Here is a 72,089-nt window from a genome sequence, read left to right as displayed (position 1 = left end):
AATCCTCCTTTTTCGATTAAATATAGTTCTAAAGACTTTATTACAACACAAGAGTTCAAAAAAGATAAACAAAATATGATGAAAAGATCCAATAATTTTTATTAATAAAAATTTATATACATCTACAAGTATGAGTACAATCATCAACAAGCTGACGATTAGCTTTGAAACATATTTTCCAACATCAACCAAAGTCTAAACTTGGTTGATATATATAGAGTCCATTTCAGATTTCATGGCATTGAGCCATTTATCATGACAACTTTCGAATAGGTCATAGGATCATCATTCTCAATAATGTGGGATGTATTGTCATTCTCAATGATAAATCCATACCTGAGTGGTACATTATGTACTCTATTTGACCTTTAGAGAGGATGTGTGTGTAGTGGCTGTGCCTCAACAATGAGCACATCTTGTTGGAAATCAGCTTGTGAATTCTGGATAGATTGGAGGCTTTGAATTTTTTCAAGTTCAACAGACCTCCCACTACCCCCTTCTTGGATAAACTCTTTCTTCAAAAAAATGGCATGCCTATCAACAAACACCTTTTGTTGAGTAGGATGGTAGAAGTGGTATCCTATACTCTCCTTGGGATAACCCATAAATCTATATTTTTCTAATCTAGTACTAAGTTTATGTCCATCAATTTTTTTCACATAAGCAGGACAGCCTCAAATCTTAAGATGTTTAAGACTAGATCTCTTCTCTTTCCATATCTCATATAGAGTGCTAAAGATAGACTTTGATGGCACTTTGTTCAAAACATATACTACGGCCTTGAGAGCATATCCCCAAAAAAAGAGATCGAAAGATCCGTGAAACACATCATGGACCGCACCATATCTAATAAGGTATGATTTTTTCTTTCTGTAATACCATTCAATTGTAGAGTATAAGGAGGTATCCACTGAGAGAGTATACCATTTTATTTTAAATGATCTAGAAATTTACTAGTCAAGTATTCTCTTTCTCGATCAGATCGAAGAGCTTTAATACTTTTACTAGTTTATTTCTCAACCATTTTTTGATACTCTTTAAATTTATCAAAGGTTTCGGATTTGTATTTCATTAAATACACATATCCAAATCTAGACATATCATCAGTAAATGTGATGAAGTAGGAGTATCTACCTCTGGCTTGAGTCGATATTGGACCATAAATATCAGTATGTACAAGATCCAAAATGTCACTCGTCCTTTCTCTATGTTCAGTGAATGGAATCTTGATCATTTTATCCATGAGACAAGATTCACAAGTTTCAGATGATTCAAAATCATAAGAATCAAAAAAAAAAATTTATATAACTTGTTAATTCTTGACTCATTTATATGACCAAGTCAGCAGTACCAGAGGTATGTGATATTCACATCCTCTCTCTTTCTTTTCTTCATATTATCAACATGAAGTGTATTATCATTAAGTGATAGAAATAGAAGATCATTATCAACAAAATATTTTCATAAAATTTGTTAGAAAAATAGATAGAACAACCATTAATTTTAGCTATTATTTCAAAATCTTATTTTAATAACAAAGGTACAGAAATAATATTTCTAACAACTTTAAAAATATAATAACAGATCTTCAGTTCTAAAACTTTGTCCGAAGGCAACTTCAAAATCTTGGTTCCCTCGACTTCGGCCTGAATGGATTCTCTACTAGCATCGAACAGCTCAAAGTCACCTTTATTCAGACTCTTTATTTTTTGTAGATCTTATAATGATTTGCAAAGGTATGAGCTACAGACGGTATCCAATGTCCAAAAATCTGAAATTGAAGTACTTAATGATAAGTTTGTCTGTATCATATACAAATCTTTAGCAATATTTGCTTCTTTATGTTTTATGGTTGCAAAGTATTCCTTACAATTCCTCTTTCAATGTCCATCCTTGCTACAGTGATAGCAAGTACCTTTGGTGGAGACCTTCGCCTTCTTCTTAGAGATGTCAGCTTTAAGGTTCAATTTTTTCTTGGAACCCTTCTTGTCTTTCTTCTTGTTAATCTTATCAATAAGAACTGGAGCCTTTTCACCTTTGAAATGACTCTCTACTATTTTAAGCATATTTAGCAGCTCAGACAGACTGATATTCAGTTTGTTCATATGATAATTAATGACAAACTGAAAGAAGAAATCGGAGAGTGACTGTAGGATCAAATCCTGGCTAAGTTCACCAACCATAGCAAAACCTAATTATCCCAGATGAGTGATCAAATCAAACATCTTAAGGACATGAGTTTGCATAGATGTGTCTTCAATCATTTGAGCATGAAACAACTACTTAGACATCTCATATCTAGCAGTTCAACTTTGTTCCCCATATAACTCCTTAAGATTAAGGATATAGAAGGAACATCCATATCCTTATGCTACCTTTGAAGCTCATTATTCATTGAGACAAGCATGATACATTTAACAATCACACTGTCATCCTTCCACATCTTATATGTGCTCTTTTCCTCCTCAGATGCATCTTCCCCAATTGTGTCAGGTGCAGGTGAATCTAGTACATAGGAGACCTTCTGAGTGAGCACTATTCTCAAATTTCTCAACCAGTCCACATAATTTGGTCCGATCAATTTGTTAGCATCTAGTATGCCTTGTAGTGACAGTGAGGATGCCTGTATGCAGTTAATTTACAATAACAAGAACACAATATAAGCGGACAACTCATGATGACATGCACAACTAGATTAGAAGTTTTGTCTAATTATGTTTTTCACTATTTTAATGAATTTTATAGCCCTCAAATATGAAAAAATGAGAAACATCCTTATGTTTCTAAGTGGGGTTGAGATCCCTATTCCTCATAAACACTTTGTGGATAGCACAACAAGAATTCATGAGTTTAAGAGTAGGTAACTCTTTACCAATTGTACTTCATACAATTCTCAATATTTTTCTCTCTTACTTCTAGATCACTCATAGTCTTGTGGATAGCACAACAAACTATAATGTTCTAGTTAAGTTTACCCTTCAATCTCATATGGTGATACTTAAACAATGTCGCTCTTGTGGATAGCACAACAAGACAACACTATTTAAATAAGCCATAAACATCAATATGCACTTAGTCAACATTATATCAATTTCTATAGTAAGTCTTGTGGATAGCACAACAAGCTCACTAAGATCTTGATATACTCTATTGACCAAGTATGAAGGAAGGCCTTTGTAATATCTACATCACTAAATAATCTCAGTTCGAAACTCAATAAGATCAAATTGGTCAGGTCAGTAGGTGGGAGGCTCCCTGTAGCTTTTCTTAGACACCAACAAAGTTGGCCAGGCCAGCAAACAAACATAATTAGAAAACTACCTTTAACACTTATGTAGATACCAATTGATCAAATAAATTCGATATTTGATTTGTAAGTGAATCCTGATATTATAACTTAATATATTCTTTTACAGAGGATCTTTGAACTAGTCTCGGTATATCCTAATTACTACATAAAATATAACATACAAATTATGCAACTCAACATGCCTTTCCAAGCTATAATATCATTCATATTAACATGCCAAAAATAATTACAATAATCATATAAGGGTGCATAAATGATTTAACATATAAAAAGTTTAGTCAATATTGAAAACAAACCCTAATCGAATTAGGCATGCATTACACCCTTAAATAAAAATCGATTTAAGCATCAAGCAATCATGAATTAATAAATTTCATATCATCACAAATTTAAAATTTTAATAACTAAAATTTAAATTCATGGTTGAAATAAAGTCAAAAATAATTTTTGATTTTAAGACCGATACTAGAAATCGATATAATATTTTTGGCAAAATATGAACTAGAACAATTCTATATTACAACTTTTGCACTTGTTTGATCGAATCTAATAAGGATGGCTCTAATACCACTATTGGATTCTGATCACACAGTGAAATAAGAATTTAAAAAATTTTAAATCATGCATATCAAAAGCTTTAACAGTTAAAACTGTCGAACCAAAATCCAAATCCTAGAACCACCTTGTAGATGTTGAACAAAATAAAATTAATCATGCAAAGAATAGAAATTTGTACTTTCTCTAATGAGTACTACAGTAAGAAGGTGATCTCCATAAGACACCAAAATAGAAGTCCTCCAATAGTGATCCACACGAAAGTTGGCCAAGGTCCTTCCCAACCGATACGCTGTGGCAGCTTTCTTTCACAAGAATACTGTCAGCTTCAAACTTGAAGAATGATCACACTAATGCTCAGTTGCCTTCGATTTTGCTACTAGGATCATGCCAAGAGAATTCTCTCCAGAAGTCTTACAACCTAGTATTTGATTTTGTACTCCAACATATGAAAAAATTAAATCCTAGGACAAGCTAGCAATACTTGCTATTTTTCTCACCACCCTTCTTACAATTTTTTTCTCTCAATTTTTCTTTATCTTTTCTTTAGATTTTTTTTCAAATTTTTTCTCTCTTATCACATGCCAAATATCTCTAATTTTCTATCAAAATCCAGCACCCAACCCATATGGGACGCCCCATATAAATAGGTTAGGAAGAGATGTGGAGAAGCCCCAAGGGGCACCAACTCTTGGTGCTCCACTTCTTCACATGGAGAATTAATTCTCTGTAACATTAAGTGGTGCAAAAGAGCCTTCACATAGAAAGACTCCTCCTCTTCTGTGCCCCATAAATTTCATCTTAAAATCTGAAATGTGATAATTAAGAAAAAATAGAAAACCAATGAGATGGATAAGAGTCTTCATGAAGAAGGACTCTTCCACTTCTCAATGCTAAAAAGGGTTGGCGGCAATTAATTTTTGGCATGAAACCTAATGAGCGTGGAGGTCTCCTTCCCCACATTCAACACTTCAAAGTTGGATAAGAGTCCAATTAAAATAGACCCAATCCAATCAGGTCAAAGGTAATAGGTTCAGTTTAGCTCAAACACTTTGAACTTAACCTAATTGGAAACTCGGGTTAACACTGTTGAAAAATATGTCCTAAAGTCAATCATCTAAGTGGTAGATGATTAGAATTAGTATATAAATTATCTAATAATAATAGTTATTTGGCAGATTCATCATAAAAGTTCTATCTTCTTTAAAAGAACTCTTAAATTATGATGAAGTCCTTAGAACAACAATCAATCGATAAAGGAGAATTTATCGGATGGTTCTTAAATAGTTCATGACCAAAAGATAAGTTATTAATAAGGATGATAACTTATCAAGTGTAAATCATTGTATGCCATATGTATTGGTTGTCCTCGTAACCAAATGGTGTAGAGACACTGGTATGGCATCCAGATGAGATGTAGAAGTACATCTGCACTAAACACATCAATGTAACACTCTACTATCAAAAGTAGCTAGCTAAAGTCAATGGGTATAAATGTTCCTCCGACCTGAGATTACTACGGTGACTTGCAAGCAACTCACTATGCTTTGGTGCCGGACTGTCTGTATTTTTAATATAGGTTCGAAAGGTTTCTGGGTACAGTAAGTATTTATGAAGTCGGTGTGTGAGTCAACATGAAATTGACCACTCCTGATTAACTTCAGAAAGAGAATATCTCACTATATTTCAATTTAGCAAAACCTAGGCCTGGGTAATCTTCGTGGCGAGTCACAAGATTTGCAAAATTTTGAGACACAATAGAGATGACTTATATGAGTGTTGACAGCATACTCGAAGTTGTCTTGAACATTATTGATCAAAATGATGAATTATACGGTAACCATGGGTCAGAGTTCTTAGAATGTTGCTTTGTATACATTCGACCTATCTGGATGTCGAGAACCATTGCTAGACGGTTACTTCGATTGGTATAAAAATTAGTTTCTGTACTACCGACTTAGGTTCGAACCTATAGGATCACACACATAAGATGTTGTAATCTAATCAGATGGTTAATCGATGATTGAGAATCATTCTAAGGTTAAACGATTAATGTGATTAATGTTTGACCTAATACAAGTATTGTAGGAGGATCGATTAGCAATTGGATTGCTAATTGGCTCAATCTGATTGAGCAATTGAGCTGAGATCAAGTCTAATTAAATTTGATTCAATTAGAATTAGTTTAAATTTAATTAGATTAAATCTAATTAGTTTATTGGATAAGCCAATTGCAAGGGCGAACAAGTCCTGTTCGACTAGGACTTGTATGCACCTAATTTCTAATTAAGTTAGGATTTAAATCAAAATTAAATATGATCTAATCTAATTTAATTGGACTCCTAGTTGGACTAGAATCACCATTAATTAGGTTACAATTAATTTGGATTGGGTTCAAAGTGTTTGACCTAATCTACATAAGAATCCTAGTTAGACTAGGATTCCATATCATCTCTTGCACCACCTAAGAAATCTCAAGCCCACACCCACTAATTAAGTTTTAGATATTTTTCTATGATATCTACATCCAAAGAATGTTATCTCACACCACTTATTCTAGAGATTTGAATCAGATTTGATTTGATTTAATGTGGAAAGTGATTTGGTTAATTATGGAAAGTGGTTTAGGCTTATTCATTTTTTGAAAGAGTCCCTCTTCACAAGGACTCTTCCCTCCTCTCTTGCGCCAACTTTCCCCAAGCCTATCCTATCATTTTGTTGCCCCTTTTAAGCATCTTATCGTGATCTCCATAAAATTTATAAGGGAGGGGACGTCAAGAATTGGACGCCCCATGGACTCCTTATTGATTAGGTCTTTTGACCTAATCTGCTATATAAAAAGTTGCCGCCCCATATGCTATCAAATAAAAGTCAAAAATTCATGGCTTTAAGATAAAAATAGCAGAGGAGAAAGAGGATGGCATGGGTGGTTTGAGGTGCCATTATCCTTGGAGGAGAGTTTTCAATCAAGAGATCAAAGGTTGATATCTTGTAGAGAGAAAGGTAAGAGAAAAGATTATCTTCTCTCATTATTTTTCTTTCATATTATTCTCTCTTTATTTTTTTATATTTTTTATGTGATAAAATCTGAGAGAGAAAGAGGATGGAATGGGTGGTTTGAGGCATCAAATTTCTTGGAGAAGAGTCTTCCATCAAGAGATCAAAAGTTGATGTCTTGTAGAAACAAAAGGTAAGAGAGAAGATGTTTTTCTCTTATTATTTTTCTTTTCAGTTTATTTCCTCTTTATTTTGTAATTTTATGTGATAAAAATTTGAGAGAAAGAGAGAGAGGGATGGCGTGGTGGATCCATGCTCCAATGAGTTGGAGCATGGTGATCTAATTTTGTACATGATGTGATCATGTTCTGATGAAAGAAGAAGAAGAAAAGAAGATCTTTTCTTAAGGTTTCCTTTAGAACCCTCTTCTCCATAAATCATGAGATTTTTCTATGAGAAAATCCAAATATCATAAGATCTAGAAGTTAGAAAAATATCTAGAGAAGAAGATCTTCTCATGTCCTAGTATAGAGATGTTCTCAGGATATCAATCGTTGATGTACTGAAAGAAAAGATCTGTCTTCTCTTAGGACCTTTTCTTTTATATTATTATTTCTGATTTTAGAGAGGTCAAAAGGTTTGACTTCTCCCTTATTCCTCCTCATATTCTTCATCTCATGGAATGTCCAAGAGATCCAAAGAATATTTTTTAGATTAACCATCCAGAGAGATCTGCAAGAAGCTAGTACTTTGAGCGGATCTTCGTTCGACGAACCTCTGATTTTATTGCAGCCTCGTGTGGATCACCTGTAGAGGTCAGACATGTGTGCGACTCCAAAGATAATAAAAAAAATCAACCGTAGAGTTTTCAACCTGCATGAAGGTAAGAGATCTGATCTCTTCTCTTATCTAGATGTGATCTAGATTTTAGATCTAAAACTATTTTAGATCTAGGATATTGATTTGATCAATACCAAAGCTTTTATTTTTTAATTTATAAATATAATATGATATATTATAGATCTTAATTATAGGGTTTAGTAATCTGATTACATGTATTTGTATATTAAATTATTTAATTTATATATTCTGCTACGTTATGTTTCAAAATTATTTTAAAATTCATGCATGAAACCCTGCACCTTTTCCAACAATGGTATCAGAGCATCTAGGTACTTTTATAACATGTTTATAATTATATTAAAATAAATCTAAAAAATAAAATAATGATCACATGGACGCATCTAGGTTCTTTTATAACATGTTTATAATTATATTAAAATAAATCTAAAAAATAAAATAATGATCGCATGGACTGTAGGTTGTCCTGCTGTAAGCTTTATCCCTTACAGTGCAAAGGTTGTCCTGGTACGTTGCGATCTAAAAAACTTAAAAGAATTTAAATAAATCTTGTCATGAATATTTTAGATTAAGTCTATTTCATTTCATGAAATCTTATATAATGTATATAGATTAAAATTAACCAAGAACAGAATCTTACGAAGGTTCTATTTGCTTATCGGGCCAGCTCGACCAGCAATCCAACTTGATTGAAAAGTTAGCTCAATTATTTTTCTGACTGATTTTAATTGTTAGTGTTTGTTAGTGAAATAAGCCGACCCATTTTTTGAAATGAGTCGATCTATTTAGTGAAACAACACTAAATTATATTAAATCTTTCAAAAGTTGAAAATAATTTTCAAAATGCCAAACCCCAACCCTCAGCCATGAACTTAATTAAAAGAATTAAGTGATTGTTTAGGATCTAAGTTTGTGATTTAAAGATCCTAAGATAATTTCATAAAACATGGGTTAAAGGGTAATGGGTTAGCTTTGATCAGGTCATTAACTGGGTTAGACCTGTGGTTAGATTAAATATGGACTAAGTTAAGAAATTGATCAAATCTAATTAAAAATTAATTAGAATTAGGTCATTTCTATAGATCACTTCAATAGTTGTAGTTGATCAAAGTCCATATATCTAACAAATGGACACTGATCGTGGCTCAGCGGCTGAGCCGAGTCTTTAGGCAGACCAAATCAAAACTGAAAAATCAGTTGGTTTCTAAGGTAAATCTGATTGGTGGTTTTTAATTGGGAGCCCGCTTACCTGGCCATTTCTTATGGTGTCTAAGGCAAGCTTTGGCAGACCCTCCCACCGATCACACTTACTTGGCCAATGTGGTTAATCAGGTCTTGATTAGGTTGCTCATTGATTCATGCTAATCCATGTCGCATAGGAAATCAGTGAATCTGATTTCATTCAGTGAGACTGATCTAGGTGCCCATGGATCAAATTTGATCCTAGTCCTTGTTAATAACTTGAGAAGTCAGTGGGAGGACTTGACTTGGTGAAGTCAGTGGGAGCAAATTGGTCCATGTCCTTTCTATCCTTAAATCGCTAATAATTTTAAATCTTCTAAATTATTAGGTCCTTAAAATGATAAAGTTATAGAGATAACTGAGTCATAGCTTCCCATTAAGGTGTTTGATAATGAGTCCATTAACTTAATAATCATTGCAGATCCAAAGGCCTGGTGCTTGTTGACTAATAGAATTATCACTCATCATATGACAACTTGAAAGTGTCTCTCTAATGGTGGTTAGGTTAGCCAACCAAAGTTGGGCTTAATCATTCGTTGGTTAGATGCACCAAGTATGGTCATGTTAATGGTTGGACCTAACCAGATCCTTACAGTAGAGGCCAAAGCCTACTGATTAGGTTTCTGGGGCAAAATTAAATTACTAGAAGTTGTTTAGAGAAATAATTGGTTAATGAACCTACTTGAAGATGTAGATAGGTTGGCCGACCAAAGTCGGGCTTGTGTGTAGTCTGTGTGGATTCTAGTACCTACTAGAAAATTAAAGTAATTCTCGAATTGGAGGTAGAGGCTACCAATTTGAATAAAATAGTAGAAGAATCTTGAGACTAAAGTCCAAGTCTCTAGGCTTAAAATAATTCATATACATTAGGTCATTGTTCTCTTTTCTCAAAATAAGGCTAAATCTTAATTGCTCCAATCACTGGTAGACAGTGATGACTTATGAGACCCAACTTCATTAATTAGTATCAAAAGTTAAATTTGGTTTAGCAGTACGAATGGGTTCGTATTGGGGCTTCTTAGTCCAATCAAAATAGTTAGTCCAAAATTGATCCAAATCAGACATGTTGCTTCTGCTAGAAGTAGGGTCACAAGAAGAAGAATTGTCTTGCTTCCCTTGACCATAATAGGCTGAATAAGAGAAAGGAACAAGAGTTGCTCATCAAGGATGTTATATAATAATACTTTAAAGTTTTCCTATGTAATACCACTACCTAAGTATTAGATACCACGATCTTATGCAATTTATTGCTAGGACTATAAGTAAGTGGAATGTTTGAAAATGATGAGAAATTCTTGAATGTTGGGGATGGAAGTCTTATTCCAATCCTAACTTTAGAAATTGTAGAGCTTATTTTCAAATATTGATCATCATTCATTAATAAAGAAAGATTATTATGATATTATTATGAATAATGTTACAACACATGGACAATAAGGAAATGACATTTAACATTTACACAATCTATTAAGTGTAATATACACACCCAAGTTAGATAATGTCATGGATGTCTATCTTTGGCTTAGTCACCTTGACAAGAACAGGATAAACGGATTAGCTTGAGAGAAAAACCTCACATCAATGATTGTGAATCATTGATAGCCTGTGAGTCTTGTCTTCTTGGAAAGATGACAAAGTCACCTTTTAATGAAAAAGATGAAGGAGCTGATAAAGTTTTAAGTCTCATACATAGTGATGTATGTAGACCTGTGAACTTAAGTGCCAAGAAAGATATTAATATTTCATTACAGACGACCTATCTGGGCATGGGTACGTCTGGTCTGAATCATTTGAAATGTTCAAATAATTCAATAATGAAAGATTAAAACAAACTGGATAAGGTGTTAGAACTCTTCGATCAGATCGAATACTTATCCAGTGAGTTTGTGACATATCTAGGAGAGAATTGGATTCTCTCTCAGTGGATTTTTTTTCGAAATAAAGTGTATCTGAAAGGAGAAGTTGAACTTTGTTAGATATGGTTCAATCCACAATAGGGTTCACTTCTCTACCTATTTCAGGATTGTGCTCTTGTATGATTACTTGTTTTACTCTGAAAATATACTGAGTAAGTCTGTTGTACAGATTCCATATGAGATATGAAATGGGCATAGATCTAGACTCTCTCACCTTTGGATTTGGAGTTGATCGGTCTATGTCAAAGGTTTGCATACAGATAAACTTGGTTCTTGGTCCAATAGGTGTTTAAGGGTTACTAATTCTATCATGCTGAAGAACATAAGATGCTCATCAGCAGTAGGGCATTCCTTTTGGAAAGAAATTCCTTAGAGAAAGAACTGATGCCTATCAAGTTGAACTTGAAAGTTTGATTGGTAGAAAATGAACCGACATAATCTAGTAAACCTACAGAACCGAATTTGATTAGATCGAACTCGGAACCCATTAAAGTAACACCTTTAAGAAGATCTGGTAGAGTACCATGTTAGCCAGATAAACACTTCAGTGTCTAGGTCTGGGACGGCGATCCTATTGAGCTCGATGAGATTAACAAGGATCCGATCACCTATAGGGATGCAATGCAGTGGTCTAACTTTGAGAATGGCTTGGAGCCATTAAATCCAAATTGAAGTCCATGGAAATCAATAGTGTATAGACACTAGATGATTCATCTGAAGGGATAAAATCCATTAGGTGTGAATGAATTTTTCAAAAGGATCAGAGTAGCGCAGACGAGAAGGTGGAGACCTATAAAGTCCATTTTCGTTATTATCCCAGAGTTGGAACATACGTTTTGAACATAAGTTTTTGTTATGAACAAAGATGAACCCTGCATTTATAAGTGGATAAAATATTCTGTAGTGTTATTCCTTGTGTTGTCTGTGGATGAAATTCTCTTAATCGAGAATAGCATTCCAGCATTGCAAAGAATAAAAGTTTGGGTGTCATCTAATTTCTCCATGTTCAAGACCAGATATGGTATACTCACTAATGGCAGTAAGCAGATACCAGTCTGATTTAAGTAAGAACCACTGGAAGATTGTATGGATAATCCTTAAGTATTTGGGAAATACTAAAGTCCAGTGACTCAAATATGAAAATACTGACTTTAAACATGTGGATGTTTCGATCTCAGTCAGATCAAGATGACCACAAAAAAGTATCAGATCATACCCTAATTGTAGGAGTAATTTGCTGGAAGGGTTCTAAGCAGGATACTTTAGTCTACTCAGTTAATGATGTAGAGTACATCGTAGCATATGAAGCTGCTATGTAAGCTGTGTAGTTGTTGAGCTTCATTAACAGGTTGGGAGTGGCACCCTCCACCGATGGTCAGTCCTATCGTAACACTGGAGCCATAAATATGGCTAAAGAACTGAAGGACCAGCATACTTTGTATTGCTATCACTTTTGATTTTAGATCAGGGTGACATCGATTTTTGGAAGATCAATGAAAAAGAAGAACTTGACCGACCCATTTGCTAATGCCTCGGAACTAAGAAGTTTTACGAACTCAAGTGGAAGATAGGATATTTGATATCATTCTGATTGGCTTTAGTACAAGTGAGAGTTGTTGAAAAATATGTCCTAAAGCCAATCATCTAAGTGATAGATGATTGAAATTAGTATATGAATTATCTAATAATAATAGTTATTTGGTAGGTTCATCATAAAAATTTTATCTTCCTTAAAAGAACTCCTAAATTATGATAAAGTCCTTAGAACCACAATGATAAATTGTTCTTAAATTGTTCACAACCAAATGATAAGTTATTAACAAGGATGATAACTTATCAAGTGTAGGTCGCTGTATTCCATATGCATTGATTGTCCTCGTAACTAAGTGGTGTGGAGATACTAGTATGCATCCAGATGAGATGTAGGAGTACATCTACACTGAACATGACCAATATAATACTCTACTATCAAGAGTAGCTAGCTAAGGCCAATCGGTATAAGTGTCCCTTCGACCTGAGATCACCACGGTGACTTGCAAGCAACTCACTGTGCTTTGATGTCGGACTGCCTGTATTTTTAATATAGATTTGAAAGATTTCTAGGTACAGTCAAGTACTTGTGAAGTCGGTGTGTGAGTCAAGATGGAATTGACCACTCATGATTAACTTCAGAAAGAGAATGTCTCGTTGTGTTTCAATTTAGCAAAATCTAGGTCTGGATAATCCTCGTGAGGAGTCATGAGATTTACAAAATTTTGAGACACAATAGAGATGACTTATATGAGTGTTGACAGCATACTCGAAATTATTTTGAGCATTATTGGTCAAAAAGATGAATTATACGGTAACCATGGGTCAGGATTCTTAGAATGTTGCTTTGCATACATTCAACCTATCTGGACGTCGAGAACCATTGCTAGATGGTTACTTCAACTGGTACAAAAATTGATTTCTGTGACACCGACTTAGGTTCGAACCTATAGAGTCACACACATAAGAGGTTGTAACCTAATCAGATAGTTAATCAACGATTGAGAATCGTTCTAAGATTAAACGATCAATGTGATTGATGTTTGACCTAATGCAAGTGTTGCAGGAGGATCGATTAGTAATTAGATTGCTAATTGGCTCAATCTGATTGAGTAATTAGACTGAGATCAAATCTAATTAAATTTGATTCAATTAGAATTAGTTTGAATTAAATTGAATTAAGTCTAATTAGTTTATTGGATAAGCCAATTGCAAGGGAGAACAAATCTCTGTTCGATTAGGACTTGTATGCACATAATTTCTAATTAAGTTAGAATTTAAATCAGAATTAAATATGATTTAATCTGATTTAATTAGACTCCTAGTTAGACTAGGATCACCATTAATTAGGTTGTAATTAATTTGGATTAGATTCAAAGTGTTTGACCTAATACATAAGAATCCTAGTTAGACTATGATTCCATATCATCTCTTGCGCCACCTAAGAAATCTCAAGCCCACGCCCACTAATTAATTTTTAAATATTTTTTTATGATATCCATGTCTAAGGAATGTTATCTCACACCACTTATTCTAGAGATTTGAATCAGATTTGATTTGGTTCAATGTGGAAAGTGGTTTAGGCTTATTTTTTTTTGAAAGAGTCCTTCTTCACAAGGACTCTTCCCTCCTCTCTTGCGCCAACTTTTCCCAAGCCTATCCTATAATTTTGTCACCCCTTTTAAGCATCTTATCCTGATCTCTATGAAATTTATAAGGGAGGGGGCATCCAAGAGTTGGACGCCCCATGGACTCCTTGTTGATTAGGTCTTTTGACCTAATTTGCCATATAAAAAGTTGCCGCCCCATATGCTATCAAATAAGAGTCAAAAATTTGTGACTTTAAGATAGAAATAACAAAGGAGAAAGAGGATGGCATGGGTGGTTTGAGGCAGTATTATTATCCTTAGAGGAGAGTCTTCAATTAAAAGATCAAAGGTTGATATCTTGTAGAGAGAAAGGTAAGAGAAGATCTGTCTTCTCTTAGGACCTTTTCTTTTATATTATTATTTCTGATTTTAGGAAGGTCAAAAGGTTTGACTTCTTCCTCATTCCTCCTCATATTCTTCATCTCATGGAATGTCCAAGAGATTCAAAGAATATTTTTTAGATTAACTATTCGGAGGGATCTACAAGAAGCTAGCACTTCGAGCGGATCTTCGTTCGACGAACGTCCGATTTTATTGTAGCCTCGTGTGGATCACCTATAGAGGCCGAACGCGTGTGCGGCTCTAAAGACAACAAAAAAAATTAACCACAGAGTTCTCGACCTGCATGAAGGTAAGAGATCTGATCTCTTCTCTTATCTAGATGTGATCTAAGTTTTAGATCTAAAACTGTTTTACATCTAGGGTATTTATTTGATCAATACCAAAGCTTTTATTTTTTGATTTATAAATGTAATATGATATGTTATAGATCCTAATTATAGGATTTAGTAATCTGATTACATGTATTTATATATTAAATTATTTAATTTATATATTTCGCTGTATTATATTTTAAAATTATTTTGAAATCATGCATGAAACCCTGCACTTTTTTCAACTAACACGATGTGCTAGCATATCAAATTAACTCCTAAGATTTACATTAAATTTTAATTAAATTAGACTGAGATCAAATCTCAATGTGTGTGACCTATTGAGTTCCAAATCTAGCCAGCAGTGGACATAAACTCTTGACCTAACATAATCCAATCAGATTAAGTCGGCTCAAGTGTCCCAATCAACTAGGACTCTTTCTAATTAATTTTTGAATTAATTTTTTTTAATTTTGATTAGTCTACAAGTCAAGATTAATATCTAGCAATATATTATGACTATCCAGAAGATTTAAAATTTTAGTAGAAATTATCAAAATACTTTTCAGTGATAAATTATCGTATAATTCAATCTTTCAGTCAAACAACATCCCAGATGAGTTATAGATATGGAATCATGTCAAACTCAATTACTTATCTATATGTATCTCGATCAGAAGGTGATGATTCAGTTGATGATACATTAAAAATCTCTTTCTAATTATCATCCTGCTTTGGCCAAAGACTTTCAGAATCATTAATCTATGAGATCACATAGGATGTTCGCTTTCCTTATTAAGAGTCACTAATCTCTTATTGATCACTCACAACCTCCATGCACACTTCACCACATCCAGAACACCCCACATAAGAATCAGAGAATGAAGTTAGGAAGTAAATCAAAACTTGGATTCATATACACAAGATACCATAGTGATCTTAGATCAAAAAATTACTTACATAACTCCCACTAGAGAATCATCAGCTGTCATATAATAGACTCTATCAGATGTTCTCTCATAGGTCTATTCAGTGAACTCATTCTCTAATGAGCGAGTACCCACATCTTTGTATTAGTATCACCACACAAGTGATTGTGAGATCAACCATCCTCATCACTGAGCATACATAGGACATGCCAGTCTTACATGTATCATTGATCTCCGACTCAATGAACCAATGACTGAAAATATTTTAGGTCATGGCTATCAAAGATTTAGATCTCACTGGTGTGATCTCATCACGGTCCTAAAATCATTATCCAGACCTATGGGATTCATTATAATCTTAAAAAATAATAATAAGATACAGCATATAATGAATCAAGAAGTCTATTTTATTAAATAACAATATCAATTGCATGACTTTAAAACATAAATTATAGAAAATATCCGATCGCATCTCATATGCGATTGACTAATAGGACATTATTCTTTCAGTCTGGACCTTGATATATCTACCAGAAGGTCTTGTACCTATTGGGTATAAATGGATCTTCAAGAGAAAGATAGTATAGATGGAAAGATGGAGACCTTTAAAGCTAGACTCATGGCAAAAGGATATAGTCAGTGCAAAAGTGTTGACTATCAAGAAACCTTCTCACGTGTGGCCATTCTTAAGTCCATCCGCACATTGCTTGACATTACAGTATATTTCAATTACGAAATATGGCAAATAGATGTAAAAATGGCATTCTTAAATGGATATCTTAAAGAAGATATCTATATAGAACAGCCATTTGATTTCACTTTCAGTGATAGTGATCACAGGGTTTGCAAACTGTAAAAATTTATTTATGAACTTAAGCAAGCATCTCGAAGTTGGAATGCTTATTTCAATGATGTAATCAAATCATTTGATTTCATCAAGAATGAAGAAGAATCGTGCGTCTTCAAAAAGGTTAGTGGGAGCACTATTATATTTCTTATATTGTACGTAGACAACATCCTCCTGATTGGGAATGATATTCCCATGTTAACCTCGATGAAAGTTTGGTTGTCCAAAAAAATTTTTATGAAAGACCTAGGTGAGGCATCCTTCATTTTGGGGATCAAGATCTATAGAGATAGATCTAGAGGATGCTAGGATTGTCACAGAAAATATACATTGAGGAGACACTAAAAAAATTTAGTATGAAGAACTCCAAGAGGGGTTTGGTACCCTTCAGACATAGTATTCATCTCTCCAAGAAAATATAACCCAACACACCAGAAGAGATTGAATGCATAAGTAAGATCCCTTATGCTTCGGCTATAGGGAGCCTCATGTATGACATGCTTTGTACAATCTGATATCGTTCATGCTGTGAGTGTTACTAATAGATATCAATCGAATCTAGATGAAGAGCACTAGACTTCTATAAAATATATCCTTAAGTACTTGAGAAGAACTAAGAATATATTTTTAGTCTTTGGGAATGGAGAACTTAAAGTGCAGGGGTATACAGATTCAGACTTCATGTCTGATACTGATGATCGAAAGTCGACATCAAAAAGTATCTTCTTATGTAATGGTGGTGCTGTCAGCTGGAAGAGTTTCAAATAGACTGTGATTGTAGACTCCACCATGGAAGCAGAATATATTATCGCATCAAAGGCTACGAAGGAGGTGTTCTAGTTCAAAAAATTTATTGCAAAGTTAGATGTGATGCCATCAGATATCGTCCTATTCTACTGCGATAATAACGGTACCATAGCCCTAGCTAAAGAGCCGAGATCTCACCAGAAATCTAAGTACATCAAGTGACAATTCCATCTGATTCGCGATTATTTCGAAAAAGGATATGTTGAGGTGAAGTGAGTCGACTTCACAGATAATGTGGCTGATCTACTGACGAAGCAATTCAGTCAGTAAAAGACTAAAGTCTACCTTGAGAAGATGAAACTTAGATTTGTAGCTAATTGGCTTTAGTGTTTGTTAGATGTGTACCCTAAAAGCCAGATTAGCTGACACTTGTAAAATATTCTTTGAGCATAATTTATAATTTGACTTTGATATTAATAAAATTAGATTATTTTTATTTACATTATGTTTAATAGTGTCTGTAAATCATGCATTAGGTTAATGGGTATGATAACATATATTCTCAAGAGTTGAGAATTTGAGATATGTTATTATAGTTAACTCATAAGTTACTCCCGATCATAGGATCATCATAGGGACAATGATCAATCTGAAAGATTGATGTATGATCGCTTCCTTCGGATAGATGAATCTTGATTCTATGGTGTAGAGATATTAGAGTGAAAGTACAGATACTTATTAAGAACAAAGATACTGAGCATGACCATTTACGAATGATCATAAGGATCTACCTTCTCATCAGTGACATGTTCATTGCTACAGTTGTGTGTTTAGTTTTCTGACCTGAGGTGCATCGGCCATTCACCTTGAGGATACTATAGTTTGACTATACCATAACTCAGTCTCCTAGCCATACAGAGTCTTGAGGTATATATTGACTACAATATGTTCATTGTAAAATTTAGATTGCACCAAGATGGGATCCATCGATCTCGGTAGAGGAGTAGTCCTATGTAGATCATGAGATTAATCTATAAGCTCATGGCCATAGCATTATGAAAGATAGAAAGGTGTTTCTATTAGGTTTCACATCGGATTTGAATCGAATGATTCTATCATATGACAGTGATGAGGTTTGACGAGTTAACCTTAACCTCGATCCTGTTGGAACTCACGATAGAAGAATCGGAGCACATGATAACTGTACCTAAAGATTTATCTCTTCAGTTTTGTTGGCTTGCCACTACATATTGCAAAATGTCATTGGTGGATTGTAAGAGCTTATTAGGATCATGATGGATCGATGATTCTTGATAGAAGTGAGTTGAAATTGTTCCAACCTATTAAAAGAAGTTTCAATAATACTATCATGGTATATCTCACTACCAAATAAAATTAAACTTCTAGAGTCACACAATAAAGGAATTAATCTTGGATTGATCCAATTGGGCTTGTGAAGTCACAATTGGATTAGAATTTGATGAAATTCTATTGGATTTAGGTGCACCATGCTAGAACATGGTTAAATCCAAATTCTTCTTTAGACTTGATTTCTTATTAGATAAGGTTTAAATCAAGTCAAGAACCTTCATCCTAATCTAATCTTGTTAGGTTTAAGGAGCACCACTTCGGACATCCATTTGGATTGGATCCAACCCATTTGGAGGCGTAAGCATCAAGCCTTCCTCTTTTATCCATTTGACTTGGCACTGAACTTTTAGAAAGTATCTTGTGGGGTGCATGCCACCTCTGGATGAGATCTAGAGGGGCACACGCCCCCTCTTCTTCTGGCAGGTTCCATGGGTCCAAGCCACATGGAATGCATATGGAGATTGAGATGGGCACACACCCCTCTCTAAATTCAGCATGAGGAAAGAAGGTGGGGACAACCCCCCCCCCCCCCCCTCTCTTTTGCATGGATGAGAACAAGAGGGGCACCAAAGGTTGGCGTCCACTCTAGTTTTCTATTTTGGAAGACTGGATTCCATAAGAGATTGATTTTCTTAAAAAAAAATTAACTTATAAGGAATCAATTTTTGTATCCTCTCTGGTTTCCTATTTGGGATGATTGGATTTCATATGAGCTTGATTTTTTTGGAAAGAAAATTAGCTTGTAAGGAATCAATTTTTGTATGACAAAACTTGCCGATAAACTCAATTAGATTCCAGTTTTGACTCTGTTTTGAATTCAAAATATGGGTTCAATTTAAGAGCTTTATTTTTGGGTTCATAATAGAGAATAGAAAATTTGATTTTCTGCACCCATCTCTCTATGTCCATGCCCCTTTCCTTCTCCCATCTCCTTTGTATGTCTAAAGGGTTGGGCGTCCTTAGGACCCCAATCGAGTCACCGAGGTTCCACTCACGTGAGTGGGTGCGACGGCTTAGGATATTATGTATGGCAATCAGACCCCTCTTACAGATTTGAGAAATAAAAACACAGAAAAAGATCTACAAAACCAATGGTGAGGTTCAATCCATGGGGATCTAGGTCATCGACGTGCAAGCACCCGGTATGGCCAACCACATGACCCATATTGCTGGACGAGCAAGCACCGGGGATGGCCAGCCACATGACCCATATTGCTGGACGCGCAAGCACCGGGCCGGCCATTGGGTTAGCGGAGCACGGATTGCACATTACCCCTTCTCCACAATATCATCACGGTGGTCAGGCACCGCCGCAGAGGGGCTGTACTTTTAAGTTCACCTACCTTCGCAAGAATCACCGTCGGCTCACCCACCGCAGAGATTTCAAAGCCAAACCAACTCCATCATATGCACCTCTAAGCGACAAGCGGACATATGATCCGAACCCTGTCCCGGTATCCCCATCGTAATCAGAGCAATGCGAGATCTATGGGCCAAAGCACTGGTGGTCACCGTGGACAAGGCTGTGGGTTTGGGTGGTTTTAGAGTTCCTTCTTGCCAACAATTGCAAGTTTTCCATGGTTCGGAAGTGAATATCCTCATAATCACCCATGCAGCATAAAAAAAAGATGAATAAACTATACAAAAGAGATGTAATTAAAGACTAGAATGCATACCGGCATAACTAAATCGATACTATGTTGGGCATGAACCAACCCAGCACTAGAGAAGTTACTCAAGCTTTGTAGCATCTGATGTCAAGAAGCTTCTGTAGCAGATGTGTAGGGATTTTACAACGACAAGAGCATAAGGATGAAAGAAATAAGGAACAACATGATTGCATCCTTGACATAAAGAAACAAAAAGACTTCAAAAATTGTTGCTTGTCTTGCTTCCATAAACCAAAATGGAGACATCAACCAGTACAGCCTAGCTAGTTGGCCAGAGGATTGCCTCAGCTGTGAAAGGGATGACTTGCCACATTAAATACCCACAGGTCACAAAGGTTGATGAGATTAGCAACATACAGCACTATAAATCCTGATGCATTATCAACACAACTAACACAGAATGAAATCTTGATTTATATATAGACAATCAAGAAGCAACATCTGGGATATCAGAACAACGAAAAAAAGGCAAGCATCTGTTACTTAACCAAAAAGAAGAAAAAGCAATAGAGATTGCGCTCTGTTGTATTATTTTCCTAGAGAATTCAAACCAATACAGCACATAGAACATAACAAAAACGGAATTAAAATTGCAGCACTGTAGTGATATGTGTAAAAAGAGAATAAACTTTGATGCAACAGAACACAATAGAGGGTGATATGAAACCTGGTTGAGATTCAGGTATAAGGAACATTATCATCAGATTATTGACCTTGCATTCAAATATTGTCCAATACTGAAAAATTTGAGGGTCCAGCTGCATCAATGAAACCCCGTATGGATAATTCTGGCACAGATGCATCTGAACCCAGCAATAACTCGTGATCTATGAAGATAACGACAACTGTTATGTCATCATGGAAAAAGCGGCGGATTCCCTTTTCCACTTTCTTAAGATCCACGTACCTCATTTCCCTCTTCCGAGCAGCTTCCTGCAGCGCTGCTCTGACCAGCCTCCTTGCAATTCCCTACCAAAAGAAAACATGAAGGAGTGCTGCCAGAAAAAGGACATTGTATAAAATTAATGCTAGCAAGAAAAAGAAGCAGAGCGAACAACATACAGCTCTTGGATAATTATACACAATTTCGGCTGCCTCCTGATTTGTCAGGTGCTCCCAGAGTCCATCAGATGCAAAGATCAAGAACTTATCCTGTGGACAGAGGACTCGTGCGTGTATGGATGGCTCTGCTGTAAGAACAGGCCTCCGAAGAGGTTCAGACAGCCTGAAACGTTGGACAGATGGGTCTATAGAGAATTCTGGCTTCTTTAAGTATGCATCCCCTATGGATCTTGACACCTAAGAACATGGGATGCCATGTGACAAGTTGGAAAGTGAAATTTTACTACAACTGAAATGAAAGAACCTGGTTAACCTACTGAAGAAAATATAGCTGACCTGGATTATTCCTTTGATTCGCCATACCCCATGCTTCAGAACCACAATATGCGAATCATCTGGATGAAGAGACCTAAGTTCTTGTCTCACCTCCTCCACACTTGCATTATGATCTCTCGTCAGTTGCTCAGCAATGATGTTGTTTGACTTACCTAAACAACCAATAATTGCTCGAGAATCTCCCACATTGGCTACATATAATGTCCCTTTCCATATAACTCCCACCAAACAACAAGATCCAATTGCAGCAATCAATGGTTTTATTTGATGTGTTCTACGAACATGTGCAAGAAACCCATCCTCAGTTGCAGAAAACGCATTTCTAACAACATCCTCGGATATAGTTCCATTTTCTTGTGCAAGTCCTATGAAATGGAAAACATGGAGAACAAATGGGCATCAGATATCAAAGCGAATCACCACATACTCAGCTATCATATCATAATAGCATATAACCTGAGCAATAAGTGCATTACAGGCTTTTCCTCCTTTTTCCAACTATTCTAGAAATGCAACATCGCAATGTAAACAAATTATAACAAATAGAAGCTTCAATAGCCAAGTTTCTGTTGCATATTAAACAATAAACTCTAATGATGCTGAGCAAAAACTCCCTTCATTAATACCAGTACCATTGACGTTGGTGTCTACATAGAAGATAAAGAACTCTACATAAGCTAAGCAACCATGTATAAACTTCTGTCATTAATATCGGTGTTAATAATACTGACCCTGCACAATGCAAAGAGTATTGGTTTTCATCCTTTTTCCAACTATTTGTAAGTTGCAATATGCCACCTTAACAAATTATAATAATAGAAAGCTTTAATAGCTAAAATTCTGTTGCAAATTAAGCAATGAACTTTAATGATGACCACGCACATTAATATTGGAATCATTAATATCTGCTGCATATTAAGCAATGAACTCTAATGATGGCTAGCACATAAATATCAGCATAATTAATATTGGTGTCCATGTGGCAAATGGAGAGCTCTACACAAGCCTAGCCTCCATATTAGATATATATAATAGATAATAGCTCAATATAAATGGCAGGAACCAAAAGACCATTTTTCTTTCTCCAGCTGAAATAAGACAGTAAACGACAAGCTAATAGCCTTGCTTACCTACATCGCTGTATAAATAAGCTTGAACTTTAACCTACAAAACTTATCCTATTTTATGAAATTGGCTCCATGGCTCAAGTCAAATCACCATGATTTGATATTGCCAAACATCTTGCTTCCAAACTGATGTGAACCTTATTAAATTGGTAACCAATCCTAGCCATAGCAGATGTTGCAAGAGAGAGACCTGCCATAAAACCTTAAAGAATCTTGGTTCCTCAAGAGTATGCAACGACAAAAATGACTCTAAATATCGAGTCAAAATCACTACAATTTGGAAATACTTAACCACTAGCTTCCAAATTGATGCAAACCTTGGTAACACATTCCTATCCACAGCAACTTTGACAAAATCCTTCCATGAAATCCTAATCACTGGAGTTGGAAGGTATGCAGACCTGTTTGGTTCCATGATTTAAGCTCATGTAGCTACTGTTTGGACACCCAAGGTCAAGGTACGCTATGATAAGTCACAGAACCAAATAAAAGCATAATCACAAACAACAGAAGAGGAGAAAAAAATGGAGCATTTTTCTGGGAAACAAAAAAAACCATCAACCAAGAAGCAGGCAAATCTCGCACGGACTTAAAAAACAAAAAAACAAAAAACACAAAAACTTCGAGGAATATGTCATTTACTGCAAGTAGGTGCAGATCAAAGTAGTAATTATTATGGATTTCGGAGGAGATAATAGAGGGATGCATTAAGATTTTCCATCCAGAAAACAGGTTATTTTTATTAAAATGTTACTTTCAAATGGATGACAATGAAGAAAGGTTCAATCTATCACATATGCTTTAGACAATAACACAAATTGCCACAAAAAGATAAATGACCCTACAAAATAATACAATATGCTTTTTAATCAAGATTACATCACACCATATTTAATGATATGTGTGCATATTTCCACTCTCCTTCCAGAAGGATTGAGGCCTCAATGCTATCAACCAAAATCAGTGATAAAGATTATCTATGGAGGATCCATACTGTTGGCGTTAATTACAATCTACATTATGAAAACTACTTTCAAATAAAAAATAATGTCTTTTGGAGGCATTTTCCTATGCATCAAATAGCCCAAAAACATATCATTTTAACTGCTTCATATTATGTTCAGCATAACTTATGCCATAGAAGCATCCAAATCTATCAAAGTTTGGTAAACATGTTTTATGAGGTCTGCGCGCTGTATGTGTGTATGTATATATATCTATATATGCATGTCTGTACATAGGTATGTGTTTTTCTACTCTCCTTCCTGAAGGATTGAGGCGTCAATCCTACCAATCCAAAATCCATGATGGAGATCTTAAGAGGAGCCATAGCATTGGTTGTAATCTACATCATGAAAACTTCTTTGAAACCAAAAACCATGTCTTCTGAAAGTCTTAGTCATTTTTGCATGCATCAAGTGGTCCAAAAATATATTATTCTAACAGCTCAAAATAATGTTTTGCATGATTTGTTTAAAAACATCCAGCTCTATAGAATTTTGGTACATATGTTTTATAAGGTGTACGTAGAGAGTGAACCTTGGCACAATGGTAAGACTGCTCTATTGTGACTTGAAGGACACAAATTCCAAACATGGAGATAGTCTTTCCACATTTGAGGGTAAGGCTGCATATATCTAACTCTTCTTGCAATGGCAAGAGCCTCATGCACCAAGCCATCCGTTATGTTTTATGACGTATACATCATCATCAAAGATGTGGATTTTTATTTCATATTCCCTATAATAAGTTTGGCATACCAACAATATTAGAACCATTAATTTTGTACCATTCGATGTAAGGTAGCAGGCTTCCAAAATAGATGATTTTTTATTTCTTGAGTCTTTATGAACAGATCATCATTAACAGTATCAATTCTTAATTTAGAATGTCCATCATTGATTTTTAATTGGTAGGACTGAGGCTTCAATGCTTTCAAGAGATTATATGTCTACATATATGTCTGTACGTATGTATGTACAAAATGAATGTATCTATCTATAAGTGTGTATGTATGGATTCATGCAAGTATGTATTTGTTTTATCATTTTTTTATCACTTAGACATCAAATTTCCCTTCACATAATCTAGAATCTTAAATTAACTCAAAATACGGCCTCTGTTGCTTAAAACGTGACCTAGATACTAGGATCATAGGAAGAATGAAACTTTAGCTTGAAAATACAACTATTTTCAAATTCAAAATGCAGCAATTAATATGAATTGAGCAAGAACCTGCAAATTATTAGTGTACGCATGATCGAATTATCCATGTAATATAGTAGCAAAACATTAAGACATGCTTTTCTATTTATTGTCTTGTTTTGCTTACTCTATTGCAACCAAAATTCTGAATGTTCAATTTACTCCATAATGAATACAGACATGCACAATCTGTTGGATGCATTGGTGGGAAATTAATATCTAATTATATAAAATCAAATAAAAAATAAACTATTAAATTTTACAAAAGATGATTTCAATAAACAACTTTCTATTTGTAAAAATAAAGTTGTCACAGGAGTCATAGATCATCCATAACCTAGAAGTCAAACAAAGTTTGAATTTAGTCAGTAGGATTAGGTCATGTTAATTATACACTTGATAAAGGGACAAAATTTTTTGAGTCTCGTATCTCTAAGACAAATCCACTAAATCAAGGCTTCATTCAACCATAAATACCATATTTTCAGTATGGGTGACAAAATCATACCTACACCTGCCAACCCACCCTGAATAACTGGGTTTTGGTGGGTTTTTCAAAATCGGGCCAGTTCCAGTCAATCCTAAAGCAACCTAATTATAATTCATTTGATTTGGGTCTAAGCGCGAACTTTATTAGCTGCTCAAGACTGGAAGAGAACCAACCAGATATTTTCTATGTGGTTTGGTTCATTAAAAAAGAAAAGGTTACTGCTAGTGAAGGACAGGGGCAGGCCATAGGATTTTCAGATGTTGAATTACATTTTAGCTAATTTTATCCTCAACTAGTTTATGACTGTCATATATCCTACCTCCTAACTTTAATGTGATTATGGTGATTATTTGAAGTTAAATTTGATTTTGTCATTTGTGATTTTGCTTATCATGTTTTTTTTTCTTTTCCTTTTCAGTTACATGAATGATTGATGGCTGAAAACTTAAATCTAAATGTTTTGATCGGTCAGTATGGATTTATGTAAAATAAATGGGTTAAGGACAGGTTCATATCTCCAACTCAAATATAAATGGGTCAGCTATGGATTAAGAGTTTTTGACTGGAACCTACCTTGCCTCAACCCCCGTGAACCAACCATTTCCAATCCTAACTTTCCAAAGAAGTCACCTAGACCGATCATGTTATGCCCTAGCCACCCCAACAACCAAACGCAAATTGTATATGCACAGAAACATCCTAGAAGGTATTAAGTGGCCAAGCTAAGTCTAACAAACCCAGGAAAGACCATATAGCGGGGGATTTTCTGTGGGTTGTCATATTAGACATGTTGGATGTGTAGATTATAACCCCAATCATTCTCACTGATGCTGATATATCTTAGTTAAAAGATATAATAAATTCTCATATTTTGATTTAGCATCTTTAATGATCAACTCATATGATTGATTATTATATAAGTTGTTTGGAGAATTTGTAATATTTCTACCAATGGTGTATACTAGCCCTCCAACGGCCGACCTACAATATATTTAAGCCCTGAATGATAGGATGTAGGATTTGAAATGTTGGAAAAATAAGCACATATGGGAATGCATAACACCCCAGAGGCAAACAACAGCTGTACAGCTATCAATGACCGACCAAAATTCAAAGAATAATTGATTAAAAAACATTAAAATAAGGAAATATAGAAACTTTATTCGATCCACTATCATAGCCATGCTCATATTCCTCCTTCTAAAGCACCGAAGAAACACCAAACTATTCTTATGAAGTATTGGACTCATGATAAATTATATAGTGAAGACAAAAATAAGGAAACAACCCTTGACATCAGGGAACAGAAGAGATAATTTGACAAGTAAAAGAATAGATGGGCCTGTAAATATAAAAGTTAGCATTGCATAAATATTCGAATTTGAGATATTATTTACCAACAGAAAATGCTTACTATCCCCCAAAGCCTTCCTGAAACATGTTGACTCACCATTTTTTCTGGACCATGAAGGGCAAAGTTGTAAGTTTGGCCGGATATTAACAAACTGACCCCCAGTGCAAGGTGCTCAAAAAACAAGTTTTCTGAGGAAGTTGTTGGGCACACAGAATAATAGCTTAAGGCCATGATGGAAAAAATCCCCATTTGTGAACAACTATGAAGTAACCCAATAAGCCAATGGTTTTAATCAAAATCTGGAATTTTTAGGATTTATGTTATTATGGCCCATATATGTAAGAGAGAGACTGAAGATTAATTACATTAAGTTTCCAACTTACTCACTGATTCTCTCCATTCTATTTTCCCTTTATTAGCAAATTTCAGAAAAATTCATATAAGTTTTTGGTTTAATAATTTGCTCCTCTATCAAATTTTCACTCAAGAAAACTCTTTTACCCTCTTTTTGCTGAGAACTTATTCTAAAATTCAGAACCTATACCCCTCCAGGTGACTCAATCATCCAAATTGGTCCTCATTGGTGTTCTCATTTTCAGCATTATATCTAGTTCCATTTTTTAGTTGCAGTAGAAGATGGAAAACTAGTTGCCCCCAACTCCAAGCATTCCACTATAAAATTTTATCTCATAAATCACAGCATATGGAAGAAACAAAAATATGGCCATCAGAGTCAAGATATAAGTTGAAAATATCGATATTTTTCATGCATACACTTTTCCAAATATGATGGAAGGAGCATTTGCAGCTCATCCATCAAGAAGACTAGACACCCAATACAGGAAAACCGAAATGCTATACATTCTAATCAGAAATTTTGGAAATTATTGTTATTCATAAAGTGAGATAAAACATAGCATAGCAGAAGGCATAGATTATGCAGCAACATGTACAATGCATAAAATAGCATCAGTAAACAGGATGCAGAAAAAAAAAAAGAGTGCTCATGGTTCAACACATTCTCAGTTGCATGTCTACAGTATCTGATCCCTACAGAAAGTAAGATAGGTGACTCATAAGACTCAGCTCATATCAGACTGAAAGGAAATATATATACCATAAAAGTAGTTATCACTGAGGGCATGCTATTGTGATGAAGCACTTTCTCATTCCATTAGATATAAGAAGCAAAGATACCTTAAATAATTGAATTAAACTGACAGTCACATTAGCAAACCTTAAATAATTTCAGCATAATTTATGGATTGTCTAATAAGTTATCAATGGTAACTAAAGAAAGAAGGATAGATGACAGAAAAATCAAGTTAACAAATAGACTAAAAAAAAAAAACATACAGTATATTAGAAAATGAAATTGGCTCACAAGCACTAAATTGAGGGCTTGTAATCATAATAAACACTTTCTCAATCCAAGTTCTATTAATTTTAATAGAATAATCATCACATGCGTTAAATACAAGGAGCAAAGACACCTTAAATGCTTAAATAATATAGATAAGTATTAGCAAACCCAACATCTATTATAGAAAAAATTTCAGGAGAACACATCAATCATATGTGCATGACTTGGATTTTCATTACAATGTCCTAATCTCACCACCTTTGGTTTTGCTAAATTTCCTAGTATGGATCAAATCCAAGAACTAATCCAACATTAAGTCTCCCAGCCACATAAAAGCCACCACAGAGCCGTCGCCAACTCTGACACCAACCAAGAACACAACTTTGTTACCAAAAAAAATAAAAAAAAATAAAAAATAAAAAAACATGGAACACACCTTGAGAAGCATACCAGACATAAAGATAAGCTTCATAAGTCCAATATCAGTGAAACAAACACTTCCCGAGCAGTTGATGAGAAGTAATAAAAAGAAAATTTTAAGAACAGCAATAGATGTCGAACAAAGAGACCTACTCATGAGATGAAGGAAGAGGTGATCGGAGATGAAGCGGGAGGCGTCAGGCCCGCCGTGGCCGTCGTAGACCCCAACGAAGGTGGCGTTAGGCCCGGTCTCGACCTGGCTGTGGTCCTCGAGAACCTCGTTGGCCTGGACGACCGCGATCGAGAACTCGCCAGCCGAGTGCCGCCCGAGGTCCCGCGACCACAGAAGCGCGTCGTCCTCGTCCTCATCCTTCCTCATACGCGCGTACTTCCGGACCGGGCCCCAGCACGCCGCCGCAATACTTGCCAGCCACGAAAACATCCCTCATTGCCTCCTCGGCCGAGCCCTAGGGTTCCCTCGCCGGAGATCGCTGGAGCCACCACAAACCAGAGCTCTCGTTACCGGATCCCGATCAAAAAAGAAAATATCTCCCAAAAGAAAACCACTAAAAACTAGGGTTTCGGGGTCGGATTTGGGAGAGGAAAGATTAAAATTAGGGTTTGTAAAGGGATTTGGGGGCAGAGAGAGAAGAAAGAGAGAGGCGTTGTTCACAAGAAGCGATGGAAGAAAAAGGGGAAAGCTTTGACGAGGGCGTGAGGTGGGGGTCGTCTGAGTTTAGGCGATATATATAGGGGAGCGGTTGGAAAAATAGCACTCTTGCAGCGGAAATTTACGATAATGCCAAAGCGCAAAAAGTAGCCAAAAAGCGCGCACTGAGAAGCAAATAAAGCGAGAGCGGCTTCGAGACGGATACCGGTCAGGTCGACTTCAGGACCGTGATTTCGGAGCGTTGACCTCGTGGGTTTCCGTTGGGGTCTTTAAATAAAGGGAGGAAAACCAATGCTGACGAGTGCCTGGTTTCAACGGCTGTGATTATAGCAGTTGGTGAAGCTGTGAGGGCGTGCTGTGGGCGTCACTGTTCATCAAGGCCGGCTGAAGTCCTTATGAAAAGCCCATGTTCATAGATGGATGAAACAATAAAATATAAAAGGCCTTCAGTGACCTAAATGGCATCACTATGGTGATCCTAATCATGAGGTGATATGATCCATGGTGATTCAAAATCAATGTATTTGGTAGGTTATAATCTAGTAATTAAAGATTTTCAGAGTATTTCCTGTGGAATTTTGTGTATCTTGATTTTTTGGATTGCTCTAACAATAGATTGGTGTGACCGCCCATTTTGTACCAAAAAAAACAAAAGATTCTTAGAGTATTTATAAGTAACTTGTTTGGTATTCCATGGACATCTAAAGTCACTAGATACATAATCCCAAAAATACACCAAACATATACTAAATGGGACTTTTATATATTCTAAATTCTCATAAATTAAGAATATAAGCAAATATGCTGATTCTCGTAATGGCTCTATTATTTTATCACAATCTCTATATATCTCTGCTTACACCATATGATATTGTTGCAGCCAATCCCCTCATCGTCTGGTCGTCGAAAAACGAGCACCTGCAAAAGAAGTCCACACTGACCGGAGATGCCTCCGGCGGGGACCCTCCGACGGTCAAGTCAGAGAGGAGACTAGGCAACAGTAGAAAAGAATCAAGGAGCTCAGCGAGAGAGAGAGAGAGAGGAGTTCAGGGGGCTTCGAAAAGAACCTCCTCTAGCACTGTTGCCTTCTCCATTTTATAGTAGAGTGCGGCATGGCGCCGTCATTAATGGCGCGACAATGGGAGGTTGTCAAATCATCGGAGACTGTCAGGATCGCCGTGGGACTGTCAAATCACCGTGGGTTGTCAAATCACTAGGGTTGACCCATGTCCAGGATAGGACGATGTCCCAGGAAGGCTATGCCGCACGCCTCTGTCAGGACGGACGGCCTTCAGCAGTCGTACGACGCTTGGAGGAGCCGACCGACCATACGTCGGTATTTGGTCGTAGGATGTCAGGTGAAGATCCAGGGACACCGTCGGCTGGAGCGGTACATTGCGGGGATCGGACATCAGCCACCACCCCCGATGGTCAGTCTGATGCGTTGCCAAAGTCGGGGGTCGGGCCGCGTCGTTCGGCCAGTCGGGAAGGGTCTTTCCGACCGACAAACCTTCAGTCGGATGGTGTGGGTTGGTAGAGTCGGGCGCCGGTTAGACGGGCCCGACGGTGAGTCGGTGTGAGAAGGGCCGGTCGGTATATCCCAACAGTTGCCCCCCCACTCCTGAGTCGGATGGCGTGCTAGCCAACGTCCTCGCATGGGACGGCGGCGTCAGGCGAAAGGAGTGGATATCCATCGCATTATGCTCCGACTCTAGTGATCGTACCAACGTTCGATCCGGCATCAGACGTCTTATCGGTATCAGGCGACTCGTCGGTGTCAGACATCCCATCGGTGTCAGGCATCCCATCGATGTCAGATGTCCCATCAGTGTCAGGCATCCTATCGGGAATAAAAACCACCGTTTCTGCCGTCTCTTCAGGAATGCGAACCACCACGACTTTTCCACCACGTGGCGGGGGGCATTGGGCCGAATCCGCCCAGACGGATGGAGGGATGTGGCCTGATCTGGGGCAGGTGCATCGAATCGTCGGGCCGAAGGAAGGCCCAAATGCTGCCACGTGTCATGATCCGAGAGATCCTCGCTGGTCGTGCTTTCATCTCGGCTGTTGAGGAGCACTATATATACAGGATCACCTGCATCCAGAATTTTACCTTTCAAACCTGTCGTCGAGACTCTGGCCGTGTGGTCCCTTGCCTCAGGTATTCACCTCCGTTTCCTCCCTTGGAAGTCTTTTTCCCTAAGAGTCTTCATCGTTGTCCTTCGTCTTCTCCTCGCTTCCTCGTAGTTCTTTTCCTTCTTCTTCTCATTCTTTGACTTCGGTTCTAGCGCAATGGCTAGAACATCTCTACGAGGAAGTCGGTCGGAGAATCCGACTGACGATTCTCGGTCAACCCCGGAGGTGGAGGTCTCTTCACTTTCGAGGCCGAACGTTGATTGGCTCCGGGAGCAGTACTGTATCCCGGAGCAGTTTCAGCTGTTTGCCCTTGGAGCCAATGGTCGGGTTAATAACCCGCCTGCGGGCCAGGTGGCCTTCTACGTCGAGGACCTCCAAGTCGGTCTTCGCTTTCCAGTTTAGAGTTTGTCCGAAACATGTTAGACTACTACGGGCTGTGTCCGACGTAGCTTGCGCCGAACTCGGTCTGTCTGGTAGTCAGTTTTGCTCTGTTGTGTCGGCTTTTGCTGACCAATCCTCGCCTTTCGCTGTTTCGAGCTTTCTTTGTTCTCCGACCCCACCCTAAAGTCTGAGGGTGGTGGTATTTCAACCCTCGAAAGGGTCTCTCCTTTATCACTGGTCTTTCATCGTCAATTCATGGATGGAAGAACCAGTTCTTCTTTGTCTCTTCTTCCGTTCCTTGGAGGTTCCCTTCTCGCTGGGAGGACTCCCGAACCCAACCAAACGAGAACAGTCGGGTGGAGGCCGGGGACCGAGAAGACTTCCACTGTCTGAAGGACATCTCGATGCCGAAGCAGAAGAAGCTCGTCACCGAGCAGGCCCTGTATGACGCCAGTCTCAGCTCGGTTCCTCGCCTAGGTCTGTTTTTTTTTTTGATGCTGATCCTCTGTTGTCGTTGCAGATATGCCGTCAAGGATGAGGTTGACGGCAGCTGATGTTCGGCAACATGCGGCGCGGAAGAGGCCGGCGTGTGGAGCTGAACCATCGCAGCCTCCCAAGAGGCCCCAAGTAGCACCAGCGGCGGGAGTGGAGTCGGACCGGGAGCCGATCATCGCACTATTGGTACCGATAGTGCCCATTGAAGTCCGTTCGAGGAACCATCGGTCGAGGGAGCAGCCTCGCCCGAGGGACGGGTGGCCGAGGAATCGGTCGAGGATGTGCCGGCCGCTCAGCCGGCAGAAGAGGTTCGGGAAGAGGTGTGCAAGCCCGAACAACCTGCGTCGGCGGCTGCCGCACCTTCGGGAGGGACCCAGTCGGGCTCGAGCATGCCCTCCCTTTCTAACGTCAGGGCTTGGGTGTCCGCACGAGGGAAGGCCCCGATGGCACCTGGTGACGACAGGAGGTCGGCCGGCGTTGGAGCATCGACCGACTCCCCGCTTCCCGAAGGAGCGTCGGCCCTGGCCAACCACGACTTGGCCAGGAGGCTATGCCAGGTGCTCATCCTCCCGATCGACATTGAGGTCATGAAGAATCAGCGGATATTTAACATGCTGTCCTCCTTCTACCCGACTATGATCTGGGTAAGTCTCTCCTTTTCGTTTTCGTTGTCGTTTTTCATAAGTTCGGTCTTCTGATGGTCGGCTTTGTTTTTTTGCAGCTGATTTATAACATATCCGAGCTGGAGGCTGGATATCGGAGATTCGACGATCTGCGTGCGGCTTGAAAAGATAAGGCCATGGCTATCGAGGCTGATAAAGTGATACCGGTCGACCAGCTAAAGCAGTCGGTCGACCGGGAGGCCCGACTTGAGGGGGAGATCTCCCACCTCACCGAGGAGGTCTCCCGACTCACCGGTGCTCTGGCCGCTTTGGGGATCGAGCTGCAGTCGGCCCGTGAGGACGCCAAGCGAAAGTCCCGCACTGTTCGTCGGCTACGCCGTGAGCGGGATGACTTCACCAAGGAACTCAAGGCCGAACGCGAGCAGCTTCGAATAAGTTTAGGAAATCTCACCAAGACCGAAGAGAACCTATCCACCGCTCAGGCCGACGCAGACATAGCAAGGGCGGAGGTGGAGTCGATGAAAGAAGCCATGGGTCGGGCCGTGGAGGACTTCCGCGACTCCGAGGAATACCAGGAAGAACATCTAGAGAGCGGCTTCCTCTCGTACCGAGTGAAGTACGAGGATGCTCGGGAAGCCATCCGGAGCCTGTATCCGGAGCTCGATCTCGGTAGCATCGTCCTGCCAGAGTCGGAGGCCCAAGCCACGAGAGAGGTGGGCGACCCGCCGTCGGGAGATCGCACCGTCGTGGTGGAGGCCGACATGGATCAGGCTGTCGAAGGCCAGGCGGCTCCGACCCCTGAAGCTACCCCGACCCGGGCGGATACGCCGATCGCCCCCGGTCTTCTCTCGATGGAAGAAGCCGACTCCGGTGATTAGTCGGAGTTTTGTTTTTGTTTGGTGTACTTGTAGTCGGGCTTCGGCCCATTTTGTAATCTCAATTTCAAGTCTGAATGAAATCAAAAACATATTTTCCTAACTTTCTCTCTTACTTGTATTGCTTTGTGTGTTTGGAATGTACGTCTCACGAAACACCTTTGAACGTATAAGTCGTAGGCCCGACGTACTAGGTAAGATCCCAGATAGCTAGCCGGGACAGTCGGTAGCGCGCGTGCCATTTAAAGGTGGAGCGAACCCTGATTCTCAATCGGCTTCCCGACCGTCGTATAACCCGACGGTCAAGAGCTTAAGTCGAGCGTCCGTTGCCCAGGCCTGAGTCGGGCATGTTCGTCGAGTCGGGCGTAGCTCTTTGAGCCGATCGTGTTGTAGGATCCGATAGTTGAACAATGTCCGACGTGTTTAATAGATGACAATTCGGTCATCTGTTGCCTGATTCTCTGTCGGGCATATGCGTCGAGACGTACGGTAAACGGTGGTAAGCCGAATACCCTTCGACCGACCGTGACCTGGTCGGTGGGTTGCGAATGCGACATGGGTCGCGTTGGCCTTTTGTCTTTCTCGGCCAGAGCCAAGTCGGCAAGTTAGCCAGTCGCCTTGCTCGGGTGCTGGCTGAGGAAGGGGCGCGGCTTAAGCTTAGGGGGGTGCCATCGCCATCGCCGACCTTCCACCAAAGTAGATATGTCGGTCGTCGTAAGAGTCTGACGCACCGTCGACGGTTGGGCCGCAGATTTTTAGTAGAACACTAGGCCCAAGTCATGGCGTCGAGGTTCGCACTACTAGCGAGCGTCGACGCACCGTTGGAGAGCAGAGATTGTAGACTCCGAAGTTTTGAAGCTAAGTTTGTATTCCGATCAAGGGTACACAGAATTTACTGGTGGTACAATTTTAGATTGTCGGTATTCCAAGTCGGGGAATGGCGCTTCCTTCTAGAGTCTCCAGTCGGTAAGCTCTCGACCCGAAGGTGTCTGCTATCTTGTAGGGTCCTTCCCAGTTCGGAGCCAACTTTTCCTGGTCTAGAGGCTTCGAAACTTCTGCCTTTCTTAAGACTAGGTCCCCAGGCCCGAAAAGCTTCGGCTTAACCTTAGCATTGTAGTATCGGGCTACTCTCTATCGGTAAGAAGTCATACGGAGCTGAGCCTCGCACCGGAGTTCGGGCAGGAGGTCCAGGTCGGCTCTCCGACACTCAGAGTTGCCCAACTCTTGGTACTGCTCGACTCTAGTCGATGGTAGCCCGATCTCGAGCGGGATCATCGCCTCCGTCCCATAGGCCAAGCTGAAAGGAGATTCTTCGATCGGGACACGGGGTGTCATTCGGTATGCCCATAGGACGGAATTCAATTCCTCGACCCAAAGGCCTTTGGCTTGATTCAGTCGGGTCTTTAGTTCATGTAGAATAGTCCGGTTGGTCACCTCGACTTCGCCGTTGGACTGTGAGTGCCCGACTGAGGTCAGTCAGTGCGTGATATGAAATCTCGCACAGAACTCTTGGAAGTCCCGGTTGTCGAATTATCATCCATTATCGGTGATGATGGTATGCGGTAGTCCGAACCTGAAGATGATAGACTTCTGGATGAAGTCTTCCATTTTTCGCTCAGTGATCTGCGCCAGAGGTTCGGCTTCCACCCATTTAGTGAAGTAGTTAATCGCGATGACTATGAACTTCCTTTGGCCGAACGCCGGAGGAAAAGGACCGAGTATGTCGATCCCCCACTGGGCGAAGGGCCATGGGGCGACAATAGGAGTGATTTGGTTGGTCGGTCGGTGTTGTAGGTTAGCATACCTTTGACATGGCTCGCATCTCCGAACCAACTCGACCGCATCCCTTCTCATGGTGGACCAGTAGTAACCCTGCCGTAGGACTTTGTAGGCCAAGGATTTGCCCTCCAAGTGATTTTTGCAGATCCCTTCATGCACTTCTCTGAGTGCGTAGTCCACGTCGGTCGGTCCCAAGCACCTGAGCAAGGAAAGAGAGAACGACCTTTTGTAGAGTCGGCCATCCATTATCACGTATTGGGAGACCGCCCATCAGAGCTGTTTGGCTTCCGTGGGGTCTTCAGGGCTGATTCCGTCGGTCAGATACCGAACGATCGGATCCATCCAGCTTGGTTCGGCTGCCAATTACAGCACCTCCTCGACCCTGTCGATGCTCGACTGCTCGAGATTCTCCACAAACGTCCGATCCAAGGCATCATAGGCTGAAGTCGCAAGCCTGGAGAGTGCATCGGCCCGAGCATTCTCCGACCTGAGAATGTGGAAGATCTCGAAATACTCGAGGCGTGCCACGAGATCTTTCACCTTTTGGAGATATTTTACCATGGTCGAGTCTCGCACCTCGAATTTGCCTTTGACTTGCCCTACGATCAGCTGAGAGTTGGAGAAGACTTTGAGACTGTTGACCCCAAGCTCCTTTGCCATCCTCAAGCCAGCGAGGAGCACCTCATACTCGGCTTGATTGTTGGAGGCTTTAAAATCGAATCGGAGGGCGTACTCGGTGACCACTCCCTCTGAGTTGGTGAGCAAGAACCCGACCCCGCTCCCTCGAGCATTGGAAGCTCCGTCGATGTGTAGCACCCAGGTAGACCCGGGGTCAGGTTCGGAGGTTGCAACTTCTTCGGGGCTCCCGCCTTCCGATCCTTGGTCGGTCGTCGGGCACTCCGCGATAAAGTCGGTCAGGATCTGAACTTTCAAGGTAGGTCACAGTCGGTACTGAATGTCGAACTCACTGAGCTTCATTGCCTATTTCGCCAGTCGTCCTGATGTGTTGGGGCGGTGCAATATCGCCCTCAGGGGCTGGTCAGTGAGGACTACGACTGCGTGCGCTTGAAAATACGAACGGAGTCGTTGTGCAGACACGATCAGGGCGAATATCATCTTCTCCATCTTTGAGTACCGAGCTTCAGCACCGTAGAGCACTTTGCTAGTATAGTATATGGATTGATGGATTCGGCTCTCGTTCTCTCGGACGAGCACCGAACTGACCGCCTCAGGGGAAGTGGCCAAATAGAGGTACAGCGTTTCTCCGACTTCCGACTTCACAAGCAGTGGCGGGGAGGCCAGGTACCTTTTCAGGTCCTCAAAGGCCTGCCGGCACTCATCCGACCAAGAGAAGTCCTTCACCTGCCTCACGGTTTTGAAGAATGGGAGACATCTCTCAGCCGATCGAGAGATGAATCGGCTGAGTGCGATGATCCTTTCGTTAAGCTGCTGTACCTCTTTTTTGGTATCCGGATGCGGCATGTCGATGATTACCTTTATCTTCTCAGGGTTAGCCTCAATTTCTCATTGGGAGACGAGGAACCCGAGGAATTTCTCCAAAGTCACCCCGAAGGCGCACTTAGTCGGATTCAGCCTCATCTGGTGTTGTCGCAGGGTGCGAAAAATTTCTTCAAGATCTCGAACATGATCTGTAGTCTGTGCACTCTTCACTAGCATGTCGTCCACATACACCTTCATGTTGTGCCCAATTTGTTCTTTGAAGACCTTATTGACGAGTCGCTGGTAAGTGGCTCCGGCGTTCTTCAGCTCAAAGGGCATTACCCTGTAACAGTAAAGGCCCTTGGCGGTCACGAAGGTCGTGTGCTCTTCATCTTCGGGCGCCATCCGGATCTGATTGTATCCGGCAAAGCCGTCCATGAAGCTGAGCAGTCGATGGTCGGACGTTGCATCTACCAGCTGGTCGATTTTCGAAAGTAGGAAGCTGTCCTTCGGGTAGGCACAGTTTAGGTCGGTATAGTCGATGCAGATCCTCCAGCTTTCATTGGTTCTTTTCACCATGACAACATTGGTGAGCCAATCGGGGTACGTGGTTTCCCTGATGAAGCCTGCCTCGAGTAGCTTGTCCATTTCCTCGTCGATGGCCTTCTGTCTTTCGGGAGCAAAAGACCGCTTCTTCTGCCTCACCGACCTCATTGCTGGGTCGATGTTGAGTCGGTGAGTCATCATCTCCGGGGAGATGCCGGACATATCCACTGTCGATCAAGCGAATACGTCGGCATTGGCCTTCAGCAGCTTCACTAGCTGCTGTAGCTCGGGGTCGGGTAATTGAGATCCGACCCAGACCACTCGTTCGGGATTATCCTTTATCAGGATGGGAACAAGCTGTTCGGTCGGTTCGCCCCATTCTTCTTCTCCCCGTTGGTCCAACTTGTCGGCTGTCAAGGAGTCCTTTGCTTCGTTACTTCGAGCAGAAATCTGGAAGCATCGGCGAGCGAGCTGTTGGTCCCCGCGCATCTCCCCGACTCTATTTTTGATCAGAAACCAAACCAGCAGTGGTACGTCGAGACTATTGCCCTGAGGGTGTTTAGTCCGGGCCTTCCAAGTATGGTGTTGTAGGCCAAAGATACTCGGACGACCGCAAAAGTTAGGTGGACGATGCTTCGTCGTGGTTCGGTTCCAGCTGTCACGGAAAGAGTAACTTCTCCTTCCACCATGACAGCTTCCTCGACAAAACCCATCAGGGGCGTAGAGACTCTTTCAAGTCGATCAGCCGACAGTCGCATTCGAGAGAAGGTCGAGTAAAATAAAATATTAGTCGAACTTCCATTATCAACAAAGATTCTTCTTACATCATAATTTACTATTGTTCTGAAACAACAATAGCGTTGTCGTGGGGAGTTTGGATTCTCCGAGCATCTTCGTCTGTAAAAGTAATTACATCGTCTTGGCGTATCTTCTTCGTCGGCTCTCCCCCAGCAGTCGTCCCCAGGTCCAGTCATTTGGAAATCATGTTGATGACCCCGGCCGTGGGCTGGTTAGTCGTTGCTTCTTCAGTCGACTGGGGTCGTCGGTCGGTGATGGGTCGAGTCGGCGGGTTCCTTCGAAATTTTTCGAGATACCCTCGACGTATGAGGGCCTCGATCTCATCCTTGAGTTAGATGCACTGCTCGGTGTTGTGGATGAAATCGACAGTACTTCCACCGGTCGAGGCCCTTTGCCTTCAAAGGCGGAGGTCATCGCAAATATTCTTCCCCTTCGATCTTCATCAAAATCTGCGCACGAAGAGCAGAGAGAGGAGTATAGGAGTCATACCTGAGATGCGTCGGCCTCGGACTCCATCGTCGAGGCGACCTCGGGCTCCGTCGCTCGGGTGAGGCATGTCTGTTGGTCAGGGGCCTGCTAGGCTCGGCAGGAGCCCGACCTTTCCTTCGCTTCTCCTTTGGGCCCTTGGCCTCAGTCAGGCATCGATCGAAAGCTCCTTCATCTGCACGCATGTATTTATACGCGCGCTCCAGCAATTCGACGTATGTCCGAGGGAGGGTCTTGTCCAAGGAGTATGTAAATCGAGACCCCCTTAGCCCCTTCTTCATGGTTGAAATAGCCATGTCTTCGTTGAGGTCCCGAACCTCGAACGTGGTCGCGTTGAATCGCGTCACAAAGTACCAGAGTGTCTCATTTTCTCCCTGCTTGAGGGAAAAAAGGCCGTCCGAGATTCGTGACGGCTTCTGACTGGTGCTGAAGTGGGCCACAAAAGCATGTTCGAGCTGCCCGAAGGAGTGGATGCTTCCTGAGCGGAGGCTGGAGTACCAGGCCCTGGCAACCTTACGAAGTGTGGCGGGGAAGCCGATGTAGAGAAGAGCATCGGTCGCCCCTTGGATCGTCATGAGAGCCTTGTAGCTCTCCAGATGGTCGACCGGATCGGTGGAGTTGTCATAGGGCTCCACATGGGGCATCTTGAACCAACTAGGGATCGGCTCGTCGAGGATGAGTTGGGAGAGAGGTTGGGCGGTTTGGAAGTCGACGTCATTCAAAGACTTCTGTTCGTCCACCTACAGCTGGACAAGCTGACGGTCGATTTTTTCGAACCTGCGTTCGTAGTCGTCGGCCCGTCGGTGCTGAGAGACCCCAGGAGTGGAGTCTCCCAACGAATCTGAGAGGGAGGCGGATGGTGTCCGCGGTTGCTTCTCCTTCCTTGCTCGTTCCAACTGGGAAGGAGACGGTCATCGGGATCGGTGGGCTGATGCTGTGTCTGCCTTTCCCCCTCTCGGTGGGAGTGTCGTGACGGCTGCCCCTGAGGAGGGGATGGAGACCGACGCGGGCATCGACGGCTGCTCCTGGAGGGCATCGAGTGTGCCGCCGGTCGCTCCGCCGATGAGTGCGGCAACCGGGTTGGTTGTTGTTGAAGGCTCTTGACCGCATCCATCAACACGGTCATCTGCCGCACAATCGCCGCGATCTGCGCCTTCGTGGTTACCACAAGATGCGGAGAGCTAGGTTCCACCATGGAGGGTGGAGGAGAGGCCTCTTCCCGACGGGAAGGGTGCCTCACCGATCCGGTGGCCCTCGATCACTGAGCCCTGTTTCTTGTCATTTCAAAAGGGTGTTTCGAGTTTTGTGGAGGTCATGATCCCTGAGTCCTCGTCCCCCTTCCTGGCGTGCCAAAATCTGTTGCGGCCAATCTCCTCGTCGCCTGATCGTCGGAAAATGAGCACCTGCAAAAGAAGTCCACACTGACCGGAGATGCCTCCGGCGGGGACCCTCCGACGGTCAAGTCAGAGAGGAGACTAGGCTGTGTAGAAAAGAATCAAGGAGCTCAGCGAGAGAGAGAGAGAGCTAGAGAGAGGGAGAGGGGAGTTCAGGGGGCTTCGAAAAGAACCTCCTCTAGCACTGTTGCCTTCCCCATTTTATAGTAGAGCGCAGCATGGCGCCGTCATTAATGGCTCAGATAATGGGAGAGTTGTCAAATCGTCGGAGACTGTCAGGGTCGTCGTGGGGCTGTCAAATCACCGTGGGGCTGTCAAATCACTAGGGTTGACCCATGTCCAGGATAGGACGATGTCCTAGGGCGGCTATGCCACACGCCTCTGTCAGGACGGACGGCCTTCAGCAGTCGTATGGTGCTTGGAGGAGCTGACCGACCATACGTCGGTATTTGGTCGTAGAATGTCGGGTGAAGACTCAGGGACACCGTCGGCTGGAGCGGCGTATTGCGAGGATCGGACATCAGCCACCACCCCCGATGGTCAGTCTGATGCGTTGTCAAAGTCGGGGGTCGGGCCGCGTCGTTCGGTTAGTCGGGAAGGGTCTTCCCGACTGACAGATCTTCGGTCGGACGGTGTCGGTCGGTGCGGTCGGTAGAATCGAGCGTCGGTTAGGTGGGCCTGACGGTGAGTCGGCGTGAGAAGGGCCGGTCGGTATATCCCAACAGATATAAATAGTTATCATATGATGAATGATCAATAATAGATCTCGAAAGGCCACCCAGTATAGTCGGATAATAGTAGATTTTCACAAAAGATATCTTTGGCATATCAACTCAAAAATTTTGGAAGGATGTCAACCTTTGATCAAAATAAATTGAGAATACAATCAGTAGGCTGAATCATTAGGTCAATAGATTGAAATACATAGCTAGTATGCTAAGTTATGCTCTGTTAATGGACCGAAGTACTTAAACAACATAATAAAATACATAATTACTATGTCGATTATTACTAAAAAGATGCCAATCTTAGACCAAATATCAAAAAAACAAGCTGAAATACTAAGAATATAGGCCGATGCACTAAGGGTATAAGCTAGTATGCTAGGGATGCAGGCTTATACACTAAGGGTGTGTTTGGTTAGTTATTGAAAAAATATATTTTTTTATTTTTTAATTTTTAAAAAGTAAAAATCAAAAAGCAATGTTTGGTAACACTATGAAAAGCAAAAAATAAAAATTAAAATAATCAAAATAATTACTTTATATTCAAAGCAAAAAATTTTTACTTTCCAAAACATGCTTTTCTGCTTTTTTTGCTTCCCCACATCTAAAACACTAAACCAAAAAGTAAAGAGCCAAACCCTTCTCCTTCGTCGAGCTTTTCACCTCTCCAAACTCTTCTCCCTCCCTTTCCGAACTTTTCTCTCTCGTCAAGCTCTTCACCTACCATCCTCAAATGTTGCTTTTTACTTTATAGCAATGTAGTTACCAAATATATTTTTTACTTTTTTACTTTTACTCAATAGCAAAAATTAAAAAAAATAAAAAATATTTTTTGAAAATTAAAAGTCAAAAATCAAAAAGTGTAACCAAATGCACCCTAAAAAGTGCAAGGTGATATGCCAAGAGTATAGATCGATACATCAAGGATGCAAATCGATAGGCCTATCAATCTAAGTGCAAACCAATATGCTAAGAGTGTAAGCTAATACGCTAAGAGTAGTGCAGACTGGTATGCCAATGGTGTTGGCTGATGCAATGAGGGTACAAACTAATACATCTATCAGCCTACATGTAAACTCATTTGCTAAGAGTGCAAGCCGATACACCAAAAATGGAAGCCAAGTAATTAAGATATATACTCAAAGGATAAGAGTTATCAGCTTAGGATGGGCCTTAATGGAGCAAAGCTTTAGGATGGTGGTTAGCCAACTGCTACCACTATTCATGATATGAGAGGAGCAGTTATACTATCTACTATAAGCAGAAGTAATGGTTCATGTGGCATATAATAAAAAGAAAAAATATTCAAAATAAATAGTAGTATCTATCTTTCCACTACTTATGACATGGGAGGAAGATAACACTACCCATAAAGTGCGAGAAAAATGGTCTTGTGGCATACTATAGCAAATATAAGTACCCAAAATGAGTAATGGTTCGCATCTTTCCACTGCATAACATGAGAAGAAAGGGAGAGCTACCTATTATGGCAATAGTAGCCCATATGGTAGACAACAATGAGGATAAGAGTGTCCTAAACTAAATAATTATTAGATGTCGATATCACATGATGATAGGTATACATGCAGAAATTTCAAAAATTTAATCTAACAGAGATCATAGTAGAATAAAAATTTCATATCTGAATTCTCAACATCGTTCTAGGATAACCATTCAGCATAACTTTTAACCGTTATACCAGGACAACCTTATATCAGAATGATTTAAAAATTTAGATCAATAATTAGATCTAATCTAACTAGTATGCATAAAGAGATCACATCTCAAATAAAACACCAGGCATCAACATTAAATATAAGATTAAAGATCTAAGAAGAAAATTTGAATTTCATAGCTTTGTGCGGATAGATCTTTATCACGATCCGATGGTCCTTGAATGTATTCGAGGTCCTATCATAGACGCATAAGTGTCTGACCTATACAGGTATCTATCGAGATTGATCTGATTAGGAGGACTCGATCTCACCGAGGTGCTAGCTCTCTTGCAGAGATCACTCTCTGGATTATCAAGTTGGTTTGATTTTTTAATTCTCTTCTCAAGAGAGTCAAATAGATCTGTAGGAGGATGATAAAATTAGATCACATCTGATTTTTTTTTTCACTTTTCTCTTCTCAAGAAAAAATCAAAAATCTATTAAAAAAGATAAGAGATCTAATCTCTTTCTTCTTCCATCTTGTCAAATTCTTGAACTAGATCTAAGAAAAAATAGAAGAGAACTTTTTATGTCCATCTTATAGACTAAAAATGAGAGAAAAAATTAGATCAAATCTGATTTTATGTCCAACCTTTGGACATCTATGGAGAAGAGAATAATGGAGACATGTCCAACTCTTGGACACAAAAGAAAAGGAGAGAGGTTACCTTCAACAACCAACCATTGGTTGTAAGAAAGAAGGGAGAAAGGAGGGCGTCAACCACCTTGAAGCGCACATCCTTCTTCATGTTGAAAACCTCCACATGCCATCTCTCTCTTTCTCTCACACCAACCACCTTTTGGCATCCTCCTGTTAGATTTGTACCTTAGAAATCAATTGTTGGCTGACACATTATGTACTTACAGGACTTAAACTTATATTTGTAATCTTTTTATTATCAATAAAAGATTTTTTCATTCCAATCATGTATATGTGTCCATGATTTGTTCTAGAAATTAACAAAGATAATTTTTGTATATTCTTAAAGAGTTAAAAATTTGGAACATATATTAATTAGTGATTAATTTTTAAATACTTTCGATCAACGGATTGTCATGAAGGACAGTGATCAATCCATTTGGGATCGGTGCATGGTTTACCTCCCTTATGGGTAGATGAGTCTTGGGTCTATGGTGTAGAGACACTGAAGTAAAGGTGCAAGTAGTTGTTAGAGAATAACTTGCACTGAGCGTGACCAATACGAGAATCACATGGATGTCTACTAATTCGTTAGTGGTCTTCTCGATGTTGCAGTAGTGTGAGTGGTCCTTTGATCTACGGTGTCATTGGCTATTCGCAGCGAGGCTACTGAGTTTGACTGCATATTTTCTTAGTTCCTAACCATTCGGATCGTTGCTATGTATGTTGGCTTCAGTAGGTTCAGATTTGCTGTTTGGAGTAGGATGTACCTAGATCGAATCTATCGACTTTAGTAGAAAATGAGAAGTCCTATGTGATTTACGAGACTGAGTTCAGAAAGTCTTTGGCCAAAGCAAGTGTAATACTGGAAAAGTATTTTCATAAAATTCACAAATGAACTCGAGTCGAGCTAATCTAGCATATGACTGATGACAGAGTCTGACGAGTTATCCATGACCTTCGTCAAGTCAGGACTCACGATAAAAGGATTGAATCATATGATAATTGCACCTAGGTGCAGTGTTAGAAAATTAGATAGGCAGCATGTGTAGATTTTAAAACTTTGAAAATATGCAGCGAAAATAAAATAGATTAAACCCTTTAACCCCACATGCAAAAATCAGATCTAAACCTATCCAAGCCCAAGAGAAAACATATATCAATAATCTAGAATTTAAAAATAATTATGAGATCAGATCTCATTACCTTTGTGCGAGTAGAAATTCATCACTTTTGATGATCTCAAATTCATGGAAGGTTGAGCCGCACACATGTCCGGCCTCTACGGGTATCCATCGAAATCAATCTCAAACTTTTTTCTCCTCGTAGAAGATTCTTTTTCTCAAAAAAAATCTCAACCTTTGAACTTTGATCAATTTCTTTGATCTTAACTGTGAGATCAACTCCTTGATCTACAGCCTTCTTCTTCTTCTCCTCGATCTACAATCTTCAAATCACCAACACTGCTTTTGGGCGTGTGGAAGAGAGGCACCCAACTTTTGAGTGTGGAAAGGGAGGGAGGAGAGGAGGCGTGGAGAAGGGAGAGAGGATTTTTCTTGATAAAAAATTTAACCACTTAAGAAACCTTAGAGTCCTCCCTTTAAATAGACACGGCTCTGACACATATGAAGAATCCAATTAACTTAAAAAGGTAGATCCTTATCTCATAAGAATCTTCTACCTTTTTAATCTAATTTATGTCAAATAAAATCAAATATAAATGGTAATTAATCAGTCCCTTAAAGCATGTACAGGAGGCATCAAGAAATATTTGTCAGATAGCTGGGGTGCCAACTCTTGGCACCCCACAAAGGGATCTCTAGCCAAAAGAGATGGGGCGTGGACCCCACTCTCTCTCCTCCACACCATGACACATAAGAGGGGGTGGGCCCCTCAAGGATTTGGCATCCAAAATTTTTCAAAAAGAAAAGGATGCACCACCCAATCTTCCAACTATTCCACATGCACCCTTAGAGATAATTAGGAGATAAAGAAGAGATAATATTAGGATAATTATGCCAACTAATTGACTTAATCAAATCTTTTTAGGCTCACAATTAAGAGTCCAAGTAAACTTAAATGGATTTAGATTAGGTTCATGGCTATAGACTTGATCGAATCGAAGTTTCAAGGAAAATTAGGTTTAATCACATGCTAGCATAGTTCTCATAAACCTAATAGGATTTCAATAAACCCTAACCCAATTAGAACTTCATAAGTCCAATTGGTAAATTCGAGTTTAAATCCCTTAAATCCCAATTAAAACTTCCATTCTATCTGGTAGTTAGATATATTGTGATCTCTATCACAATATCACTGAAACTCTTTTTGATGGATTGGAACATTTCCAATTCTACCCTTCGAGGGCTATCGATCATCAAGATGACATCCGATGAGTCTCACAATCCACCAGTGATACCTAGCAATATGTAGTGGCAATTAGTAGAATGAAAGTACGAATCTCTAGGTGCAGTTATCGTATGATTCAATTTTTTTATCGTGAGTTCCGACTTGATGGAGGTCATGGAGAACTCGTTAGATCTCATCGTTAGTCATATGCTAGATTAGCTCAACTCGAGTTCATTTATGCATTTTGTGGAAACTCTTTTTCAGTATTCACACTTGCTTTAGCCAAGAACTTTCTGAACTCAGTCTCGCAAATTGCATAGGACTTCTCTTTTTCTATCAAGGTCGATAGATTCCATGTAGGTGCATCCTACTCCAAACAGCGAACTTGAACCTACTGAAGCCAACATACACAGCAAAGATCTGAATGGCTAAGGATCAATAGAACATGCAGTCAAATCTATTAGCCTCGCTGTGAATAGCCAATGACATCGCAGGTCAAAGGACCACTCACATCACTGTAGCATCGAGAAGACCACTAATGAGTGAGTAGACATCCATGTGGTTCTCATGTTGGTCACACTCAGTGCAAGTTGTTCTTTAACAACCATCCGCACCTTCATCCCAATGTCTCTACACCACAGACCCAAGACTCATCTGCCCATAAGGTGTTAGATGTGTGCCCTAGATGCCAGATTGGCTGACACATTCCTGTATAAATGTAAGGGCAAATTTATAATTTTGACTATAAATGAATAAAAAGGTTATTCTACTATCATATTGTGTACATTATGTCTGTGATACATCCTTTGAGTTAGTAGGAATGTTAATTCATATTTTCAAGAGTTAAAAATTTAAGACATGAATTTATATAACTAACTCATAAATAGCTCCTGACCATAGGATCATCACGAGAATGGTGATCGATCTGGAAGGTTGGTGTACGATCGCTTTCTTAGGGTAGATGTGTCTTGAGTCTATGGTATGGAGAACTAAAGCAAGAGTACAGATATTCATTGAGAACGAGAGTACTGAGCGTGACTACCTCGAGCAGTCATAAGAAAGTCTACCTTCTCGTCGACGACTAGCTCGATGCTGCAGCTGTGTGTCTAGTTCTTTGACCTGAGGTACATCGACAGTTCACCTTGAGTGTGTTATAGTTCGAAACTTTGAGGTGTATGTTGGCTGTAGCATATTCAATATAAGAACCAGATTGCACCAAGATGGGATCTATCAACTTCGATAGATAAGAGGAGTAGTCCTATGATGATCGAAAGATTGAGTCCTTAAGCCCATAGCCATGGCAGAGTGAAATAACGGAAAAAAATTTTCTATTAAGGTTTCACATCAGACTCGGATCAATCGATTGATTCATATGACTGATGTTGGGTTTGACGAGTTCACCTTAACCCTAATTTAATCGGGACTCATGATAGAGGAACTCAATCACACAGGTAGCTGCACCGAGAGGTTCGTCTTCATTTCTGATGGGTTGCCACCATATATTAGATATCACTGGTGGATTTTGGGAGCAATTAGAATAATTTTGATGATCGATCATTCTAATTGTCTAAATCAGAAGAGTTCTGGTCCATCGAAAGGAGTTTTGATGATGTCGATGATGAGATCACGACATATCTCATTACCATACGGAAATGAACCTAACTGGGTCACACAAACAAGAGTTAGGATCTGGATGTCATCAATTGAGCTAGTCCAGTTCGATTGATTTGGATTAGATCCAATTAGGTTCAAGAAAATCATGCTAGCATACGATCGAGCCTAATTTTTTCCTCGTGTAATTTTTTCTATCTCGACTGAGCCAAATGTGATTTGACTCTCCCAGAAAACCTTGAGAAGGTTTCTCTCAGTCTGACTGGAGCCAGTCCAGCTCAAAAAAGATTTGTCTTAATTCATGAGATGAATTTAAGACAACACCTGCTAATTCATGTCACCTGCCATTTTTGTTTTAGGATATTGATCAAACGTTGACCCATGGACCTTGGACTGAAGGCACTTGGCAAGAGGTCATTGGAAATTTTTTACGGAGTGTTCACCTACTAAATTGGGCCTCAAAGTGGGCACCATATTCAGATTGGGCGTGCGTCTCAAGTGGATAAGGACGAGTCTCATGAGATGAGGACTCTGATCCCTTGATCAACTTGGACTGTGGGGCGCAAATCTCACTGTGCTTATCCAGTGTTGGTGCCAACAGTAGGAGGGATTGTAGGAATTCTTATCTGATATGATCAGATAATATCACTCCATCAATTAAAATTTTTTCAGAATTAATTAAAATTTTTTGATTGATCGAATGATGTGGCATTGCATGGCGCAGCAGGGTCTATTTAAACCCTGTCTGTGCCTAGGGTTTAAGAGACTCTGCGTAATAACCAATGTTGGTACAAAAATCTGCTTGCGCCGGAGAAGCTGGAGTCGGGAAAGTCGCGGTCGCCGCGGGACCTGCAAAGGAAGTCTAAACCGGAGGTGGGGTTGCTCCGACAAGACCCTCCGATGCTCAAGTCAGTTCTCTGTCTCAACAAGAATGGAGTGCTCGAACGGAGAATTTAGCAGAGTTTTGAGATAAGAAATGAGCTTATGGAATAACGTATCTGGGTCCCCCTTTTATAGGCGGAGGAGGCAATGGATTGATGGCGACATTTGTAATCGTTTGGTAGTGGGCTGCCCATGGTCAGGGGAATTTATTGCGAAGGGTAGTGGAGTAGACCCGTGGCTATTGTCATGGCTTGCCACGTAGAGCCTGTTGCAGGTAGTGGAGCGGCGTCCGTTGCCGCTAGTTGTCAGGGAGTAGTGGAGTCGCGCAGCACCAGCCGCAGGGAGCGGAGCAGAATCGTGGCCGTTGACACAGCCTGTCAGAGAGTAATGGGTCCGCCGCAGGGGGTGATGGAGCCGCGCGGAATCCGCTACAGAAAGTGGAACAGGATCATGGTTGTTATTGTGACCTGCCAGGGGGCGCGGATCTGTTGATTGAAGCTCGGCAGCGGTCGGAGTCCGGCCTCTGTAGAGGTCCGGGAGGGGTCCTCCTTGCGGTTGGGGTCGTGGGTGGAGCCCGGCTTCCGTGGGAGTCCGGGCGGAACCCTCTCGGAGCTGAAGTTGCAGGCGGAACCCGGCTCCTGTAGGAGTCCGGGCGGAGTCCTCTGCAATCAAAGTTAAAGGTGAAGTCCGGCTCCCGTAGGAGTTCGGACGGAGCTTACCAGCTGTTGATACCGAGAGCGGAGCCCGGCTCCCGTAGGAGTCCGGGCGGAGTCCTCTGCAATCAAAGTTAAAGGTGAAGTCCGGCTCCCGTAGGAGTCCGGACGGAGCTTACCAGCAGTTGATACCGAGAGCGGAGCCCAGCTCCCGTAGGAGTCCGGACGGAGTCCTCTGCAATCAAAGTTAAAGGTGAAGTCCGGCTCCCGTAGGAGTCCGGACGGAGCTTACCAGCAGTTGATACCGAGAGCGGAGCCCGGCTCCCGTAGGAGTCCGGGCGGAGTCCTCTGCAATCAAAGTTAAAGGTGAAGTCCGGCTCCCGTAGGAGTCCGGACGGAGCTTACCAGCAGTTGATACCGAGAGCGGAGCCCGGCTCCCGTAGGAGTCCGAGCGGAGTCCTCTGCAATCAAAGTTAAAGGTGAAGTCCGGCTCCCGTAGGAGTCCGGACGGAGCTTACCAGCAGTTGATACCGAGAGCGGAGCCCGGCTCCCGTAGGAGTCCGGGCGGAGTCCTCTGCAATCAAAGTTAAAGGTGAAGTCCGGCTCCCGTAGGAGTCCGGACGGAGCTTACCAGCAGTTGATACCGAGAGCGGAGCCCGGCTCCCGTAGGAGTCCGGGCGGAGTCCTCTGCAATCAAAGTTAAAGGTGAAGTCCGGCTCCCGTAGGAGTCCAGACGGAGCTTACCAGCAGTTGATACCGAGAGCGGAGCCCGACTCCCGTAGGAGTCCGGGCGGAGTCCTCTGCAATCAAAGTTAAAGGTGAAGTCCGGCTCCCGTAGGAGTCCGGACGGAGCTTACCAGCAGTTGATACTGAGAGCGAAGCCCGGCTCCCGTAGGAGTCCGGGCGGAGTCCTCTTGAGGTCGAAGTTGTCGGTGGAGTCCGGCTCCCGTAGGAGTCTGGACGAAGTCTGTCTGCAATCGTTGGAGTCATCGGTGGGGCCCGGCTCCCGTAGGAGTCCGGGCGGAGCTGTCTTGTAGCTGAAGTTGTTGGTCATCGAGGATGAAGTCCGACTCCCGTGGGAGCCCGGGCGGAGATTTCTTTTGAGGTTGGCCTTGTTGGCGGAGCCGTTGATTCTGTGGAGGACTTCGGCTGGGGGTATTTTATACCCAACACCAGTCCCCCTACTTTCGAGTTTGAATTTCGAACGAAGGAAGTACAGAGAGATGGACACAGTCGAAGTCGCCCCTTCGAATCCTGCGTACCACCGCCCCTAGATATTTTGGCATTTAATGTGTATACGTCAGAGCCCGCTTTTCGGTGAAGGTGACCTGAAGAGTCTTTTCGGAACCCCCGTTGGAACGCGATCCCAAGCGCCGTGCCACGGGAATTTGTGAACGGTCAACCCTCGATAGCGATGAAGGGGATAAGCGCGACACGTGGCACGCACCAGTTGGCCCAGGAATACCCGCCGCCATAACTGCGCTAGGATCCGTCGGCTATTTAAACCCCCTAGTCCTTTCATGGCTTCATCCTAGCGCCTTTCTTTCGCCTGAGAGTCTTGCTTTCCTCGCACCAGTCCTTGCCTTCTTCAGCCCCCCAATTCTTCTCTGAGGGTTCCTACGCCATGTCCTCTACCCCGGAGGCCATTCTTGAGGGGATGTCTAGGGCTTGGAGGAAGGTGAGGAGGAGAACGGCGGCCGGTGAGAATCTCCATCGTTTTAAAGGGGGCTCAAGGAAGAATTCCTTCAACAACAGGGGTTTAATAACGGGGGCTGTCGGTGAAGCTATTCTGCCCGCGAATTTCGGAGTAGCAAGGCGGGGTGATACTGGTCAAGAGGGTAGAGCTGTCGTCATAAGCTATGGCGGGATCCTTGATGCCGTCGGGGCCGAGGGACCAGAGGCGGTCGGCGTCGACGGTGGGGCAGTGGAACTTGTTGCGGGGACGGTGGAAGTAGCGCATGCCGACCTTGCCGGAGCATTTTGGGTGGCGGCTGTCGTGGAGCATTCGGAGATGAGGCACATCTCTGGCATCGCTACCGCTTCCAAGGTGACTCTGGTTCTTCTTGAAACAGGTCTTCGCTACTGTCGCCGTTGCCCTTACCGCCTCCGGGGATCTATCCCACCCTTTTCTCGCTAGGGTTGGGACTTCGGAGACAGAATGAGGCGAGAGCTGTTACACGCACTGGAGAATGCGACTGAGAAGGACGGAGATGGGAAGAGGAGTTTGCAGCTCGGAGTGGCCTCCGGCTCATCCTTCCCGAACCGTATTTGCGAGACTTGCGATGACGTGTATCTTCTTCTTCTTTTTTTTCCTGACCCATCGGGTCCTGTAACGTATACTCTTGTTAAATAAAAAAGAGATTTTGTTACCTCGTCTGCATCTCGCATTAAATAGTTGTCTGTCAAAATTCTTCATTTTCCTTTCCTCTTTCTTCCTTCTCTTCTTCTTTTCTTTTTCACGTCGTCCCAAGGTCATCGACGACCTCTTCTGTTCATGTGGGGTTGTCATTTGCCGAGCTCCTTTTTGGCTTTTATGCCGTTCGAAGATACCCAATTGTCATTCCGTTGATGGTTGCAGGTTCGCTTGGGGCCCTTCGGGCCCGAGGTCCCTCCTAGGGCTTGAATTCGGGGATTCGAGCTTCCGTTGCCTTCGGGCACTGTTTGCTTTCCTTTTTTTGCTTGGAATTTTTTCTCTGCTGAAGTCGGAGCTAAGTTCGGCTCCCTTGGGAGTCCGAACGGAGAAGCCCTCCTGAAGTTGGAGTAGCCCGGCTCTCGTAGGAGTCAGGGCGAAGTCTTCCTGCAATCAAAGTCATAGGCAAAGTCCGACTTCCGTAGAAGTCCGGACAAGTCTTATCGGCAGTTGCTGTTGTCAGCGGAGCCCGGCTCCCGTAGGAGTCTGGGCGGGGTTGTCCTGTAGTTGATGTTGGCGATTGGAGCCTGGCTCCCGTAGGAGTCTGGGCTGGGCTTACCATCGGTCGAAGTAGCTTAAATCAGGGCAAGGTTTTCCTCTTGGGGGGCGCATATGGGCGTTGCAGGGCCTTCCCCCACCCGGTCTAAGAGGATCGGGCCTTCGACTAGGGCGAGTGTTCTCCTCCTGTCCCTAACAGGGCTGTGGGGGCACATATGGGCGTTGTAAGGCCTCTCCCCCCATCCGGTCTAAAAGGAACCGGGCCTTCGACTTTGCTCAAGTTAGGGCGAGGTTCTCCTTCTGTCCCTAACAGGGCTGTGGGGGCTCATATGGGCGTTGTAGGGCCTCTCCCCCCATCCGGTCTAAAAGGAATCGGGTCTTCGACTTTGCTCAAGTTAGGGTGAGGTTCTCCTCCTGTCCCTAACAGGGCTGTGGGGGCACATATGGGCGTTGCAGGGCCTCTCCCCCCATCCGGTCTAAAAGGAACCGGGTCTTCGACTTTGCTCAAGTTAGGGCGAGGTTCTCCTCCTGTCCCTAACAGGGCTGTGGGGGCACATATGGGCGTTGTAAGGCCTCTCCCCCCATCCGGTCTAAAAGGAACCGGGCCTTCGACTTTGCTCAAGTTAGGGCGAGGTTCTCCTCCTGTCCCTAACAGGGCTGTGGGGGCACATATGGGCGTTGTAGGGCCTCTCCCCCCATCCGGTCTAAAAGGAACCGGGCCTTCGACTTTATGAGATTGCCCTTTTGTTTTTGACACAGTTTGCTTGAATTGTCTAAAGACACATGGGTATGCGATTTTCGACTAAAATGAAGTCACTGGTAGTACATCCGTAAGTTTTCTGAGCTCCACGGTCGCGGGAGGTCGGCTCCTCCGAGTTCCTTGAGATAATAAGTTTCGGGCCGAACTACTTCTTTGACCTCATAAGGTCCCTCCCAGTTCGGGGTGAGCTTCCCCCGGTCCTGAGGTTGCGAGACAGTAGCTCGTCGAAGCACCAGATCTCCTGTTTTAAAGGCTTTGCTCTTGACCCGGGCGTTGTAATATCGGGCAACTTTCTGTCTGTAGGCTGCCATTCGAACCTGAGCAATCTTCCGTCTTTCTTCCAGCAGGTCGAGGTTGGCTCTGAGACTTTGTGCATTTTGGGGTTCGTCGAATGCCACGACTCGTGCCGACGGGAGTTTAAGCTCGATCGGGATGACGGCTTCCATACCAAAGGCTAAAGCAAAGGGAGTCTCCCTGTAGGTAACCTCTGGGTAGTTCGATACGCCCATAGCACGTGATAAAGCTCGTCCGCCCAAGTTCCCTTTGCTTTTTCAAGCCTTGTCTTAATTCCCTGCAAAAGGGTTCTGTTAGTTACCTCAGCTTCGCCGTTCGCCTGAGGGTGGGCTACTGATGTGAAGTTGTGGGAGATGTTTAGATCTTCACAGAATTCGGAGAATCTTGCTCCCGCAAATTGCCATCCGTTATCAGTGATTAGGGTTCTAGGTAGACCGAACCTGCACACAATTGACTTCCAAACGAAATCTTGTACTTTTACTTCTGTGATTTTTGCTAGTGGTTCGGCTTCAACCCATTTGGTGAAGTAGTCGATCGCTACCAGGAGGAACTTCCTTTGCCCAGACGTCATGGGAAAGGGGCCAAGTATGTCCATCCCCCACTGTGCAAAAGGCCATGGGGCACTTAGGGGTGTGAGCTCAGTGGCGGGCTGTCTCTGGACGTTGGCGTATCTCTGCATCGATCACACTTTTTGACGTATTCGATCGAATCATAATGCATCGTTGGCCAGTAATACCCTTGGCGGAGTAGCTTGTGGGATAAAGATCTGGCACCCAAATGGTTTCCGCAAGCTCCCTCGTGCACTTCCCATAAAGCGTAGTCAGCTTCTGAGGGCCGGAGACACCTTAAGAGAGGCAAGGAGTATGATCTTTTGTACAATTTGCCCTCATAAAGGATGTACCGGGAGGCTTGATTTCGGAGCTTCCGAGCCTCCTTCGCATCCCGGGGAAGAACCCCATCTCTAAGATAGGTTATCAGTGGGTCGACCCAGCTGGACTCGTGGTCGATCTCCATTACAGGCGTGGTTCTTCTGTACTCGGATGTTTCAGAACTTCAAAGAGGACGCCTTTGGGCAATTCGGCCGGGGCCGACGTGGCCAGCTTGGAGAGAAGGTCGGCTCTGGTATTCTCCGACCTTGGAATTTGTCTAATGTCGAAGTTGCTAAAGGCGAGGGTAAGCTCCTTCACTTTCTCAAGGTACCTGGCCATACTGTCCTCCCGCACTTCATAACTCCCGCAGACTTGTCCCACCACAAGTTGGGAATCGCTGTGCACCCGGAGTTGACCTATTCTCAGCTCTTTGGCGATCCTTAATCCTGCAATCAGAGCCTCATATTCCGCTCCATTGTTTGTTGCGGGAAACCCGAAACGCAGAGCGTACTCCGCGATGACTCCCTCCGGGCTGATCAAGATCAGGCCCGCACCCGCGCCTGCCATGTTGGAGGATCTGTCCACATAGAGGGTCCAAAAGCAATCAGAGGGACTGGCTTCTTCGTTAGGGGAGTTCGGTTGAGACTTCAGGTCGTCCACTCTGCTTTGCTCAGGTTCGGCCTCCTCTGGGATGGTGCACTCTACGATGAAATCTGCCAGTATTTGGGCCTTTACTGCTGGTCTAGGCCTGTAGTTGATGTCGAATTCCGTGAGCTTGATCGCCCATTTTGCCATCCTTCCGGAGGTATCAGCTCGGTGCAAGACCGCCTTGATCGGTTGATCGGTGAGCAGCGTTACGGTATGCCCTTGAAAGTAAGGTCGGAGTCTCCGAGCTGCAACCAACAAGGCGTAGGTCAGTTTTTCTAATTTAGTGTACCTGGTCTCGGCGTCCCTCAATGCTCGGCTAATGTAGTAGACTGGTCGCTGGACTTTCATTTCCTCTTTGACAAGAACAGCCGCGAGGGCTGTGGGAGAGACCGCCAGGTACAAAAATAGTTCCTCCCCAGGCTCAGGCTTCGCCAGCAGTGGGGGTGAGCTAAGGTAGCTTTTTAATTCTTCGAACGCCTGTTGGCATTCAGAGGTCCAACAGAAGTTCTTCGGCCGCTTGAGGGTTTGAAAGAAGGGCAAACATCGTTCGGCCAACCTCGCGACAAAGCGATTAAGAGCCGCTATCCTTCCCGTGAGGCACTGAACCTCCTTGATCGACCTTGGGGCGGTCATCTCTTGGATGGCGCGAATTTTCTCTGGATTGGCTTCAATCCCGCGCCCCGATACCATGAAGCCCAGGAACTTTCCTGAGGTTACCCCAAAAGCACATTTGGTCGGGTTCAGCTTCATTCTATACTTTCGAAGAGGGCCAAAGGTTTCCTCGAGGTCGGCGACATGATTTCCGGAAGATCTGCTTTTTACAAGCATATCGTCCACGTAAACCTCCATGTTTCGGCCGATCTGCTCTTTGAAGATTTTGTTCACTAGTCGTTGATAGGTTGCGCCCGCGTTCTTGAGGCCAAACAGCATGACCCTGTAGCAGTAAAGGCCGCGATTAGTGATGAAAGCTGTCTTTTCTTCATCTTTCGATGCCATTCTAATCTGGTTATAGCCGGAGAACGCGTCCATAAAAGTGAGGAGCTCATGTCCTGAGGTAGCGTCCACCAGTTGGTCGATCCTGGAAAGGGGGTAGCTGTCCTTTGGACAAGCCTTATTCAGCTTTTTGAAGTCGATACACATCCTCCACTTGCCGTTTGCTTTCTTGACCAAAACAACATTGGAGATCCACTCAGGATAATTGACTTCTTTAATAAATCCGGCCTTGGAAGCTTATCCACTTCCTCGGCTATCGCCTTCTGCCTCTCCGGGGCATGACTCCGGATTTTTTCTTTCGTCGGCCGATGTTTAGGGTCGACTGCCAGATGATGTTCCATGACTTCTGTGTCGATCCCCGGCATATCCGTCGGGACCCATGCGAAAACGTCCGCGTTCCTTCGGAGGAAATCCACAAGACGCGTCCGCACCTCCTCCCCCAGGTTGGAGCCAATTAACACCACATGCTCCGTGTTCCCATCATTCAAAGGGATTGGTATTAGGTCTTCGATTGGACTGCCCCTCTCTTCAGTGAGGTCATCGCGAGCATCCAATCCATCGACCGGACAGAGGTCCGCTTGATCGCTTCTTTGCAAGGCGATGTTGTAGCAATGTCTGGCCTGGGCTTGGTCTCCCCGGACCTCTCCGATCCCCTGGTTGGTGGGGAACTTCAATTTCAAATGGTAGGTTGAAACAACAGCTCTGAGGGCATTGAGGCTGGGTCGGCCAAGGATTGCATTGTAGGCAGATGGCGCCTTTACCACCAGAAAATTTACCAGAGCTCTGGACTGCTTTGGATATTGACCCGCGGTCACAGTCAGAGCTATCATTCCTTCGTCGGAATGGCGTCACCGGTAAACCCTATCAAGGGGGAGCAAATCGGTCTCAGATGACCGCCAAGAGTGGTCATTCTTGAAAAGGCATTGTAGAACAAGATGTTGGCCGAACTCCCGTTGTCGACGAGAATGCGACGGACGTCGTAATTTGCTATGTTCAAGGAAACTACGATCGCGTCATTATGAGGGAATTGGACTCCCTGGGTGTCCACTTCAGTGAAGGTTATGGGTTCTTCAACTTTTTGTCGCTTGGGGGATGCAGCTGGTACGTTGGTTGCCTCCCGCCGGGATTCCCCCGAGACGGTGTTGACGGAACCCGGCAGAGGCCGGTCAACCGGCCACTCCTCATCGGTGACCATAGCTGGAGGCAGTTGCGCAAAGACCTCGTGAGAAGGCATCAGATGAGGGGAGGAGGAGCGGGTGCCGGAAAAGATGGCCGGAAGCGGATCCGTTGAGCACTCCTTTAAGAACAAGGGTACAGCGAAGGTTCGCGGCCCTTCCTCTAGCGCCAATCCTGTTGGTACAAAAATCTGCTTGCGCCGGAGAAGCTGGAGTCGGGGAAGTCGCGGTCGCCGTCGGGACCTGCAAAGGAAGTCTAAACCGGAGGTGGGGTTGCTCCGGCAAGACCCTCCGACGCTCAAGTCAGTTCTCTGCCTCAACAAGAATGGAGTGCTCGAACGGAGAATTTAGCAGAGTTTTGAGATAAGAAATGAGCTTATGGAATAACGTATCTGGGTCCCCCTTTTATAGGCGGAGGAGGCAACGGATTGATGGCGACATTTGTAACCGTTTGGTAGTGGGCTGCCCATGGTCAGGGGAATTTATTGCGAAGGGTACTGGAGTAGACCCGTGGCTATTGTCATAGCCTGCCACGTAGAGCCTGTTGCAGGTAGTGGAGCGGCGTCCGTTGCCGCTAGTTGTCAGGGAGTAGTGGAGTCGCGCAGCACCAGCCGCAGGGAGCGGAGCAGAATCGTGGCCGTTGACACAGCCTGTCAGAGAGTAATGGGTCTGCCGCAGGGGGTGATGGAGCCGCGCGGAATCCACTACAGGAAGTGGAACAGGATCATGGTTGTTATTGTGACCTGCCAGGGGGTGCGGATCTGTTGATTGAAGCTCGGCAGTGGTCGGAGTTCGGCCTCTGTAGAGGTCCGGAGGGGTCCTCCTTGCGGTTGGGGTCGTGGGTGGAGCCCGGCTTCCGTGGGAGTCCGGGCGGAACCCTCTCGGAGCTGAAGTTGCGGGCGGAATCCGGCTCCTGTAGGAGTCCAGGCGGAGTCCTCTGCAATCAAAGTTAAAGGTGAAGTCCGGCTCCCGTAGGAGTCCGGACGGAGCTTACCAGCAGTTGATACTGAGAGCGGAGCCCGGCTCCCGTAGGAGTCCGGGCGGAGTCCTCTGCAATCAAAGTTAAAGGTGAAGTCTGGCTCCCGTAGGAGTCCGGACGGAGCTTACCAGCATTTGATACCGAGAGCGGAGCCCGGCTCCCGTAGGAGTCCGGGCGGAGTCCTCTGCAATCAAAGTTAAAGGTGAAGTCCGGCTCCCGTAGGAGTTCGGACGGAGCTTACCAGCAGTTGATACCGAGAGCGGAGCCCGGCTCCCGTAGGAGTCCGGGCGGAGTCCTCTACAATCAAAGTTAAAGGTGAAGTCCGGCTCCCGTAGGAGTTCGGACGGAGCTTACCAGCAGTTGATACCGAGAGCGGTGCTCGGCTCCCGTAGGAGTCCGGGCGGAGTCCTCTGCAATCAAAGTTAAAGGTGAAGTCCGACTCCCGTAGGAGTCCGGACGGAGCTTACCAGCAGTTGATACCGAGAGTGGAGCCCGGCTCCCGTAGGAGTCCGGACGGAGTCCTCTGCAATCAAAGTTAAAGGTGAAGTCCGGCTCCCGTAGGAGTCCGGACGGAGCTTACTAGCAGTTGATACGAGAGCGGAGCCCGGCTCCCGTGGGAGTCCGGGCGGAGTCCTTTGCAATCAAAGTTAAAGGTGAAGTCCGGCTCCCGTAGGAGTCCGGACGGAGCTTACCAGCAGTTGATACCGAGTGCGGAGCCCGGCTCCCGTAGGAGTCCGGGCGGAGTCCTCTGCAATCAAAGTTAAAGGTGAAGTCCGGCTCCCGTAGGAGTCCGGACGGAGCTTACCAGCAGTTGATACCGAGAGTGAAGCCCGGCTCCCGTAGGAGTCCGGGTGGAGTCCTCTGCAATCAAAGTTAAAGGTGAAGTCTGGCTCCCGTAGGAGTCCGGACGGAGCTTACCAGCAGTTGATACCGAGAGCGGAGTCCGGGCGGAGTCCTCTTGAGGTCGAAGTTGTCGGCGGAGTCCGGCTCCCGTAGGAGTCCGGACGAAGTCTGTCTGCAGTCGTTGGAGTCGGTGGGGCCCGACTCCCGTAGGAGTCCGGGCGGAGCTGTCTTGTAGCTGAAGTTGTTGGTCATCGAGGATGAAGTCCGGCTCCCGTGGGAGCCCGGGCGGAGATTTCTTTTGAGGTTGGCCTTGTTGGCGGAGCCGTTGATTCTGTGGAGGACTTCGGCTGGGGGTATTTTATACCCAACAACCAACAAAAGCATGAATCCTCTCTACTTCTCCATACCCCCTCTACTCCTTTCCCTCTCCTCTTCACATCCAAGAGGTTGGGCGTCCATCTGGTGCTTGTCCAAGGCGTGGTGGCTTTCTGATTAGAATGCTGCAGAGATTTTTCGAGAAGCTGCTGCTCCAGCTTCAGAAGATCTTTTGAAGATCTTTCAGATCAGATCCAGATCTAATTTTTGGAGCAAAAATTCATGAGGAGAAGACAATCTAGATCTTGCTCATGTGGATATCGGTAGAGGCCAAGCGACTGTGTGGCTATTTTAGAACCTCGGGCATTGCTACGATCATCTACAGGATAATCTAGTTATCCTAGAGGTATTTCTCTATTCCTCATATTTTTAAATTTAATTTTAGATTTAATATCAGATAATAAAAATTAGATTTAATAGATCTTAGATCTGAAATATCGTAGAATAATTTTTTTTAAAATATTCCATCCCAGATCTCACTAGATCTAAAAGATCCTACAAAGAAAAAGTCGATTTTTCTTTCAACTGGTATCAGAGCCAGGTTGATAGCTCTATTTTAGATCTAATATAGATTTAATTTTTATTTTTATTTATCTGATATTAAAAAATTTTAGATGTCACATCAGATATGATAGGATCTAAAATCAAAAAAATTTAAAATTAAATCTAAGTAGATCATGTATGAGATGCATGACTAGACTAGGAGTAGTTTGATCTATGAATAGTCTTATAGTTTTATTTTTAATATGATTAAAATATAAATTAGATCTAATTTATTCTTTATTTTTTTTGATATTATAAATATTATATCCAGATCAAAAAATAAAAATAAAATTTTAATTAATACATAAGATTGATCTGTTGTATGCCTAGACTAGTTGTAGAATTATTCTAGTAACTGTCTAGAATAGATTTTATATTGAATAGTTCAATTTAAATCTTATTTTTTAGATATTATATGTGATGTATCAGATCTAAAAGCATGCTAATTAGATCAGATTTTAATACATGAGATGTATGCGAAGCATGTATAAGTTAGATTGAAATTATATATATGATATGTAACTTAAATCTAACTAGTTTTATAGTTAAATTAATATTTCTGATTAGGTGTTCCTCATGGCCGTCCGGTCATAAGAATAAAGTAAGATTTAAGACCTTCTCCTCTCATTCAATGGGGTGTTCTTATGACGTGAAGGGGTGCTGCGCATTCATCCTTAATCAGAAATCAAAATTTACTTTTCTGCAAAATCCTAGATCCAGAAATCCTAGGATTTATTTTACATATTTTGTTTATGAACCCAAGACTTAATTAATGGATTAAGCTTATGAAATCTAATTAGATCTAAAATTAAGAATTTCAGATCTAAGTCATTTTTATAAAATTGAGTTCGGACTTGGGTAGCTCAATTAGGTCTAGCGGTTGATCAAACCGAATCAAAAGTTGGTTAGGTGTGATAATGAAAGCTAATAATTGACCAGCCTAATAGGATTAAGTCTAGGTCAAGGTCGAATCATATTTAGATGTGACTCGATCAAGTTAAGACTAATTTGGCTCAGTGGTTAGAGCCTGGATTGTAGACTAACCCAATTGGTTCTGATTCGATAATTTAGTGTCTAAGGTAAGTTGGACAGATGCGACTGACTGATTTTTAATTGGGAGCTACTCGACTTGAATGCATTCTTGTCAAGTTAATGGCATATCCTTTCCACCGATCTCACTTACTTGGCCATATGTGTCGACCCAGTTCTGATTTGAGATGGCTAATAATTCGAGCTAGCCCATGTCACTAGGTTAGTCATAATTGTTATGACTATATCAAGTCAAGTTTAATGAGACCTAAATCAAATCTCCCTAAGAAAATATTAAGTCTAAGGTCTTCCACCATTGTAGATGTGCGGGTCTTTCCCGAGGTTGATTGTTCTCGACTGGTTGCAGTGGCTCAGTTGCACCGAAAAGACACAACCATATCCATTAGGCATTGGATGCTACGGATTAGAGGATGGGTTGTGCTCAATATTTTGGATATGATGAGAGACCCAATCAGGAATCTAATTCGTGCAAATGGTGGGCCTGACTTAACTAAGGATTGGAGCAATATTTCGGGCACGGTGAGCTTCATGAATTAGAGACCAAATTTTGGGTGCACCATGATTAGAGAATCATTGGACAGGAGTTATCCACTCATCGGTTGACGCATCACCAATAACTGTTAGGTGAGGTGGTGAGCCAGTCGGTGAGACCGCACCACCTACTAGAAATCACTAATCATGGAGATTTTTACATTTCTACTTAGGGAGTGTAGGGATCTGAGAAAATAGTGGGAGCCTAATTTGTTTAAAAATAAAATTTCTAAATAAATTGGTTAAGTCTGATTACAAAATCTAACTAGAAACTTTTGACTCTCTACAGAAAATATGTCTGCGTCCAAAACCCCTGACCAAAATACTAGACACCTACAGATTGACTGGACCTAATTTCAAGGACTAATTGAGGAACTACAGAATTATTCTGGGTTCTGAGAAACTGATCATATCTTGGACCAGGACCCACCTGCCATACCAGCACGTCCGACTGCTGAACAGAGAGCGTCTCTAAAAAAGTGAACGGATGATGATAACAAAACTAGGTACTACATGTTGAGTGTCATGTCTGATGACTTGTAGTGCTAGCATGAGAATATTATGACTACCCGCCAAATGTTGGCTTACCTACAAGAGTTGTTTGGTGAACAAAGTCGCGCAGCAAAATGCGTGTTGGGCAGTTAGTCCATGATCATTGTTTGTCAATGATCAAGGACTTTGAGGATCTTGAGAAGCTCAGTGTCATCTTAGATAGAGATTTTTAAATTGATGTGATCCTTCAATCCTTGTCTGATGCATATGGTCAGTTCATCATAAACTTCTATATGCATAAGATGCAGTGTATCTTGACTGAGTTAATGAATATGTTGGTTACGACTGAGCTTTCTTTGAAGGGTTCAAAAGGCTCAATCCTTATTGTGAAGCAGACTTCTTCCAAGAGAAAATCTTTTGGAAAGAAGAAGAAGTCTGCGAAGAAGCAGAAGGTGGATGGCAAGAAGAAGAAGACAGAACCGAAGAAGAAGGCTGCTGAAAAGGAAAAATGTTTCCACTACAATTCAGACGGCCATTGGAAGCGGAACTGTTCTCAGTACCTGGCCACCCTGAAGAAAGAAGGATGGCTTTTCTGGAGGAATGCCCGTTATAGAATCTAAACTTACGGTTTTCTCTGCATCCAGTTGGGTACTTGACTCTGGTTCTAGTGCTCATTTGTGCACTTCTATGCAGGGTCTTGAGGAGAGCAGGAAGCTGAGGGATGGGGATATGATCCTATACATCGGAAATGGAGCAAGAGTTGCTGCTGTGGCCGTAGGAACCTACCCTCTGCGATTACCGTTAGGATTAGATTTAGTTTTTAGAGATTGTTATTATATGCCTGCAGCAAGCAGAAATTTAATTTCTGTTTCATGTTTAGCACAAGAAGACTATGTGATTAGCTTTCATAAGAACCATTGTAACATATTTTATGAAAATAAAAAAGTTGCAAATGATTTTCTTATTAATGATCTCTATCAGCTACATATTGATGTATCTGTATTTCATATCGAGCAAAATGTGAATGCCATGGGGATTAAAAGGCCTAGAGACAGTCTAAATGATAGGTATCTGTGGCACCTAAGGCTAGGTCATATAGCGGAAGACAGGGTTAATAAATTGAAGAAATCCGGGCTATTGAGTCCGTTGACTTTCGAGTCATATCCAATTTATGAATCATGCCTTCAAGGCAAAATGATCAAGCTCCCTTTTACAGAACATAGGAAAAGGGCCCAGACCTACTTGCCCTAGTACATACAGATGTGTGCGGTCCATTTGATGTACCGGCTAGAGGCAACTATGTCTACTTCATTACCTTCACCGATGATATGTCTAGGTACGGATATGTGTTTCTAATGAAACACAAGTCTGAAGCCTTTGAAAAGTTCAAAGAATTCAGACATGAGGTAGAAAAATAAACAGGAAAGCCCATTAAGATTCTTTGATCAGATCGAGGAGGTGAATACCTTAGTCGAGAGTTCCAAGACTATTTTAAGGACTGGCATAGTCTCTCAATGAACTCCACCTGGAATGCCACAACTCAATGGGGTTTCAGAACGGAGGAACCGGACCCTATTAGATATGGTCCGTTCCATGATGAGCTTCACGGACCTTCCTGAGTTTCTTTGGAGATATTGTCTCATGACAGCAATATATGTATTGAATAGGATTCTCTCTAAAACTGTTTCTACCACATCGTATGAGATATGGCATGGTAAGAAGCCAAGTCTGAGTCATCTCAGAATTTGGGATTGTCCGACTCATGTCAAGAGACAACAGGCGGACAAGTTAGAGTTCAGGTCTTTTAGAGCTCGGTTCATAGGATATCCTAAAGAGTCATTAGGATACTATTTCTATATTCTGAAAGATCACAATGTGATTGTGAATCGACATGCTATTTTTTTTGAAAAATAGTTTATTCAAGATGGTGGTATTGGAAGAATAATTAAGCTCAAGACGAGCTAAAGAACTGAGGAACCCAATCAATTAGAACCAGTCCTAACATAACCTCTTCCACCTCGTAGATCGACTAGGATTTTCCATCCTCCTGAAAGGTACTTAGGTACTATACAAGAGGAAGTAGAGAAAATGTTCCTCACGAGAAATGGGGCTCATGGTGATGACCCCAAGACCTATGACGAGGCGATATCAAATATCGACTCCGAAAAATGGTTAGAGGCAATGAGATTAGAAATTGACTCGATGTACTCAAACCAAGTCTGAACCTTAGTAGATCTCCCGAAGGTATTGTACCATTAGGTGTAAATGGATCTTCAAGAGAAAGATAGGTACAGATGAGAATGTGGAGACATTCAAGGCTAGGCTTGTAGCGAAAGGTTATAGTCAGCACGAAGGTATTGACTATCAGGATACCTTTTCGTCCGTAGCCATGCTAAAATCTATCCGCACATTGCTTGCTGTTGCAGCCTATTTCGATTATGAAATATGGCAGATGGATGTGAAAACGATATTCTTAAATGGATATCTTGAGGAAGATATCTATATGGAACAGCCGCTTGGTTTCACATCCAGTGATGATGATAACAAGATCTGCAAGCTGCAAAGGTCCATTTATGGACTTAAGCAAGCATCTCAGAGCTGGAATACTCATTTCAATGATGTGATCAAAATGTTTGGTTTCATCAAGAACAAGGAAGAACCATGTGTGTTCAAGAAGGTCAGTGAGAGTGCAGTTATCTTCCTCGTACTGTATATAGATGATATCCTCCTGATTAAGAATGATATTTTCATGTTGACCTCAATCAAAATATAGTTGTCTAAGGAGTTTCTCTATGAAAGATCTAGGAGAGGCATCCTTTATACTGGGTATTAAGGTTTATAGAGATAGACCAAATAGGATGCTGGGACTCTCACAGAAGATGTACATAGAGGAGGTGTTAAAAAGGTTTAGCATGGAAAACTCCAAAAGAGGTTTAGTACCTTTTAGACATGTCATTCATCTCTCCAAGAAGATGTGCCCTAGCACACCCAAGGAGATTGAACGCATGAGCAAGATCCCTTATGCTTCGGCAATAGGAAGCCTCATGTATGCCACGCTATGTACATGACCTGATATAGCCCATGCTGTGAGTGTCACAAGCAGATATCAGTTGAATCCAGATGAAGAGCACTGGACTTCTGTGAAATGTAACCTTAAGTACTTGAGAAGGACTAAAGATATATTTCTAGTCTTTGAGAATGGAGAACTCCAGGTTCAGGGATTTACAAACTCAGATTTTATGTCTAATATAGATGATCGAAAGTCGACATCTGGAAGTCTGTTCATTTGCAATGGTGGTGCAGTTAGCTGGAAGAGTTCCAAGCAGACGGTGATTGCTGATTCCACTATAGAGGCAGAGTATATTGCTGCATTGGAAGCTGTCAAGGAGGCATTCTAGTACAAGAAGTTTGCCACAGAGCTTGGAGTGATGTCATCAGATGCCATTCCTTTTTACTGCGATAATAATGACGCCATAGCCCTAACTAAGGAGTTAAGGTCTTACCAGAAGTCCAAGCATATCGAGCGACGATTCCATCTGATCCGTGATTACCTCGAAAAAGATTATGTCGAGGTTAAGAGAGCCGACTCCACAGACAATGTGGCAGACCCACTGACAAAGCCATTAGGCCAGCAGAAAATCGAAGCTCATCTTGAGAAGATGGGATTTAGATATGTAGCCAATTGGCATTAGGTCAAGTGGGAGTTTGTTAGATGTGTGCCCTAGATGTCAGATTGGCGGACACATTTCTGTACAAACGTAAGGACAAATTTATAATTTTGACTATAAATGAATAAAAGGGTTATTCTACTATCACATTGTGTACATTATGTCTGTGATACATCTTTTGAGTTAGTAGGAATGTTAATTCATATTTTCAAGAGTTAAAAATTTAAGGCATGAATTTACATAACTAACTCATAAACAGCTCCTGACCATAGGATTATCATGAGGATGATGATCGATCCGGAAGGTTGGTGTACGATCACTTTTTTAGTGTAGATGTGTCTTGAGTCTACGGTGTGGAGACACCAGAGCGAAAGTACAGATATTCGTTGAGAATGAGAGTACTGAGTGTGACCACCTCGAGCAGTCATAAGAAAGTCTACCTTCTCATCGATGACTAGCTCGATGCTGCAGCTGTGCGTCTAGTTCTTTAACCTGAGGTACATCGACAGTTCCCTTGAGTGTGTTATAGTTTGACTATACCATAATTCGGTCTCCTAGCCATTCGGAACTCGAAGGTGTATGTTGGCTATAGCATATTCATAGGAACCAGATCGCACCAAGACGTGATCTATCAACTTCGGTAGATAAGAGGAGTAGTCCTATGATGATCGAAAGATCGAGTCCTTAAGCTCATGGCCATGGCAGAGTGAAATAATGAAAAAGAGTTTTCCATTAAGGTATCACATCAGACTCGGATCAATCGATTGATTCATATGACTGATGTTGGGTTTGACGAGTTCACCTTAACCCTAATTCAGTCGGGACTCATGATAGAGGAACTCAATTACACAGGTAGCTGCACCAAGAGGTTCGTCTTCATTTCTGATGGATTGCCACCATATACTGCTAGGTATCACTGGTGGATTTTGAGAGCAATTAGAATGATCTTGATGATCAATCATTCTAATTGTCTGAATTAGAAAAGTTCTGGTCCATCGAAAGGAGTTTCGATGATATCGATGATGAGATCATGATATGTCTCATTACCATACAGAAATGAATCTAACTGGATCACACAAACAAGAGTTAGGGTCTGGATATCATCAATTGAGCTAGCCCAGTTCAATTGATTTGGATTAGATCCAATTAGGTTCAAAGAAATCGTGTTAGCACATGATTGAGCCTAACTTTCTCCTCGTGTAATCTTTTCTGTCTTGACTGAGCCAAATGTGATTTGACTTACCCAGAGAATCTTGATAAGGTTTCTCTCAGTCTGACTGGAGCCAGTCTAGCTCAGAAAATTTTTTTCTTAATTCATGAGATGAATTTAAGACAACATCTGCTAATTTCTGTCACCTGTCATTTTCGTTTTAGGACATTGGTCAAACATTGACCCATGGACCTTGGACTGAAGGCCACTTGGCAAGAGGTCATTGAAGATTTTTTGTAGAGTGTTCATCTACTAAATTGGGCCTCAAAGTGGGTGCCATATTCAGATTGGGCGTGCACCCCAAGTGGATAAGGATAGAGTCCCATGAGATGAGGACTCTGATCCCTTGATCAATTTAGACTGTGGGGCGCAAATCTCACTGTGCTTATCCAGTGTTGGCACCAACAGTAGGAGGGATTGTGGGAATTCTTATCTGATATGATCAGATGATATCACTCTATCAATTAAATTTTTTTCATAATTAATTAGAATTTTTTGATTGGTCGAATGATGTGGCACTTCATGGCGCAACAGGGTCTATTTAAACCTTGTCTGCACCTAGGGTTTAAGAGACTCTGCTCCTTCTGCTCCTTTCCCTTCTCTACACCCCCTCTACTCCTTTCCCTTCTCTCTTCACATCCAAGAGGTTGGGCATCCATCTGGTGCTTGTTTAAGACGTGGTGGCTTTCTGATTAGAAGGCTGCAGAGATTTGTCGAGAAGCTGCTGCTCCAGCTTCAGAAGATCTTTTGAAGATTTTTCAGATCAGATCTAGATCTGATTTTTGGAGCAAATATTTATGAAGAGAAGATGATTCAGATCCTGCTTGAGTGGATACTGGTAGAGGCCAGGTGACTGCGTGGCTATTTTAGAACTTCGGGCATTGCTGCGATCATCTATAGGATAATCTAGTTATCTTAGAGGTATTTCTCTATTTCTCATATTTTCAGATTTAATTTTAGATTTAATATCAGATAATAAAAATTATATCTAATAGATCTTAGATCTGAAATATTATTGGATAATTTTTTTAAAAATATTCTATCCCAGATCTCATTAGATCTGGAAGATCCTACAAGGAAAAAGCCGATTTTTTCTTCATAAGGGAGGTGAACTGTGCACCGATCTTAATTGGATTGATCACTATCCTCCGTGACGATCTGTTGATCGGGAGAATTTAAAAATTAACCACTAATTAATGTATATCTTAAATTTTTAACTCTTTAAGAATATACAAAAATCATCTTTGTTAATTTCTAAGACAAATCATGGACACATATACATGATTGGAATGAAAAAAGTCCTTTATTGATAATAAAAAGATTACAAGTACAAGTTTAGGCCTTATAAGTACATAATGTGTCAGCCAATAATTTACTTCTAAGACACAAATCTAACAAACTCCCACTTGACTTAAAGTCAATTGGCCATATACCTAAGATCCATCTTCTCAAGGTGGGCTTCGGGCTTCTGCTAGCTGAAAGGTTTGGTCAGCGGATCCATCACATTCAATATGGAATCGACTCTCTGCACCTTGATGAACTTCTTCTCAAGGTATTCGTGTATGATGTGAAATCGTCGCTCTATGTGCTTGGACTTCTGGTGAGACCTCGACTCCTTAGCAAGGGCTATAGCATCGTTGTTGTCGCAGTGTAGTGCAATGGCATCTGATGGCATCACACCTAGCTCTGTAATGAACTTTTTGAACTAAAAGACTTCCTTAGCAACTTCAGAGGTGGTGATGTACTCGATTTCTATAATCAAATCTGTAATGATCGATTGCTTGGAACTCTTCCAGTTAACCACACCACCATTACACAAGAAGACACATCCCAATATAGACTTTCTATCATCAACATTAGCTATAAAGTCTGAATCAGTGTATCCCTCAACTTTCAGCTCTAATCTCCACTAAAGACCAACATCAAATTTTAGTTCTTCTTAAGTACTTAAAGATATTTTTAACAGCAATCCAATGTTCTTCATCTGAATTCGCCTGATATCTACTAGTAACACTCATGGCAAGTGTTATATCAGGGCGTGTACATAACATGGCATATGTGAGACTCTCTATTGTCAAAGCATAAGGAATCTTGCTTATGCATTGGATCTCCTCAGGTGTGTTAGGACATATTTTTTTGGAGAGATGAATGCCATGTCTAAGGGATAAAAGACCCCTCTTGGAGTTTTCTATGCTGAATCTCTTCAACACCTCCTCTATATACATATGCTATGAGAGTCTTATTATTCTCTTAGATCTATCTCTATAGACCTTTATACCAAGAATGTAGGAAGCTTCTCCTAGGTCTTTCATGATGAACTCTTTCGACAACCATACTTTGACCGACGTCAGCATGGGAATATCATTTTCAATCAGGAGAATGTCATTTACGTACAATATGAGAAATGTGACAGCGCTCCCATTGATCTTGTTGTATACATACGGCTCCTCATTTTTGATGAAATCAAATATTTTGATCACCTTATTGAAGTGAATGTTCCAACTCCGAGATGCTTTCTTGAGTCCATATATAAACCTTTGTAGCTTGCAGACCTTGTGATCACTATCACTGGATATGAAATTCAGAGGCTGCTCCATATAGATATCTTTCTCAAGATATCCATCTAGAAATACAGTTTTCATATCTATCTGTCAGATTTCATAATCATGAAATACTGCTATGGCAAGCAAAGTATGGATAGATTTTAGCATGACTACGGATGAAAAAATTTCATGATAGTCAATGCCTTTACGTTGACCATAACCTTTGGCAACTAGCCTTGCCTTATAGGTCTCTACTTTACCATCTGACCCAATCTTTTTTTTGTAAATTTATTTACCCCCAATAGGTACAATACCTTCAGATGGATCTACTAAAGACCAAATCTGGTTGGAATGCATGGAGTCAATTTCTGACTTCATCGCATCCATCTATTTCTCGGAGTCTACATCTAACATTACCTCATTGTAGGTTTTGGGATCATTTCTAATGTCCCTATCTTCCACAAGGAATGCTTCCTCTAAATCCTCTATAAGAATATCCAAGTATTTTTTAGAAGGATGAAAGATCCTACTTGATTTACGAGGTGGAGGAGGTATCACATCTACTGGCTCATTATTGGATTTAGATCCTTGGACTCGATGCTCTTCAGAGACTTTCTCTTCGAGCTCAATCTTCCTCCTACTACCTCCATTTTGGATAAACTCTTTTTTCAAGAAGATGGCATGGCGGCTCACAATTACATTGTGATTCTCAAGAAGATAGAAGTAGTATCCTATGGTTTCCTTAGAATACCCTATAAAATGAGCCCTAAAGGATCTAGCCCCTAACTTGTCCGCCTGCTGTCACTTGACATAGGTCAGACATCTTCAAATCTTGAGGTATCTAAGAGTTGGCTTCTTACCATACCATAATTCATATGGTGTGGTAGGAACAGATTTAGAGGGAATCCGATTCAAGAGATGAATAGTAGAAAGTAAAGCATATCCTTAGAAAAAGTCAGAAAGATCTGTGAAGCTCATCATGGATCGAATCATATCTAATAGGGTCTGATTTCTCTTTTCAGATATTCCATTGAGCTGAGACATCCCTAGAGGTATCCACTGTGAGACTATACCATTATTTTTAAGATAGGCTCGAAATTCTCCACTAAGGTATTCACCTCCTCAATCTGATCGAAGAATCTTTATGGATTTTTCGATCTATTTTTCTACTTCATATCTGAACTCTACAAACTTTTCAAAGGCTTCAAACTTTCGGTGCATCAGATACATGAACCCATGTCGTGAATAATCATCGGTAAAGATTATGAAGTAGATACAGCCATCTCTGGCTTGTATATCAAATGTACTATACACGTTAGTGTGTACCAGGACTAATATCTCAGTGGCCCTTTTTTCTTATCCCACAAAGGGCAACTTGACCATTTTTTTCTTGAAAATACGATTCACAGACTAGATAAGACTCGAAAGTCAATGGTCCAAGAAGACCATCTTTCTCCAGTTTGTCCTGTCTTCTCCAATATGGCCTAGCCTTAAGTACCATAGATATTTTTTGCTGATCCTATCTCTAGATCTCTTAGACCCTATCACATTCATTATTTGCTCGTTAATATTTATACTTGCATCTATATGTAAATGGTAAAGACTGTTAATTAAGAAAGCACATGCTACAAGTTTATTTTTAAAATAAATTGAACACATGTCTTTATTAAAATAGAAATTGTAATTATCTTATACCAGTACAGAGATAGAAATTAAATTTCTACTGGCTACAGGTACATAGAAATAGTCTTTCAAAAGCAAACCAAATCCTAACGGTAGTCGCAGAGGGTAGATCCCAATGGCCACAACAGTAACCCTTGCTCCATTACTGACCTAGAGAGTGATCTCGCCTTCCCTCTGCCCCCTAACTTCTTCAAGATCCTGCATTGAAGTGCACAAATGAGCACTTGAACCAGAATCAAGAACCTAACTAGAAGAAAAAGAAACCATTAGATTAGTTTTAATAACGAGCAACTCAGACATACCTCCAGAAGGCCCATCTTTCTTCCTGCTCTTGATAGTCGTCAGGTAGGTCAAACAGTTCCTTCTCCAGTGGCCTTCGACATTCCAATGAAAATATTTTTCTTTATCATCGGTCTTCTTCGAAACCTATTTTTTAGGCTTAGCCTCATTCTTCTGCTTCTTTACAGATTTTTTCTTCTTCTTGAAAGAAGACTTCTTTTTGGAGGAAGCCCGCTCCATAGCCAGAACTGTGCCTCTTGAACTCTTCAAGGTGCCCTCTGCAGTCATCAGCATATTCAATAACTCTGACAAAGTGGCATCAATCTTATTCATATGGTAGTTTATAATGATGGACTATCCATATGAATCAGGAAGAGATTGGAGGATCAGATCTACCTGTAGTTCCTTGTCCATGTCCATACCGAGCTTTTGAAGGTCCTCTATGTCGTTGATCATTGTCAAACAATGATCATTGACAGACTGTCTATCACGTATTTTTGTTCTAAAAAATCTCTTGGAGACCTCAAAGCGAGCTGTGCGACTCTGTTTACCATACAACTCTTACAGGTGAACCAGCATCTCCCTGGCAATCCTCATATCTTCATACTGCTGTTGAAGATCATTGGATATGGATGCTAAGATATAGCACTTCGCCTTGTTATCTTCGTCTATCCACTTCTCAAATACAGCTCATTGATCAGTGGATGGGTGAGCAGATAACACAGATGCTTTCTGATCGAGGATATGGATGTTTTTTTAAATTAAAAATAATTCTTAGATTTCGGAGCCAATCTTTATAATTGGTGCCAGTCAACCTATTTGTATCGAGGATTCAGGCTAAAAGATTTGAACTTGACATGGTTATCTGCAGAGGGAACAGTTTCTAGTTAGATTTTATAATTATAAAAATATTTGTTCTAAGAACTTTAAAAATAAACAAAAGCTTCCACTATTTTCTCGAATCTCCCACACTCTTCAGGTAGAGAAATGAAAATCTATACGCGATCGATTTTAAGTAGGTACTGTAGTTTCATTAATCCAGACATACCTCACCTAATAGTTATTGATGAGTACAGATCGATAAGTGGCCATTACTTTGTCCATTGTTTCTCTAAGCAAGATGTAGTGGGCTTGGTCTTTAAGTCCTATGGGCTCACCTAACAGTTATTGGCATATTCCTTAGTTAAGTCAGACTCATCGTTCATCAGCAGGCACAAAGCAGTCATTGAGACCCTCACCTAATAGTTATTGGGCCCAACTCCATCTCTATCTTGGGATATCATATGTCAATAGAGTGGTTATACCTTTCTGATGCAACCGAACCACTATAACCAGTCGAGAACGATCAACACCAGAAAGGCACCCACATCTCTACAATAATGGAAGACCTTTAGACTTAATATTTAATGATAAA

The 72,089-nt window shown here is 41.9% G+C and overlaps 1 protein-coding gene across 4 annotated transcripts; it reads right to left on the bottom strand.

The window, feature by feature from the left end:
- Positions 1 to 20,280: 20,280 nt before the first annotated feature.
- On the bottom strand, positions 20,281 to 29,374 carry LOC105036115 (probable protein phosphatase 2C 43). 4 transcript variants are annotated; one of them, XM_029262130.2, is made up of 5 exons: positions 28,788 to 29,374; positions 21,676 to 22,040; positions 21,340 to 21,576; positions 21,185 to 21,246; positions 20,281 to 20,647 (listed from the first exon to the last, which is right to left on the bottom strand). In XM_029262130.2, the coding sequence occupies exons 1-5, from the start codon at positions 29,074 to 29,076 to the stop codon at positions 20,623 to 20,625; spliced, it is 978 nt and encodes a 325-aa protein (XP_029117963.1). In that variant the 5' UTR covers positions 29,077 to 29,374; the 3' UTR covers positions 20,281 to 20,622. The 4 variants fall into 4 exon arrangements, with proteins under 4 accessions (XP_029117963.1, XP_073101845.1, XP_029117964.1 ...); XM_073245744.1 differs by having other exon boundaries at positions 20,281 to 20,580; XM_029262131.2 differs by having other exon boundaries at positions 20,281 to 20,565.
- Positions 29,375 to 72,089: the final 42,715 nt, after the last annotated feature.

This window comes from Elaeis guineensis, chromosome 11, assembly GCF_000442705.2.
Source record: "Elaeis guineensis isolate ETL-2024a chromosome 11, EG11, whole genome shotgun sequence".
Lineage (NCBI taxonomy): Eukaryota > Viridiplantae > Streptophyta > Magnoliopsida > Arecales > Arecaceae > Elaeis > Elaeis guineensis.
This window is presented reverse-complemented; position numbering and strand designations above follow the sequence as displayed.

Coding starts and splice junctions, on each gene's coding strand:
- LOC105036115 (XM_010911855.4), bottom strand. CDS start 29,076: ATGTTTTCGTGGCTGGCAAGTATTGCGGCGGCGTGCTGGGGCCCGGTC. Junction 22,041..28,787: donor CCTCTTCCTTCATCTCATGA/GTAGGTCTCTTT, acceptor TCCATTTCATAG/GACTTGCACAAGAAAATGGA. Junction 21,577..21,675: donor GAATCAAAGGAATAATCCAG/GTCAGCTATATT, acceptor CCATGTTCTTAG/GTGTCAAGATCCATAGGGGA.